The sequence below is a fragment of the Ursus maritimus genome, unplaced genomic scaffold (assembly GCF_017311325.1).
Source record: "Ursus maritimus isolate PB19 unplaced genomic scaffold, ASM1731132v1 scaffold_4, whole genome shotgun sequence".
In the NCBI taxonomy this organism is placed as follows: Eukaryota; Metazoa; Chordata; class Mammalia; order Carnivora; family Ursidae; genus Ursus; species Ursus maritimus.
In genome coordinates this window covers 17,196,956-17,269,044 of record NW_024426552.1, presented here as the reverse complement: position 1 = coordinate 17,269,044, position 72,089 = coordinate 17,196,956, and the positions used below count along the sequence as shown (strand labels likewise).

Below are 72,089 nucleotides of genomic sequence, written 5' to 3'. Positions count from 1 at the left end.
GCATCTATTACATTTTTTTTCTCCAAAATGACCAAATCAAGAATAACCCTGTGGGCTTTGATGCTACCCAAAAAGTCTCTTCACAGACCCTAAGGTGGGAAATTGCGCCTCCAATTTTTTGGGTTCCTTCCTTGTGGTAGGAAGCTGAGATCCGGGTCACACAGTTAAGATGTCTACTTAGTTAAGCAGTTACTGCTAAGCATTCTGAAATATAATGGTTTAAAAGAATTAACATATCCAGTCATGGCCCACCTAATTCATTCAACTTTAGTCCCTGGATGAATATCAAACCAATAGGAAAGGCTCAATACATAAATACCAAATGAATGAACTGATTCAGAATCACTCAGGGAAATAATTCTGGGGTGCATCTAAGTGGTTCCAGCACTAGGGAGCTTAAGCTGTTGGGTGACACAAAGTGAAGAATTATTAACTGAGTATCTAACATCCCTACAAAGCTGTGTGCATGGTGAGCACTCCATGAGCATTTCATGGACCAAACTCATTTCTATTCCCACTCCAACTTAGATGTTTTTGGTCTATTGACTTGACCCACCTTTGGTTTGCGCTGGAAGTTGAATCCAGTAACTCTTGCCAAAAAGCAGGGGTGATATGCAAAATATTTATCAGTTGGTACGGGGAGTGCCCCAACCAGTCAGCATGGGCGCTAGCCCACTAAACTCAGGTGGGGGGGTTGCCCACTAAACTCAGCTGTGCCCACAAATCCTGCAATCTCAAATCCTTCTGGAGGCTCAGCAGTCTCTAGGAGGCTGCCTTTCCTTGCCACGAGAAGACCTAGCCCCTAAACACATTCTCTCTTTTCTTTCTTTCTCTCTCTCTCTTTTATTTAACCAGCCATCTTAGAAAAATTCCGGGGGAATTTGTCAGAATCTATGTAATCATCATTAATTTAGCAATTCTCAAAGGTAACCCAGAGTTCATCCAGCTGCAGTTTATTCCATTGATCACAATAATCCACCCCACCCAGAACTTTCCTCATGAAAGGAATCTTCTTGGAGTGGCCATCTGGATCATATTATCCTAATCAGAGTGTGTGGAGCGTACAAGGTGCAGACACTATTTCCACTGGAGAGACGGGCTCACTAATTCTTGGATGTGCCTTTTCCTTTCCTTTTACCCCTCTCTTTCTTTTATCTCTTCTGAATGGCTATTTGATGGTTTTACTGAAATTAAAAAATAACACTGCGATAAATTTTGTTTTGTCTGCACAACACATATGGCTGAAAACTTCTGCCCCCATTTCTGCACTTTGGGCCTGGGCAGGAGTTGGGACTCAAGCTTACTACAAAAACCTTCCCTTTTGGAGATAATTCTATTATTTGGAAAAGCCTCAGCTCAGTGCACACCAGGCCCCCAAATTTAGCTTACAACTGCTCTCGAGGCTTGATTCTCGGTAATTGTTACACAGCTACCTACAGGTTTTGTGTGCTCACATGGAATAAACCACTTGGATTAACAATATGGTATAATAAATGTGAAAGTACAATGTTACTGGAAAACAGGAACTGAAAACCGGGGTATTAAAATACTTCCTTTTTTTTTAATTTAATATCACTAAGGCCCTGAATTTTGACTCTCTTATTTATACCTTAGATAAAAGATGAAAGCTAACATTAATCAATTGTCAATTGGTTACTACCTTAGGATATTTTTAATCTCCATTTCTATTGCCCTGCTACAAAAATGAAAAGAAATAAAAGACAAAAAGTGCAGATATGGTGTTCTGTCTTTCAGATGAACACTTGCCCTTCAAAGGATCCCAAGTAATTAATGAGTATTTGATCTTTGTTCTGTGCCGACAAATGTTGGGGGTACAGAGCAATGATCAAACAATGATGATCAAGCAAATTGTTGGGGGCTCTTTTTTATGTCATTCTGACTAACTGAAAAACAGTAAATTTAAACTTGTTATCAGCTAAGGAACATCTTATTTAGAATAGAATATGTACCAAACAAAACAATTTAGAAGCCAGTAGGCTATATGTGAACAGGCAACCAAATAGTGGCTTAAATAAATGGTTTATTTTCTCATATGCCAGAAAGTCTGGGAACAGACAGTCCAGTGCTTTTGCAGATGTCAACAATGCCACCGAGGAACCAGGCTCTCTAGGTTGTCTTAACTGCATTTGACCTCATGGTCACAAAATGATTCTCACAACACCAGCCATCACAACCTTCATTCCAGACAGAAAGAAGAGGGCAAGTGTAAATGGCCAAAGCTTTCTTCTCACAAGGTTTTGCCATTATCATTTGAGAAGAACTCTGTGAGTCTCATTGGCCCCAAACCATTTTACACTGTCACTCCTTAACAGCAAGCAAGAATGAGAATTTTATTTTAAATTTTGGTAGGCAGGAATGAACAGAAGTTGAATAAGCCAGCTCACAATATCTGCTGCATATTCTTTGGACCAACATAGGCAGCTCTTTATGGGTATAACCTGGGTTTCCTCAGACTGCACAGGTTTTCGGGCAAAAATCTGTGTCATCCTAAGTCTCCCTGAGTGTTCTCTGACTTCTTCCCCCACATGCTATTCCAGACCTACAGGAAACTGCATCGGTCCTCCTAAATATTTCTGGACGTCTCCAGGGGATGTTTTGTACGTACACACACACTCAGCTCTGAAATATACCATGCACATCCATTTTCCTCTTGTCTTACATCGGCTTCCCATAGTAATCCGTTGTTGAGGGGCCTGATATTTCTAAAAGGGCCACAAGCCAGTATCAACACCACCGTGTTCTACTGTTTCTTATCACTGCAGTCACTGGCAAGATTGTCCTGTGCAGCTTCTCTGCAGAAACTATCCCCCAGCATTCAAACCCATAATCCAGCTAACCGTGACTGTGTTCCTTGAGAGGCCGTGTGGGGAAGACATACATACCTCAGAAGCGATGAGTATCGCTCTCATCACCTGTGAGTTCCCTGAATCATGTCACCCTCCTTTGTGCTCTTAACTCCCTGCAGAGTGTTAGCTGGAAAAAATCTTTCTCTTTCTATTTTGGTTCACTCCATAGAACTCAAATAAAATTGCATGAGGTTGGCCATGGGACCATACAAGTAGCAGAGAGCCTTCCACATTCACATTTATCCTCCTTTCAATTCTTGGGATGATTTTCTTGGTCTAACTTCATGTGCCTTAACTTTTTTCTCTGTGTGTGAGCTTTCCCAAGCTTCATGCCAACCTCCCACAGATATTGAGTACCCTCTCATTTATCCAAACGAAAGGGTAAATTCAGTTTAGGTTGCCAAGCTGGGATTTATTAACTTTAATAAATACTTTTTATTTATGTAAAAAAGGTGTTACCATTTAGCCAATGCTAAGTGCGATATACCTTTCCGTATCTTAACTTCATGGTCCATAGCCATCCACACCCATGCCTACATCAGGTTGTCAGAATGATTTTCCTCTTCAAACTCCAGGTTCCACGTGCATTTATGTTTATGTTCCCCACCTCTTATGTCAAATCAGTGTACTTATACTCTTGAAATTAGGAGCCCGACAGGTCACAGAAGGTTCACTTACACAGGAAATCGCAGTTTACGGTTTTCGATCTGTTTATGGCTCTCTGCATGGAGAAGAAATTTGATGAGCTCCTTAGACAGATCATCTTCATTTCTCAAAACCTCCTTCAAGCCAGTCCAAGGAACTCTTCCTAGGGAATATTTGTGACAAACAGAAACTACATCTTTGTTTCTTCTGTCCCCCAATCTGGAATTTGAAGTTCCAGTTGAGATTCTGTGCGGGATGGGGATAAAGATGGTACTGTCGTAGAAGCAAAGCGTAGCCTTTGGAGGTGAGAAAGAAAGGCAGGGAGACAGCGCCTGGGTGGCTCCTTCGGTTAAGTGTCTGCCTTCTGCTCAGGTCATGGTCCGGGGTCCTGGGATTGAGTCCCACATGGGGCTCCCTGCTCAGCGGGGAGTCTGCTTCTCCCTCTCTTCTGCCCCTCGTGCTCTCTTTCTTCCTCTCTCTTCCTGACAAATAAATAAAATCTTAAAAAAAAAAAAAGAAAAAGAAAAAAAGAAAGGCAAGTGGAAACTAGAGCACCACCGTACCTAAGACCCCCCCACAGCATAACTACAAAACAGCTGGTGAAGATTAATGCTGAAAAACGATGACTTAGAGTTCATTAAACCCTGGCGTGAGAATCTAGAATGAAGTTAAAATATACATACGGAACAAACTGAATACAAGTAAAATAATGGCAGTTATGAACACGGTATGCAGAAGGCACCCCCATCCGTGTGTAAATCAGATTTTTAGGTTTCCTGGCACAAAGGAAGCTACTTGGGAAGAATGCATACCTAGAATGAGAACGAATGAGGTAATATTTTTAAACTTACCGTACCAATAAATACCCCTGACCAAGCTGAACATCTCGCCTCTGTGAACGATTGCCTCCAGATAGGTCAGAAAGTGTCTGTGATCTGGTAATATATACCAGTATTGAGTTTTGTGAGGGTGTGGGTTTTGTGGTAACACCTTTGGAATAGTCCTTTTAAAACAAGAACAGCTTTCAAATAGAACATTATAAATAAAAACCAATGGCTTCAGACCTTACAACGTGATTTCAGTATTAGACAATTGAGATCCACTCAGTAATTGAGATCCCAAGCCTTTGGTTGGAGATCTTGCTAAGTCAAGAACTATACCTTTGCTCCTTTTCCACCTGAGGTAAATTATTTCTTCCAAGAAATGACTTTTATTTTTTTGGCAAGTAACCTTCTGAGATGCTAAAAGGAACTGGAACTTTGAAATAGATAATTTACCTCAGATGGGCTGTGCTATTTATTTCCAGAAACCAGTTTAAAGTTTTTCTTTACTCTGACTATTGGGTCAAATCCTTATTAATAAAATGTGTGCTACTGGAAAGGAAAGACACCTTTGTTACTTAATACATGTGTGGTCATTTATATTTGGCATGCATAAATGTCATGGAGAACAGGAAAAGATATAATTCATGAACAAAATGCATTTTTATGCTACTGTCCCCTTGCCAAATTAAGTAAGATGGTTGGAAATTTAGGGTGGAGGCTCACTTTGGAAAAAAGGACTCAAATTGTCCTGGGAGTTTGCTTTCATCATCAAAGGGCTTTCATGCATTTGGAGGGATCATCAATTTCTGATTTGGTGGTAGAGAATATTCTTACTTTGCAAAACTACTGCCGAATTCTAAACAGCTTTGTTACAATTCCTGCTTTTGACTCGAAGCTTCTTTCATGTTTTTTTTCCCAATATTCAATTTTGAGACAGTCAAAATAGGATGGAAAAATACATCATCTGCATCAGAAATAAAACTTTCTTGAACTTACCGAGACGATGCTGTCCTGACAGGCTTTTCCTGTCCAAATCTATTTATGAAAGATTCATTAATCTCCATATTTTAGAACTGAGAGGAAAATTACAATAGTTTGGTTTTTTTGTTTTTTAAGTGACGAAAACAGCGCCTGAAATTCATTTGTCATTAGCTTTGTTACAAGGACAGTGTTGTTCCAGCCATAACCACGTAGGATCTGAGCCCAGGTACCTACAGGCCTATTGGAAAGTCCCACTTAGTTCAAAAGCCAAACACACACACACAAGCAAAAACCAACTCTGTGTTCATATTTTTTTGCCTGTATGTATTAGATGTTAAATTGCATTTTAATTCAGAAAACAAACTTAAACACTGTCACTTTCTAAACTGAAGTTAAAAATACACATAGAAGCAGCAGTGTTTCTTTGACCAATCATCCAAGGTACTGAAAGTCACTTGCTCGCACCATGGTGTAAAGGAGTGAGTGATAGACACCTGATTTTATTTCTGCCCACGCATCCTATGGCGACACTATTTGAGATAGGTCAACGAGAAATACTTATTAGATGGGGCAGTTGCTGTTCCATCTGTCGTGAGCAGGCTCTGAAGGCACACACACGAGTTGTGTCTTTCCACAATGTCAACTTTCTTCAATCATAAAGCAAAGTTAAATCACAATTGTAAAGCAGGTTGAAGATCCAAACTCCATGACGTTTACGATGTGATTAACCTTGGCTTCTTACACAGCACGCAGAGCAGGACAGAAGACAAACTACACAACAGACAAGGTAACAGAAGGGCGTAGGAAGTGAATGAACCAAATGCAAAGTCAGTCTGTGGGCACGCGGTTGAGATAAGGCCTCCGTCGGGTCGGGGTCAGCTCAAGGCACTTACTGCTGCTTGTGTTCAAGCAGAGAAGGATCGCAGTTCTGCTCCGAGATCGATTGGGCAGAGCCTTCGGCGGCAGTTGCCTTTTTTTAAGTGGTCAGACATAGAGGGGTCCCATCTGAAGAGTCTGATAGTTGGCTGCCAAAATCCTTCCCTTTTTAAAGGGACTTAATCGGTTTTGGGTCCCTGCAGATCTCCTCTGGTTCTGCTCATTCTCAGATCTGGGGTGTTGGCTGGCTTTTGTCCAGGCAATATCTCCTCACTGCAGCACCTTAACTGCTTGCGTCATTGATTGACTCAGGCCCCTGCTGGACACAGCCTCCTGCTTGACATGAGAGACTCCATTTTCTCTCTCCAGCATTGAAGTTGATAAGCTCTAATGATTGTGCTTTGCTTGGGAAGTCATAAGAAATTTTCTCGGACAAATATTCAGCATACAAATATTTTCTTCACTCCTCAAATGCATTCTTCAAATATTCACAGACGACGCTTCTATTTCTAAGTTCTTTAGAAGGCAAAATATGGTGAGAAGTAGCAAACTTATCAGTGTTGTTTTATGCTGTAGAAACTGCCTTTCACCTCCCCTTACCTTTATGTCCAAGGTCAAAGCCCCTTTGAAACGCCAAAGCTGACCCAAAACGCCAAACCAACCTACATAAACCATTTCAAGAGCCTGAAATTTGTGTTGAAAACATCTGGCTGACACGGTCTCTTCTCCCCAGCAGTGCTCTAAACTTGTCATTTGTTATTCATACACATGGTGAGCAAGATTTGGTGTCTGAATATTAACTTCCAGCTCCTATCATGTGCACATGTGATTTTGCCCAAGTATTCATCACCACGATCCTGTATGATATGAAAAATAAACTCAAAGTTGCTATAACTCAGTTTCTTTTTCTATCATATATGATGACAGTACCTGCTTTAATTATCTTAGAACTTATTGTGAGGATAAAAGGAAACTTATTGTTTTAAAAAGGAAACATGCGGAAAGAACTTAAAATACAAACACCAATGCATTAAGCAAATGTGTATGTGTGACATGCAACACTGTATCTGATGAGCTTGCCAGCTCATTGCGACCATGTTTTTACCACCAGAGCTCTCATTGTCATGGGTAATGTAATCCAAATATTTTAGTTCCCAGTGAAAGAGTCAGGAATAAATAAGACAAACACTGCATGTTAATTCCGGCTTTGAGCCTGAGCATAACAGAGAGTTGTATGAGGAAATCTGGTTTGGTGTCAAGCCCAATAAAATGAAGAGATGTTTGTTGATGGGCTGTGTTCCCTGCTGAGAGAGTAGTTTGAATTTGGACAAAATAATATTCAGCTTCAATTTCTCTTTGGATTCGTTATTGCTCCTGGATTCTAATTTGAACCTTGTAGAGGTCATCTGTGCCTCTGTCTCCTCTAATACTCCCTACTTCAATGAATCATCCTTCATGCTGCCAGGATGACCACCCAGAAATCCTGTTTATGTAGCACTTGGCTTCTGTGGAGGAGTTCAGCTTAAGTCCCGAACAGCCGAACTGGAAGTTCCACAACGGTCTCCTGTTGGTCTCTGGGTACGGATGGAAACATGGTCATCTATAAGGCCTCATAACCATCTGGAAGCTCATCTGTTGGGAATTCTCTTCTTCTCACTGCATCCATTGGACTGTACTGTAGTGGGCATGCGTTTTCTAGAGTATGGTCTTGGTGAAAAAGAATGTATACGTCGGGAAAGTCAATGAGCATATGAATCAAGAAGTTGAGATGAAAGGATCGAGAAATGAACAATTTGCCAAGTTACACCTTGTTGGCTGCTCCTTCCATTCCTTCTATCTGATTTTATGGTATTATTGCTTTTACCACTAAAATATTAGAAAACCAATGGGGCCTGATCGGTGAAGTCAATAATGATGACACTTTAAGATTTAGGGAAGATCATGTTAGATTTTGAAATGGGTAGAAGAGGGGCGCCTGGGTGGCACAGCGGTTAAGCGTCTGCCTTCGGCTCAGGGCGTGATCCTGGCGTTACGGGATCGAGCCCCACGTCAGGCTCTTCCACTATGAGCCTGCTTCTTCCTCTCCCACTCCCCCTGCTTGTGTTCCCTCTCTCGCTGCCTGTCTCTATCTCTGTCAAATAAATAAATAAAATCTTTTTAAAAAATGAAATGGGTAGAAGAGATTATTGAATATCCTTTCAGTGAAATGCAGGGGGCTTTGCAGACTGAGTTCTCCTACAGGGGGCTATGCCTTTACCTTCAGTTAGGTTCTTTCACATCTCCATAGAGACAGAAGGTAACTTGTAGCAATGAATAGAAATGAAAATAGTTCCTGTCTGTGAAAGTATACATTGTGTCCCTTGGAAATCATGACTGATGGTCATCATGCTGTGGCTATGGAGCAGTTTTGCCAATTTTGCATGCATCCGTAAATTCATTTCAACCTTTTTACCGTAAATGTGCAGTCCTTTGAGTTCTTTGAACCTGTCATAACATTTCATTGGTTCACTCACTAATTAATGAGTTAAAGAAAACCTTTAACACATTTTCATCTTATATTTGTATGGAAATCATGACTTTATCTTATTTTAAAATTCACCTATCAAAAGATAGATGTGTGCGTGTGTGTGTACACACACACATATATCTCAAGCTCTCTGTCCGTTTTCTATATCAGATATTAATTTACTATAACAATTATTTGATAGGTTCAAGATGAGGTTCAAAATAAGTATCAGGGAGCTAAAGATAAGGGAAGAATAACATAATACTATCAGTCATGATTATCAGAAGGCCACCTTCAGGGGCAGAGATAATGAAGCTTCTAGAATTGACCTGTAGAAGATTCAAGGCCCCAAGGGGAGTAGGTGGAGTAGAAGGAGGAACTGGTAAATTGGTAAGGTGCCAGAAGTAAACTCAACTTCATAATATCACTTTTAGGAGATCCCAAGTATTTAAGTCCGATATTCATCTTAAATTTAACTAAACTAAAATTTTAAAATTAGTATTTGGCTATATTTCTCCTTTATCATTTCCAGGGTGGTAGCTGGTATTTTCCCCAAATGACTGCAATAGTATCTATTCCACATGCTTTGCTTACACTGTGTTGCCAGCACTCATCCCTTTGAGTGGTGACAGGGTAGTTAGATCCCCTCCTCCCTCTTTGATTCTGATCTAGGTAAACCTAAGACTAGAGCCAGTTTGCATTAGAGCCAATATGACTTCCAAGGCTACCTTCTAAAAAGACGTTCTCTTGGGACTATTGCTCTTGGAATCCCACTACCACGTTGTGGGGAAGCCCAAGCAGTTTGGGATTAGGGCCACAAGAAAGGCACGTGTGAAGAGAAAATCAACCCACAGGCTCAGATGAACTCTCAGCTGTCAGCGAGCATCACCTTTCCAGTCGTGGAGGGACCCTTCTGGAAGTGGCTCCTCAGATTCTGTGCCGAGTTGTTCCAACTGATGCCTCAGAGAGCAGAGAAGAGTCTGTTCTACAAAGTCACGGTCAAACTATAGATTTATGAGCTATGTCAGTGACGGTTGCTTGAAGTCACTACGGTTTTTTAGGAGTTTTGTTTGTAGCAATAGACAACCAACCTGTCTTGCTATATCAGGTGTCTGGAAAATTAGCATTTCGAATATTTCTAATGAATTAAAATTCCTCTAGTAAAGAAATAGGAAATGACCATAATATATTAAATTAAATTTATCCGTACGAAATGAGAAATGGAGACAAATGGGAAACCCATATAGCCCATGTTCTTTCTGTGTTCAGGTGGAGCTCAATAATTTCTTTTTTTTTTTTACTTTAATTATATGACTGTTTCAAGAACAAGTTCAGGATTGTTTGCAATCGCCACTATTATTCATGAATAAATATTTAGATGGAAAGTTCTTGTGTGTGTTTTTGTGTGGGGGTGTATCCTCTGAGGGGCTTAAGCTACTCACTACTATGTGTATTTTGGCTTTTTCAATTCTTACTGGCTCGGGATACAGACACTATCATTGTCTTGAGACCCTCAAGTTCACATTCAGCAGATTTCTTTATCTCCGTCCAGTGTTAGTCCCAGTGTAATTGTTTTTCTCTTCCTAAACTCAGGATGTCTCTGCCAAACTCTGATAGCTACTAATTTTTCTGCCCCCTTTCCAGGCTCACTTGCCTGCCCAGAAAAGAGATACTTTTTTATTGTGGTAAAATGTGCAACACAAAATTTACCACGTTAGCCATTTCTAAGTATACAGTTCAGGGGCAAAAACATTGTTGTGCAACCATCACCACCATCCATCTCCAGAACTCTTTCATCATCTCAAACAGAAACTCTGTACTCACTAAACAGGAGCTCCCCATTCCCTCCTTCCCTCAGTCCTTAGTAACTACCATTCTACTTTCTCTTTCTATGAATTTGACCATCTGAGTACCTCATGTAAGTGGAATCATTCAACATTTGACCTTTAGTCTCTGGTTTATTTCTCTTAGCATAATGCTTGCTTGTCTGTTGTAGGGAGGGAGGGAGATAGGAGCAGAAGGAGGAGGGTAGGGGCTGAGGGAAAGGGAGAGAGAGAATCTTAAACAGTCTCCATGCCCAGTGCAGAGCCCAATGCGGGGCTCGATCTCACAACCCTAAGATCATGACCTGAGACAAATTCAAGAGTCTCATGCTTAACTTACTGAGCAACCTGGGCGCCCCTCTTAGCATGATGTTTCTAAAGTTCACCCATATTGTAGCATATATTAGAATTTCATTCCTCTTTTGTGGTTGAGTAATAGTCCATCATGCATATATACCCCATTTTGTTCATTCATTCATTCATTCATTCACTGATGGACATTTGGGTCGTTTCCACTTTTTGGCTCTTGTGAATAACACTACTATGAATATTGGTATACAAATATCTGTTTGACTCCCTGCTTTTAATTCTTTGAGGTATATTCTCAGAAGTAGGATTGTTGGGCCACATGACAATGCTATGTTTAGTTTTTTGAAGAACTGCCAGACTGGAGGAGTGGCACTTTGAAAGAGGGGCATCCTCTTCGTAAATATATTTTTGGTGATATAAAAATTTATGTAATTTTTCATTTTTCCTAATGGCTACATTTCATTCATGTTATGTTAATGCTTAAGATTTAATCATCTGACTCTAGGCCCATTCACCATTACCTGCGTTAGGGTAGACCATTTTCTCACTGGTTTCCACTTCTAATTAACTTTATTTCTGATCATGATTTGAAATGAATCTTCCATTCCAAGGAAAAGAAGACAAAACAGAAAGCAGCCCAACAAAACACATTTGAACGTCTGAAGAAGTTCTCTACATGCAGGGATTTGTTTGCTGCTTTCATCGTTGTGTATGTGTATGTAAAGAGAGAGACAAAAATTTATTTTAAGGAATTGATTCATGTGATTGTGGAAGCTGGCAGGTCCCAAACCTGCAGGAGAGGCTGGCAGGCTGCAGACCCAAGGAAGAGCTGTAGGCAGAGGCGTCTGTAGGCAGACTACTCTCCTCCAAGTCCTACAGACGCCTTTGGACTTGAACAACATCAGCTCTTTCTTGGGTCTGCAGCCTGCCGGCCTCCCCTGCAGGTTTGGGACCTGCCAGCTTCCACAATCGCATGAATCAATTCCTTAAAATAAATTATCCTCCTCCTTGGGGGAGCACAGTCTTTTTCTTAAGGCCTTCAACTGATTGGATGAGGCTCACCATATTACAGAAAGTAATCTGCTTTACTCAAAGTCTATTGATTCAAATGTTAATCTCAGCTAGAAAATAGCTTCACAGCCACATCTAAGCAAGTTTGATTCACCATCTGAGGACTGCGGCCTACCCAAGTTGACACACAAACTTAACCATCATGATAATACTGTACTTCCTTTAAAAACAGGATACATGTACAGAAAGTTAAGATTCTGCAACTTCATTGGTTCATTGTTTCTTAGCCTCTGACTTATCTTAGCCGTTCATCAGGTTTCATACTACTCATGAGTTATTTGTATTTGTTTCTAAATATTTTTTTTAAAGATTTTTATTTATTCGACAGAGACAGAGACAGCCAGTGAGAGAGGGAACACAAGCAGGGGGAGTGGGAGAGGAAGAAGCAGGCTCATAGCGGAAGAGCCTGATATGGGGCTCGATCCCATAACGCCAGGATCATGCCCTGAGCTGAAGGCAGACGCTTAACCGCTGTGCCACCCAGGCGCCCCTGTTTCTAAATATTTTTGAGGACAGATTTTATCTAGACAATTGACTTACATTTTCCTTAAAGCTTGGATCAAGATTTATATTTTTTAATATCGTAACAATACCACCTATTAACGCACTCAGAGGAAATTCACTGTTTAGCAAATATTGATATGGAGCCTCTGAAGCCTCAAGTTATCACTGACTTCCTTCCTGGAATCATCAGCAGTGCTCCCATAGCACCCATCAGGTTTTCACGGAATCCTGTGGCTTACAGTTATTACCTCCATTCTATCCCAAGTCCAAAATGGTTCAGTTCTTTTTTTGTAGATCCTTTTTCCTCCATGATTACCTTAAAAGAAACTCCTGTCTCAGGTTCATTTCTACCTCTAAGATTTCACTTCAGGTCCTGTCATACCTCTAGGAATGCCTTTCTTCGCCTATCCCAATCCCACCCATTGTTTAGGGAATACTTCACATTCGTTTTCCTCCACAAAGTCTTTCCCAAGCATCCAAGTCTATATTACTCTCTGCTCACCCTATGGCCCATTTTATCTGTAACTTAACCGTTGGTAGCAAAGCATACCACACATGGTTGTTGTTTAGTAGTTTCATCTGATGTTGACCTCCCAAAGAAGAGTTCAAGCATGGAGAAATTCAATCTTTGATCTGCCATACCCTTCTCTATACAAGAGATGATTAGTAAGTATTTTCCCAGAAAATGAATTGAACAAAACATACCACTATCCTGCTCTGTATGAGATCAATCCCGTGCATTTCTAAACTTTACCTTGGGTTTGTGGTAAGCGTAGTGTGTTGGGCAAGTGTTTTGACATTATGCTTATGTATGACTTTGGGAACAACATTTTTCATTCGGAATCACTGGCGTTTTAATGGTCATGTCAAAACCTTATCTTTTGAGCATTTTTTTTCCTACCGAATTCAGAGCTATTTCACTGGAAAAAGCAGTGTTTACCAAGCTGAATCGTCTCATTCCTCTTGGATAATCTCCAACCAGAGTTATCTATAAATGATACCTTAGGGATCCTCTTTTCAGACTCAATCTGGTTTTTGTTTTACAATTGCAAATAAATAAAACCATAAATTAAAGTACATGGAAAACATATGATCTAAACCGCTTTTTCAGCAAACTCATGCACAGCTGTTTAAATCTGTGCAGACATTTAGGTTCTGTTCGCAGTCCCATTATTAATATTTTGTATAACCTCCCTTTTGCCATTTCTCCTTCTCAAGTTGGTCTCATATTTCAGGAGGTACACTGCAGTGTTTATCATTTGGTTTGGGCTTAGGATAGCCATACAGCACTGTAACACTGCTTTCTTGTAACAGTATGTCAAACAGTGTAGAAATGTCAAGTATTTTTAGTCTCTGCATCATCGTTGCGACAGGATTCCAGACTCCCAGTGTGCCCCTCATCCCCAGGGCACAAAATCACAGTGAGTCATTTCACTAGGGAATAAAAGAGCTTTCCATCCAAATAAAGTTTTACTTTTCAGACTGTATGTTAAATTCCCAGAAGCATTTATAATCGTTAACAACTGGTTTGGTCTTTTTTTTTTTTTTAAGATTTTATTTATTTCTTTAGAGAGCTTGAGCAGGGGGAGCGGCAGAGGGAGATGAAGAGAGAGAGAATCTCCAGCAGACTCCGTGCTGAGCGCAGACCCTGAGATCATGACCTGAGCGGAAACCAAGAGCAGACACTTAAATGACGGAGTCACCCAGGTGCCCACAACTGGTTTCTCAAACTTGATATATAATCATTCTCACTCTTAACTATTTAAAGGTATAATAAAATGTTGTTACTAACTTTTCAGGAGGTAAGAAGACAGATTTTAAAAGCTATTGAAACCCCTATGTATTTCAGGGGAAAATCTGTTACACTGTGAGGTGAAAGCAAGTGGAACATTCCCACTTCGCCCCACTAGAGGTCTCAGTTTATATACCTTTTTTCCAGGAAAGTTAAGATACTGCTATTGTGGCTTCTCTGAGAACAAAATATTGCTAAAAAGAGCAATCACCGTGAGAGTAACAGTACTTATTAGAATCCACGATAAATAAAAACAAGTTCTAATACCTTTTCACAATGCTTAAACTTTCGTTCTATATTTCCTGTTATGGTAACATTCATCATTAAAAAAAATCTCTTTAAGAAGTCACAGTACTCCGTGTATCTGAATAGAGATGACAGTGTGTTTCTTTACGTGAAAAAAAGATCACAATAAATGAGAAATATAGTTTGTGTCATTTCTAGTGAACTTAGAAAAAAAACACCCACTGGCTCGCCCTTTCTTATATTTCTAGAAGCTCTGAATTTCCAGCAGTAAACTGATTGATCAAAAGCGCATGCCATTTATTTTATAATTTATTCTGAAATGTGAACCCAGGAAAAGGGGAACATGGAATTTTGATTTCAAGCCCTGAGACAGTAAAGCAGTAGTCCAGGACCTTGGTCATCTAGGATAGCCATTGCCATCATCATCTGGTCTCAATTATAATGAAAATAAAATTTCTCAAAAGGACACTCATAAAGTTGGGAATTGATTAAGTTTCATCATCAAAAAAATATTTTTACTCTTAACTCAATACTTGGAAAAATAGATTGATTCTGTGGAGTAAACTTTACCGCCCAGAGGGCTTATTCTATTGCAGCCCCCTCCAGGCATGGATAACTCTAGTTTGTCCATGCTTTTGTGGGAGATGATAAACTTGTCAGTTTCTAGAAGCTTCTGCAGGCTAATTTAACTCGATCAGCTCTTATTACTGAGAAACCTTCTAAAGTAACTGAGTTGGTGAATCCATATGTCGCGGTGGGATGGAGGGTGATTTGTGCCAGATACTAATCTCTATAACTATAGTAACATTACTCCACTGCGTCACAAGCTTTACCTGAAATGTCCTTTATTTTATTTAGAACAATCCTTTGGGTAGATCTTTATTTACAAAAGAGGAACCTGAAACTCAAAAGAGATGAAGTAATTTGTAAGCTGCCAAAGAAATGTACAAGCACAGATCTGTCTGCTTCAGGAGCTGTAAGAAGGCAGATCCCCTTGCAAAGCCACTTCATCCCTAGTAGCTGGTGAACGTTCGTCCGAAGCCATGGCTGCTTTTTGCAGGAAGCCCGTGTTTGTCAATGAGTACAACCTTTATTGAGTTTCTACTCTGTGTGAACTACAATTCTAGGAACTCAACAGGAGGGAGAGCTATATATATTAAAAAAAAAAAAGTGGTTCTATTATTAAGAAACATAAAATCCACTCAGAGAGAGATAGCAAAAGAGCATAAAATCTGGATGAACACTTTTATGGGAAATGCATGCTTGTTGGAGAGCTTAGCACATGAAAAATGATACAGTTAAAAGTGAAAACCTTCAAGTGATTCTGGGCTAAAAAAGGTCATTTAAACCAAATCTGGTATTTCTTTTTTAGCAATTAAAATGACAGAATAATGGGGGGAAATTGAAAAAAATACAACATTTGAAAAGAAAATGCCTGTGTGATGTCAGCCTCTATGGGCAACTTTGTGAGTTGAATTCTATTATCAGGATAGAATTAATTACAATGGACAAACCAAAACCCACCTTCAATGGCACTCTGGCCCTTTTAAAGTTGTCATTTGGGAAGTATATACACCTTTCCTGGTAATGCTGCCATGGCTTCAGTACTTTTGGAATGGATCCATTGAAATTGCCTTCGGAGCCTGCAGCTCATTCTTTGAATATCCCCTGTGGTGGCAAATCACTCTTTGAAGGAGGATTTTATTTTGGACGCAACTAAGGGTCTTTGCAGCCAAGTATGATGACTAAGGTGGGTATCTAAGCTGGATGATGCCATTTTTGGTCAAAAATGAAACACAGCTGCGAGGCCATGAAACAGGTTGCTTCTCTGACTGGCTGCTCTTGGCTTCATGACTTACAGTCCAAAGTGAGGAATCTGGGGGGAGGGGGGTCATTAATTTAGATATGTTAGTTTTGGCATATTTATCTTCAAAGGTCACATTACTTGCTTCTGTAGTTTCTGTTTATTTTTTAAAAATTATAATATTGAAATATTCAATACTTTCTCTAGGTAACTTCTCAGCAAATTAAATTGGCCTACCTAGGGGAGTGAGTTGGGATGAAGGCAGCAAGGCAGAAAGCATCTTTTGGGTCTCGTGCACATGGTTTTTATTCTTTTCCCTGTCTCTTCAGTCCAGCCAATGGCATCATTTTTGCATTTCGTTTGTCACCGTGAGGAGCTGGGAAAGAAAGGATCACGTGAATCAGTCACTTTGGCTGCTGTTATTCCTCTCCCAGTATCTGCAACATGTCTGCAATGGACTAAATGTTTGTGTCCCCACAAAATTCATAAGTTGAAATCCTAACCCCAAGGTGGTATTAAGAGGTGGAGGCCTTTGGGCGGTGATTAGGTCACCACGGTGGAATCCTCATGAATGGGATTAGTGCCTGTGTGAAAGGGATCCTAGACAGGACTCTTGCCTTCTTTCTGCCACCTGAGTATACCACGAGAAGTTGGCAGTCTGTCACCTGGAAGATAGCTCTCGCCAGAACCTGACCATGCTGACACCCTGACCTAAGATTTCCAGCCTCCAGAGCTGTGGAAAATAAATTCCTGTTGGTTATCAGCCACCTAGTCTATGTGCTTTATTATCAGCCTGAGCGAAGATATCATCTCCTGCTTATTTTTCAATTTTGTTCAATGTGAAGTATCTTGTTTATATCTCCACTCCTTCTCTGAAATTATTCTTGACCCCTTGGCCTGCAGTGATTTCTCCCTTCCCTATCTCAGCCCACATGACGCATACAACTCATTGGACTCACTTCCTTGTGTTGCTAATTAACTTTTCACTTGTATACATTTTATTTATCCAGCTCTATTGGAAGACTGAAGACAAGGTTGTCTTTCTCCCTTCCTCCCTCTCTTCCATCCTCTTATCTTTCTCTCTCACTTTCTTTTTCTTGTGGGCTCCTCAGTTCCTAGGAGAGTGCTTTGACAAAATAGGGGCATAGTGATGCTTACTGGTTCTCTTTTTTTTTTTTTTTTTTTAAGATTTTTTATTTATTCATTCGACAGAGATAGAGACAGCCAGCGAGAGAGGGAACACAGGCAGGGGGAGTGGGAGAGGAAGAAGCAGTCTCATAGTGGAGGAGCCTGATGTGGGGCCCGATGCCACAACGCCGGGATCACACCCTGAGCCGAAGGCAGACGCCTAACCGCTGTGCCACCCAGGCGCCCCTGCTTACTGGTTCTTAGCGATAGCCTGCTTGCTGGTTCTTAGAGATATTTGTTACGTCGGTGGATTGATGAGCTAATGGCCTGCCCCACAGTTTCATCCTCTTTATTATAATTTTCTTAAGGAAATATTAAGTTGATTATTTTCTTTTGTGTGTGTGTGTCTTGAGCTTATCCTTCTTGAAAGATGTGTAATTATATTTTAGGGAAAGGCAGACTTTCTTAACAAGTGACGTTTTTCTTTAACATAGGTCGTTAAATGAAATGACTCTTCTTGCTCCATTAAACCTTTAGGGTTGACAGTTTGATTTTTCAGCACTCTCTGCCAAAATATTACTTAAAAGTAAGCATTTATTTTTTACAGTGTTAGTTTCCTATCTCTTTTGGGTTCTAAATCAAAAAAGTATGATATCCAACTATCTGCACACAAACAACTTTATTGTGATTGATCCTCTGCAATTACAAAAACTTCACATTTTAGATTGTATCTTTTTGGTGGTTATTGATAATTTAAGTCAGATATGTTAGAAAGAACCAATGGTATGGTACTTTCCCCTTTAAAGACCCACAGTTGTGGCTGGCAAAATCCCACAAAAATAGAAAAATAAATGCTCAGTTCTCTGATTCTGCGCTCTCAATAATGCCTTTTGGGTTTTTTTTTTTTTTTTGGTTTGTTTGTTTTTGCTTTTGTTTTTGTAAAATCATACCTTTTGCTTTGTCACAGTCATGGTAAGAACTGAATATTCCTATGTTTCAACTGTGCCTGCAATTTTTAGTGTAATCCAAAGTGAGGATTTTAGACATGCTTACTGCTGTCTGGGATCACAGCTTTCCCAGGTGTTCAGGCTTGTTTACAGTTTGATCTTATAAATGTCTCACAGGCACACGGTTGTTAAAGAAAATAAAATGCAATGCTATTATGACTTTTGGTAGAAAAACCAATGACCTTTGTTTTAAGAAAAGAAAAGAGAGAGCCTAGACCAAAACCAAATTTCTTTAACAATCTTGCACAGTTGTTTCTTAAATGTGGAGCTCCAATCTCAAGTCATGCTCAAGGTCTATGCAAGAAAATTCTATTATCACTGCTACCTACTAATGGGATATTAACAAGGTATGGTACTGGAATGTCAGTATTAGGGTAAGAGTATATTAATTAGAAAAACACTGTTGTCCAACTTCTAAAAGAAATTGTCCTAGTATTTTGGGGGAACATTCCAGAATATCTTGTGCTTTGAGAACTAGATATCATCTCCCTGGATCTGTAAGAGGAGGGGACCCTGCCCATAGACTTGAAGATCTAGCACTTGAGAATCTGTGACCTTACTGTTTGAGATGAAGGCCTCCAGCTGACTTCCATTTATTCAGAATTTGTTTATCTGCCCATGGATGGTGTATGCTTCTGCTCTTCTTCCTTTTCCTCTCCAGTACCCTTTGGAGCGAGTTCCATTTTATTCATTGCCTCTGGCATGCTCTGAGAAGAGAGGGGATGAAAGCCAAGCCTGTTGCTTCTACTCTAGTTAACAACTTTGGTGAAAATTTTGAGGGTGAAAGGTTCTGGAACATTCAGAACTGAGTAAACCAACTTGAAATAAGTGAAAAGCCAGGACAATATAATAACGTTCCTCATTGCAGGCGGCTGCTGGGCTCTGGTGTTCTTTATTTGGTGCCCTTCCCTGCTTTTATGCACGATACAACACGGACTGGTAAAGTCTTAGCGCACTTTAAAGAAGAATAAAGGGAAGAAGCTCTGCACACAGCTAATCGAATACATCTGGTGAAGAGCTTCAGATAGAAATCAGAGATCTTTGATCCTTGCCCATTGCTTAAATCTTTCAGCTGAGTTCCCTCATCTGCAACGTCAGGGTTGCCAAATGTGTCCTTTGTCTGCGCCCAACATTGTGTTCCTGCTTCACCAGTGGTGGCCTCACCTCCCTCAGCTTCGGGGCACTGAGAATGCCTCTGAGTCTCTTCCTATCGATTCCCCTCCCCCCACTCAGCTTGCCTTTCACATCTATTTCTGAGTAAAAGTGACTCCATTTTCATTCTCTTTACTTGCTTTTACATTCTTCCTCTTGATGCAAAACCTGTAACACGTTAATAGTGATTTTTTTTTTTTTAAGGACTCAGATAATACGTAAATCAGGCCTCAGGAAAAAAGTGATGAATTTACAGCCGATTAGAACAGAGAACTCATTGAATCACTCTACATTTTGCAGTGCTACAAGTAAAAAAAGAATGTCTTTCTCCCTCCCTCCTTCCTTCCTTTCTTCGCTTTCTTTCTCTCAGCTACTATATGATTGCCTCTTGCCCTCCACACCAAGCTGTTTTAGAGAATGTTTCTGTGCTTTTAAGTGTGTGTACTTTAAATACATTTATTCATTCCCCGGAACACATGGGAGAGTAGAAAAGGACACTAATATATGTTATATCTTCAATTACTTCAAGACTGACTTGATTTGTAAATTGGACAAAAGACGTATAACTTCTCTTTAGTTTTTTTTTTCACTTTTCATCCCAGAAAAAAATTAATTACATGAAAGTAGAGAACAAAGGATAACGAGTCTCTATCCATCACTCAGCATTAACAATTATCACTTCGCTGATCTTGTTTCATCTATCCCCGCCTTTTCTGTTTTTGCTTGAAAATTTTAAAGAAAATTCCAGACATATCATTTTACTTCAGGATCTAGCTTTAATTTTTGAAACAACAGACAATTTGGAAATATCTCCTCGGTGATGAGATGATAGGACCTTTCCACTGATGTGTTGTTCAAGGCAATAAACACCAGTGAATTAAAAGGCCATTATTCCATCTTAACATGTTACTGTCAGTGCCTCTTGGATGTCCTTTCTGTCTACCGCTAAAACGAAAAAAAAAAAAAAAATCTCTGCCCCCTGACAGTTTTCATAAGGAAAATGAGGACAACTAAAAAGGACAATGTAAGCAATGTGAAGGTTATTTTCACAAATCTTTGCAAATAAAGAGGAATATCGTCGTCACATCTTGGCTTTCTTCTTTATGTGTATGTCTATATGGAAAATTGTAGTTTATTCTTTTGCTCTTAGCTTTTGATGAATTCTTCTGTTTCATAGATAATCTAGGATAATTGATAATTGATAATGTCACTTGATCCCAGTTTTTTCCTTAACACTAACATTTGGCTACTTTTGTGCTGTGCACAACTTTGGAACTAAAGCACTTCTTCCTAACACAATGAAACACACACACACATAGATACACGAGCCAGATGGATTTTATGCCTGATAGGAATTTATGAGTTTGATTCTCCTGGGTCTCCTACGGTTGCTAGGTACACATTTTTTTTTCTCCTTAAATTAAAGAGTCAGTAACTCTAAATTCTTGGGGATTTACTGTTCATTCATCCTCTTTACTGACAAATAGGAACAGAGAGGTAGAAGAATATAAAATGGTGGAAAACCCAAACACACTTGAACTTGAAATCAATTTTTAAATAATTTTTAGTGATATGTAGTATACATCTCTTTGGGAAGTAACATATACACTGAAATTATAATAAGAAATCACCTAGTAATAAACTGACCAATTTATCTATCCTGATTTTTGCCTTTGTACTGAGAATGGCCATCATCATTCTTTAATGTCATGGTATCACAAAAATGCTTCTGCTTTTAAAGGGTTCTTACTGGGGAGGCGGCAAACAAAGCAAAAACACATAACATTTGTCTCTAAATTACTGGCTAGAATGAATTCACACAATGAAAACCATTCATTCCACTTAGGGTTTTCCTACCCTTTAAAAATGACTTTTTTTCTGATTATAAAAAAGATGCATTTGTGTTTGGGTAGAAAATTTGGAAAATACATGCAAGTACAGAGAAGAAAATAAAAATAACCAGTTATGTTATTTTCATGTATATGCATTTTTATGTTTGAGTGTGTGTGTGTGTGTGTGTGTGTGTGTGTGTGTGTGTTTGTATATACAACTTGGTAACCATAATATGGTTTTTTAAATTTTTTAATTTTTTTTAAGGAAGTCATGAGTTGTTTTTTTTTTAAGATTTTATTTATTTATTTGAGAGAGAGAGAGAAAGCACAAGCAGGGGGAGAGGCAGACAGAGGGAGAGGGAGAAGCAGGCTCCCTGCAGACAGTGAGCCTGATGTGGGGCTCCATCCCAGGACCCTGGGATCATGACCTGAGCTAAAGGCAGATGCTTAACCGACTGAGCCACCCAGGCGCCCCTAATATGTTTTTTTTTTTTTTAAGATTTATTTATTTATTTTAGAGAGAGAGAAAGGGGACATGGGTGGGGGGAGGGACAAAGGGAGAAGGAGAGAGAAATTCCTCAAGCAGACTCCACATTGAGCATGGAGCCCCGTGCAGGGCTTGATTCCCAGGACCCTGAGATCATGACCTGAGCTGAAATCAAGAATCGGCCACTTAACCGACTGAGCCACCAGGCACCCCTAATATGATTTAATGCTTAAGAGTGGGGAGGGTACAGGCTCTTAAGGTTGGCTGCCTGGATTGGAAGCCTTGTTCAGCTGCCTGTTAACTGTTCTACGTCAATCGAGTAGTTCAATTTCTCTTTCCTTGTTTCCTTTTCTATAAGATAGAAATGGTAATAATATCTACATCAGAGTTTTTTTTAGGGAGGGTTGGTTATTAATGGAACTAACTTATGTAAAACACACAGTTAACTTCCAGGGATGTTGGCCCTAATTATTACTGTGATTATCATTTTGTTATGTCATAAATAATCCTCAGCGTACCCCTTTGATGCCTGTATTCAGATTTATGTGACATTCATATACAAATCTTTGTGAACTTTTTTGATAATTTAGCACAGTTTCCTAAGAATAAAAATTTCTATGTCCAGGAGTTTGACTATGCTTAAGGGAATAAAAATATCACACAGGCAAAACTCTAGGAACTAGGGAAATAAGAGTGAGCGAAACAGGCCCAGAGCTAGAAGAGTAGAGGATTTTTGTGAGAAGTGACAAGAAGGGAAAGTGCGGAGTGCTTTTAGAGTGTCACATAGCCTAAGGGTTCTAGGAGTGTTTCCCTGGAAAAGTCACATTTAGTTTGAGATCTAAAGCATAATTAGCTGCTAAGTGAGTGGCCATTTGGAATCATGGGGAGAAACCAATGGCCTGTGGGAAAGCATCTATGCACCCTTGGTTGTCTTCGGTGTTAATGAAAATACACTTGCATTTTTTTCAAGGATTCTTCTGAAACACAGCTTAAAGTTTTCAAGCCAATCACATCAACCCGTGTGTGTGTGTGTGTGTGTGTGTGTGTGTATGTGCCTTGACTGTAATGTCTTTCATCATTTCTTCAGATATCAGATAAATATTTCTCTATACTTGCTAGTACTTCTTAAGGTTGCATTTAAATATTTTAACTATTTACATATCTAGAATTTAAGTTGATGAATGGTCTGAAAGAAAGGTCTATTTTTTTTTTTTTTCCAAATGAATTTCTATTTTTTTCCCCTTCACCTGTTTCACCCATCCCGCCACCCAACATCCCTCTGGTAACCACCAGTTTGTTCTCTCTTTTAAGAGTGTGGGTTGTTGTTGTTGGTGGTGGTGGTGGGGTGGTTTTTCTTTTTTTTTTTTTTTGGTCTCTTTTTTTTCTTTGTTCATTTGTTTTCTATTTTTTTTTAAGGCTATGTTTGGAATGATTCTTGTTTGCTCACAGATTTATGTTGCTGACTTCATCATATAGTAATGTTTTGTGGTTATGGTTACTAAGGTTTATTTCTGAGCTATCTTTCTCACCCAGGGCTATGCTTGTCAATAATTCCACAGGTATCACTTTTTTCTAACTGTAATTTTATGCTGCAATAATTTCTTTTAAAGATTTTATTTATTTATTTATTTATTTGAGAGAAAGAGAGTGAGAGACAAAGAGAGATCACAGGCAGGGGGAAGGGGTAGAGGGAGAAGAAGACTCCCCGCTGAGCAGGGAGCCCAATGTGGGGCTCCATCCCTGGACCCTGGGATCATGACCTGAGCCAAAGGCAGAAGCTTAACCCACCCAGGTGCTCTGCAATAATATTTTTTTAAGTAAATATTTTTTTGAAGTATAGTTGGCATACAATGTTACATTAGTTTCAGGTGTACAACATAGTGATTCTACAACTCTCTAAGTTATGCTATGCTCCCAAGTGTAGCTACCATCTGTCGCTATGCAACCCTATTACAATATATGGTGCATTTTCAAGTCACGTCTAACAAGTGTCTTATATTGCACTTTGTTTTTCAGTTGTGTTTCTCTTTATCTTCACCAAATGTATTTCTTTAGATGAACTTTACATATGTTAGTCAATTTCCAAAAAAAATTAATGAATGGCTAATGATTGGAATAGTATTAAATTTACTCATTATTTTGGGAGAAAATAAAAGGTTTACTATTTAGAATAAAAGAAATGTATGTCTCTTGCTGTATTCAAGTCTTCTTCCATGCCTTTCTAAAGTTCTACAGTTTTTTTCTTACGTAGAAAAAATGTCTGCTTTTACCTAGAGAGAGATTTTAAAGACAAACAGACTAGTTCTTACCTGTTGATTATCCTTTGTACTTTTAACAATTTTTAATTGACATACAGATCTTCTATTATTTGGGACACATATTTTATTATAGATTCTACCTTTAATCCATAAGAAATATTATTCTTTATTTTGCTTTTTCTCCATTTGAAATATAATTTTGGCTGATATCCTATTCTATTCTTATTTTCTTCCTACTCTTTGCCTGATAAATCTTTGGACTTCTTTGAAGAAACCCCATTTTGACTTAGATAGCTCTCATTTAGTTATCATGTCATTGGATTTTATTTTTAAATGTATTCTGAAGATATTTGTCTTTTAATAGGACATGTTAAACAGCATATTTTCATTATAATGTTGTTGGTATTCGGACACCTTATGTTTTGCTTTCCATTGTTTTCTTTATGGATTGTGTTTTGCATACATCCTCTTTCCGCAGAGACATTTTTGGAAATTTGTTTTCAGGAAAGATCGTTCATCTGTATTTGTCTAGTTATAAAATTCAAAAAGAGGGGCGCCTGGGTGGCTCAGTCATTAAGCATCTGACTTTGGCTCAGGGCGCGATCCCGGGGTCCTGGAATCGAGCCCTGCATCGGGCTCCCTGCTCCCCTGGGAGCCTGCTTCTTCCTCTCCCACTCCCCCCGCTTGTGTTCCCTCTCTCGCTGGCTGTCTCTGTCTATCTGTCAAATAAATAAATAAAATCTTAAAAAAAATTCAAAAATAAAATGATGCCCTTTGGTAACTCTCAATATATGAAAATTCTATCCAGCTGTTATGATTTGGTCAATATGACATATGGTTTTAGATATGAATTATTATTATTAAAATATTCTACATTATAAACCTTCTGTTTTAACTTATTTTTATATTTTCAGTTAATTTTGAAACTGTATTTTCAACAATTATTTATATTTAGCTATATGTTTAAAACTAGTTTCAATACTTACTAAAAATCTTGTATTTTTAATTTGTTTGTCTTTAAAGTATAGTATACCTCCATATTGCACAGAACACTCACTCCTCCCCAAAAAAACAGAAAAAGAAACAAAAAACTTGGACTCAAACATAATGTTTTTTGTTTGTTTGCTTTCACATCTATATCCAATTTCGAATCTCAAAGTCCTGAAGTGCAGAATTTCACCTCTTTTTATTACCTCTCTGCCCTCCAGCAACCCCTCTCCTTCCCCTTTGCTCATTGTTCCAGCCTCTTGCTGTTCACTCCAAGAAGTTGAGCTCACTCTCACCTGTGGTGGCCACCTCTCTATTGTGTAATCTCATCCCTCAGAAAATTGTTCCCTTGCACCCCTCGGGTTTCTCCCCACATATCTCCTTATGGAGAAAGCTCTCGTGGATTAGTTGACATAAAATTACGTTCTACCTCCTTCCCACCCTGGCAAGTAAATGTTTTATACCTTCTCTTAAGATCCATAGAACACAAAATGATAGTAATCCTAAAGAAAAAGAAGTGACCATAGCTAACAAAATATGCTAAATTAGAAACAAATCGTTAGATAGTAATTATAGAAACTTACCCTTAAATAAAGGCAATGTGATTAATAGGAGGCAGCTGAAAGGGAAGGGTCAGGCTTCTGAGTCATGGAGCCGAGAGCAAACTAAACAAAGACCACGTTTGGTCTTCCCAGTCTTCCCAGACTGAGACCAAACGGAGACAAGTAGGGTGAGTGGGCATTGTGTGTAGTTCTCTATTCCTCTGTGACTTGCCATGGTTATGACATAGCATATTTTCGGTTGTGTTGCTCTTACAAGAAGGTACAGAACATTTATCAGCTGGGAAACTTGTTGATGAACTAAGCATCTTCTGTGTTTTCCTGTTTCCATTTCTGCCAATGCCATATGAGCTCATTCATGTCACGGAAGTATGTATACGGCAGAACAGGCCACACGTCTATAATGAGGTAGCTTTGGTCAATTTCCTTGACAGGTCTAGCACCACCAGCTTTCCATTAGTAACTTTTGTTTTTCTCTCTTTTGGAAAACCAACGAGATTAGCAAATGGTGCTGTTGTCTATTGCCTCTCAGTCACATTATGATCTGTAGTGCCCTCTTTCACAAGATAAATAAGAGCAAAAACTGGAAATGACTTTTGCCAATTTTTAAGTGAAAGCTCTGGCCCAAAAGTTGTGCTTGCATGGTGGTTACTGAAATGCTAGAGAAAGAGTGCCCACTGCATGCTTTGACAGTTAGGTGTCAGGTGTAGTACTCAACACCATGCCCACTCATCACTGGTACCCACAACAGGAGTGAGCACAGAGTTCACCCCTTTTGAGCAGGTGCCCGGTCAAGCTCACAGAACGAGGTGTGTGTTTTGACCTAAACTCTCTTTGCTGCACAAATGAAGTATCTTAAACTGCTCAGTTTATTGATAAAAAGAAAATCTTACCAACAGAGGGCTGAAAATATAATGTGGCAACTTAGAAAGTTGTTTAACATTACCTTGGACCAAGAATAAAGAGGGTGGTGGAAAGTCTTCTGGCTGCTTTTATCTTTGTGTCCTGAGTTTCAGCCTCCTGCTTACCACATCCAATCAACAGAAGCCTTTTAAGAGAGAGAGAGAGAAAGAAAGAAAGAGAGAGAGAGAGGGAGGGAGGGAGGGAGGGAGGGAGGGAGGAAGGAAGGAAGGAAGGAAGGAAGGAAGGAAGGAAGGAAGGGCGGGCTCTTCATTGGTCAATTAGGCAAGATCTACAAATGACTTCTTTATATTATAGATTATCATTTTAGGTATATTTATCTTATTTTTTCAAATAGCTTGTATAGTTATTGAGGGTAAGGGCATTTCTTGTGTGTGTACATCCTCAATGTCACTTACTATGGGGATTTGTACACCGTAATCTAGGCCAGTAAATTATGATGGTAGTTGGTACAAAGAGCACGTTTGCCCACTGAATTGCATGGCCAAATTCTATGCTTAATTGTGTTCTCTGGGACCAAGACTAGTTCCCAGGATAAAGAAGACTTACTTGACTTTCACCTTTCAGTTCAGTGGCCAGTAGGTAGGAACAAACTAAACCATAGGCTACCATGGTTCTGCCCTCCCCTGCCCCTGACCCTTTCTGACCTATGCACCTGGCTCCTAAGAATCTTACATTCAGCTGCTCAGGGGAAGAACGCTTTGAGTAGTTCTGAGGGCAAAGTAGAAATGATCATCTCAATCTGAGATTAGCATGTTATATAGAACTACTGGAGAAAACTAAGGAGGGTGAAAAAAAAGGATGAAAATGTAACATTGGAGCTGTCTGTGGTTAACCACATAATCCGAGTCTTCTAGTAAATAAGCTATTTCCTGAGAGAAATGTAGTTACTTTGGACGCAGTCTCAAGGTCTCAACTTTTAAAATCATTGACGTACCCTTCAGTATTTAAATTACGGTGATTTACGGGCGTTCCAGGGTTTCTCCAAAACACCTCGTGTTCCTGAAAAGCAGGTGGAACATTTGGACGGCTGGGCTCACCATGCAGTTCTCGCCCCAAACGTAATTTATGAGGCATCATTTTCTACTCAGTAGCTTCAGTGCTTTCACAAATTTTACTCTCATGATATAATCAAAGAGACACAAATTCAAAATGCACCCAGAACCTCACCTTTTCTCATTAATGTTTTATGTCTGAGGTTGGCAAACTGCCCACAGAATGAATCTGGCCCAGTTTTTGTAAATAAAGTTTTATTAGAACACCACCACGCCCATTCGTTGATGTATTGTCTATGGCTGTTTTCATGCTACAACAGCACAGGTACAGAGTTGTGACAGAGATGATCCATCCCACAAAACTGAAAATATTTACGATCTGGCTCTTCACAGAAAACATCTGCCAACCATTGGTGTACGTTTAACAAAAATCTATCACCGAAGATATAATAGATTTTTTCGGTAGCAATCGCATACATTAAGGATACATAAAACACATTTCATGAGAATGAAACCTTATCTCTATAGAATTTAAGAAAATTATTCAGTCTTCAAATTCAGTCTTTGCGTCTCAGATTTCCTTCCAAAGAATGAATTCCCATTTAAAAAAAAGAAGTAGACACACACATTCAAAAGGTGTTTTTATTATTTCTAGTAACATATATTGTATAAATACTCTATTTTTATATGCCCTTTTACAAAAGCGATATAACTTAAAGTTTTATCATTAGAAAGAAATGTATAAAAATAAATATGTTATTATAGGCATTTATTACAAACTATAGTCCTTCTTAGAAGGAACACACAAACCAATACTTATAAAGTATGTAGAATTTATAGTAACATATTTTACTATATACATATGGGAAAAAAAAGTCATATTCTCTTTCATAGTAGAAGAGCTGAACAGACATTCACCAGGATATGACTGTTGGGCCAGCTGCTGGGGATGGACCTGCGACCCCTCAGTAGCCTCCCCGCTGTGAGACGAGTGATCTCCGTGCCCCCAAACACCAGGGATCCCACTCTACACACCCCATTCTTATACCGGCATTACATCCTTTTTGTGTGATCACCCGGTCTTTCTTGACACAGGAGCGGTTTGGTTTTTTTTACATCCACATTCCTAAAGTAGGCTTACACACAGAGGGAAGAAAGTAGGCGGTCTGAGCCCATCCTGCCTCGTCTGCAGGAGCATCTGATTCATTGCTGCTTTTTTTTAACCCTTGTAGACATCCCGCATTTTTACCAACACGTGGAAGTGTTTCTTTGTCAAAAGGAAATCACGAATAAAGACACAACAAGGGCCACAAGAAAGTAAAGACGGAGTTCATTTGAGTCATTTGAGGTTGTTAAGCATTTCTCTCGTGGTGGACAGTCTTGAATTCTTACCTCGGGGCAGAAAAGACGGCAGGCACGTTCTCTGAGATGATAGCAGCCATAATCCGTGCTGGTTACAGATGCTATTTGCACCCCTTTCCTCCCTCCGTTGTTAGTGAGGTAAAGTAAGCCCTGTCGGAAACTAAAAAAAAATCTCTTCTCTCTCCTGCTTTTCATTCCCCAACCCGCCTGATACAAAGAATTTAATCAGTACCACAAAACAGGGATCGTATACTCCTTAAACTAAGTCTGACAATTGTTTCTATTGTTTTTTAAACTTGTCATAGATGTAACAAAAGGAATAATAATAATGCCCTGGGGCTTTATCATGCTATATCATTGCTCAGAGATTAATAACCCTCGTTAACTCCCCTATCAGATTTGTAACTGGCAGGATATTCTGACACTCTAACTTCTTTTCTACCTACCTCTACGCTCCCAACTCCTTGACACTCCTTGTTGATCACGGGCAAGGTACACCGGATCCCTCCAGCCTTCTTGATTTCAGTGCATCAGCCCTTCCACACCTTGTCCTTCCCTCAACACTCACGCTGCTTAACTACATTCTGCCATCGTACAAAAATCTATGTAATGCTTAGGTTTCTTTAAAGGATCACAGCTCTCGTGAGACAACACCCCCCCATCGTGGGACAGACACTGCAAGGTTCTCTTTTTGTAACCCTTCCCGCAAGTCTTGGAACATGGTGACCAATCCCCTAGCTGCCAGTGGGGGCAAGGCAGGTCCGCGCAGGGTCTGGTGCTGGCCGGCTTCACTTCCTTCGCACACTCGGAGGCGGGCTGCCCGTTAATGTCCCGGCACTCCACCAGTCTCCTCTGCCAGCCCAGTCCGCAGGACTTGGAGCATTCGCCCCACTCTTCGATGACCCATTCGGAGAAAGTAGGGATGGCATTGAAAGACTCCTTCTTCTTCTTCACAAAATAGGTGTATTTAATTTTAGGGCGAAGGGCGTTGCCCACGGTGAGGACCTGGATGGTTATGGGCTCTTTGAGAGGGCTGAAGCTGCGGATTCTTTCCAACGAGGCGGACGAGCCACTGTACCTCAGGACGGTCCCTTTGTACGTAATGTCTTGCTCCAAAGTGGACAGAGTGAAGTCGCCGTTCAGGATATAGGTGCCATCGGCAGCTTTGATGGCAAGATAGCTTCCGTTATTTCTGGATCCCCTGTGATTCCGTTGTTTCACTTCAATGTTTGTGGCTCCAGCCGGAATTGTGACGATATCGTGATATCCAGGTCTGCAGGCAGGAAAAACAGATACAAGACTCTCTCAGTCCCTTGGGTAATTCTATTACTTAGCTCGTCATGTAGCATGTAATTTTTATCAGACCCGTAAAATTACATCTAAAGAATAAGATCTCTGGGGGTGTGACGTTTTAAAACTCACTTGGCACTAGTCACTGATCCTGATGTTTTCTTGCATGTAGATCCATTTCCTCCACAGATACCACATTTATCAAACTTCTTTTTGGAGTCTATGATACGATCGCAACCAGCTTTTACACACTGTCCCTGCACGCAGACAGACGTGGAATCTGGGCTACACGGGGTACCGTCAACCACCTGAAGAAGGAGGAGCGATATACCTGGTGTCACACGTTAACACCGGAAAGAGATGATGCGCTGCTAATTACGAAGGTTTCCCTCATTAACATACTGTCTCTGCCTTCCTAACCATCATAGTTAAAATAGAACTTGACACATGTCACCTACTACCCTTCTTGGTGGCTTTTATTACATTATTATAAACCAGAGAATGGTTTTTGGAAATTAGATAGGAATTTTTTGTTAAAGAATGACATGATTGTGTGAATCCTTACACAATTACAAAGAAATCTTTGCTATGGGGGACTCCTTGCCTTAAGAAACAAGCACTAAATAGATCTAAAGAAAGTTAACTTAAGATATGAGGTAAACAGGGGTGCCTGGGTGACTCAGTTGGTTAAGATGTAGATGTCTGAAAAAATTCTAAATTTTGTTGATTATTTGTTTATTGACCCATCTCACTTCTAGGTAAGGTCAATGAAAGCAGAGCTTGTCAATTTGTTTACTGCAGTTTGCTCTGTGCCCAGAATAATACCCAGCAATTGTAGGTGCCGAGTAAGTCAGTTGTATGTTGAATCTGCAACTGGGAAGTATTTTCATAGCCCGCAGTGATCACTGCACATGATAATCTCAACCAAAATTCTTTTTTTTTTTAACCTCAGAACCAGATTTATCCCCTCAGCAAAACAGCAAAATGATGCTTCTACTAGTTCAATATATGTCCTCAAACACAAGAGTTATCAATGCTCAGAGTTCATTTTAATAAGCCCATTTGCACATGCCAGTGGTAATCCCCAGTTAGTACTTCGGTCCATGCCTAAGCTATTTTCCAAAACTACTGGTTGGTTGCCATGCGAATTTATCTAACCATGAAGGGCTTTTCTTTGTACATCACAGTAATAACAAGCAATGACAAGAATCCTGAGTGCTGGATTCAAGCTTTATTCCTAACTGACAACACCGCCGTACTCAAAGCAGACAGCTGCCAAGCCATCTAAGGAGACCTGATTTGAAATGGAACCCGTTAACATATAAACTAATGAACCGGTATCCTAAGTTGTGTGAAAAGTCCACAGTTCAAGCCCTTGTTTCTTAGGCAAGAGTACGAATGAGAATAACTACCTTGGGCTGCAACACGAAGAAGAAGCCAATGCCTTTGGCTTGACAGATGAGTTTGCATCTGTCCTTGGGCGAGACGCCAGCGTACTTGGGTGTCCACTCCACCGCGGGCCCGCTCCCAAAGGAAACTTTAGAAAACTCATTGTGTGCCTCACATTGTTCCTCTCTAAAGGTTTTTCCTGGAAAGAAAAGGATATAATGACATCACCAGTTTTCAACCCTTACCTGCTAGTTTGTGGCCACATGACCCGGTCCCCGTGTCTACTCACCATTGTTGTCCGGACAGTCTTCAATGTTACATGACCTGTAGCGAACGCGCTTGCCTTCACAGTACTTCCCTCCGTTTTTGGGGACCGGGTTGTCACACTCCCTCATTGTGTACTGAACTCCTCCACCACAGGTTCTCGAACAGTCTCCCCAGGGTCCCCAGGGCCCCCAGCTTCCATGAACAGGAGTCTAAACGAGGACACAAGTGATCAGCATTAGAACTCTCTACGGAGGTCTTCTTAGGGAATAGAAGAGAAAAACAAGAGATAAAGAAACAGCTGTAAAAAAGAATCATCAAAGCCACCGACAGGGGTGTTTATGGTGGTATCGGATGCTGTAACATCACTCTGTTCCTTCCAATTCTGAATTTTAAAGGAGTACGCACATGTTGCCACAGAAAAACTCACATGGAAGTGCATCTCGTCCGTCTTGTTCACACACTTGCCGTTGATACACCATCTCCCTTCCCCACAGCTGGTGCCATCTGCCCAGGGGAAGTGTTTGGTTTGGCACACCAGCAGCCCGCCGGAGGTGCCCGTGCACCACAGCGTCATGCACGTGCTGGCTGCGTCCAGGCAGTGCTTGGACTCCTCCCCAAACGTGAACTGGCACTGCCGGTTGGCATCATACAAGGTCCCGGGGAGATCCGAGGGGAGCTGGATGGGGTTCTGGGGCTTGTCCATCAAACATTCCCCTGCAACAGAAATGCCAGCTCGTATTATAAAACAGGAAATGAAAACACGTCAAAGGCAGCTCAGTTTCAGAAAATATGGATCATAAGACATAATATATAGCAGAGTGATTTGAACACTAGAACTTCTGGGGAAAATGCCAGGGAGGTTTACACAATTTGTAAGATATTGTCCTCTAAGGGGTATTTCCATGTTAACAGTGACCGGAAGTTATTGTTCTGCTGAAAAACTCAAATTAATGTATGTTAGGAGCTACTCGGCCAGAAGAATTATCTGTTATGGGGAATTAAATTCTAAAAATGTATGCTCTTGACAATGAAAGTAATTTGGAAGGAGGAGGAAGAAAGAGAACAAAAAAAAAAAAAAGAGAGAGAGAGAGAAAGAGCTGGTTTAACTAGAACCTTCCACGTGGAAGCTGGATTACATCTAGAAAGAGTAGCTCAAGCATCTTACCGTGACCATTATCCAGAAATGATGTAATCATGTAGGCACTGCAGGGAGACCAGGGCTGGCTGTGGTTCAAGTTGGAAAGCATTGACGCCATCATGTGGGAATTCTGGTCAATGCCATTAATGCTGGCACACTGCTTGGCATCATCATGGGGCATGTTAAACACGTGGCCTAAGGAGCAACCCGAAATCGACATCAAAATATAGGTCATTTGCAGCATTTGTTTCCCCTCATGGGGGATTCGTTTGTCTCAAAGTGGTATTTCTAGAAGAAGAAATGTACGTTGGGAACAATCTAGTTCAGATACAATGTGTCTGTTTTTCACAAGGTGCAAACAAATATGTTAATTTCCAAAGGTCCAGAGATCCTCCTATGTTATTCTGAATCCTAATAAGGCTGGCTATGTTTAGAATAGTAGGAAAAAAATACTTCCTGCAGTTTCTAGAAAGCTCTGGAACTGGAAACAGCAATATAACCTGCTGACGCCCCCCTTCAACGAGCACACGGTTTATCAGTTTCATAACTCAGTGAAGCGGACTCGCTCCTACTCTGAATGGACTCACCTAGTTCATGAGCTGTGGTGAAGGCGGCTTGCAAGCCATCATCTTCTATGACTGAGCAGCTTCGGCTGGGATCACATATAGTTCCAACATCAGCCATCCCAAGAGTGTCACATGTCTGGGCCCCACACAGGTCCTAAAAGGCACAGAGGTGGGTCCTGACTCATAGGCTCAGAGAGCGCAAAGCTTGGCACCTAACTTTTTGGCAACATCTATCTCCACGTTTGTTTGGAAGCACTTCCATTCACTGCTGCTGAGCTGTCCTTTGGGGCTACTTTGGGTGACTTTAATTACGATTTTTCTCTAATGCTATTCACATAGGACGGGGAGACTTGAGATACTAAAATTAAGGAAGACCTAAGTAAAAGGGACCAGGCTAGTCAATTAAAAAAAAAAAAAACAAAGTAAGTGCAAAACACTGGGGAAAAGCCTCAGGCGCATTTGCTTGTGACAAAGCTGACTCCCCAGAGGACAGTCCTCATCCACAGGGTCTTGCTCTCACCTGTCTGGTGAAGAGAATCGCCGTGTCATAGTGTTCTCCGTCCCGGTCGCTGGGCGGGTTGTGTTGCTTCTGCCAGTTACAGAAGTTCCTCAGAGTGAGGGCGGCGTTGGAGGTCACTTCTGGCCCCTTCTGTTCCTCGTAGATGACCAGGATCTTCACCACCACCAGGCTCACGGAATTCCGAATGCTGGGGTGTTTGTACAGCCTGGCTGCCACCGAGAACAAGGTGAGAAGGTAGTGTTTTAGGCCACTGCCGTGAAACTCGGCCATTGACTGGTCGGCCACAAGCATAGTTTCCACATAGCGGTGGCTGGACACAAACCGCTTCTTTCTTACGCTTCCAGTTCCTGTAAAGAGACAGAAAAGATCGTTTGCTCAGGGGCGGTCTTGCCAAGAATACTGACCTTCCCAGAGTATATAAGGAAAGCCTAACCAGTCAGAGCAAATAACACAAAAATATACTAGAGCAACAATAACAAAAATATTTGCATCTCTTTTCACTGCAAGTGTTATTTTTAAAGTTTATTTCCTTTATTATTTTCTCTCTCTCCTTTACTTCAAATAAAAAAGCCATGTGAGTCACTGAGGGTTCAGGCTTTTTTTTTTTTTTTTTTTTTTTTGTGAGCAGGATTTCTTTTGTCCTCTTTGTAATCCTATAAGCTGAACAAGGCGGTATGCACATCATGCTGCCCAGCTGTAGTAAAAACTTGGAGCAAGGGCGGCAGGCAGAGCCCCTGAGTCACTCTTTCACAGGCCAGGGCCCAAATCCTGAATGAGATCATCCGACTCCACGTGGAAGGCCCAGGGCAGGGCTGGGGCCTCTGCCAAGGGGCCGGGCCTGAAGGAATCTCAGCCCGCTCCGCTCTCTCATTCCAGGGGTCCCTGGGGGTGCTCTGCTCTTGCCAAATCCGGGCACAAGGACCACACACTCTGCCCAGCAGCCTATCGCCCTACTCCCCCTGCCCCAGGGAACTAAGTTCCTGCCTTGCGCAGTGGGGCCACGTTTGATTATTCAGAAAAGAGCCCTTTGACTCTTGACTGAAAACCAGCCCCCAGGGGACTCCTAAACTGGACGCTGACCGCGTAACGGCTCCAAGGAGCAGATGTCCAGGGGAAGAGAGGAAAACTCGAAAACAGGACACGTGAGAAAGTTAAGGACGAAACAAAGGCACCAAAGCGATAGAATGAAGAGAACAGGACAGTGAGCACCGCACACAACTGAAAACAGTCAGGGTGAGGCGTTGCAGGAAAGCTCAGCAGGGACTAACACGCAACAGGGCTTGAGAGCAGAGTTTTGGCCGCGAGAGGGAGCGCAAACTGGGAGGCCGGGTGGGAGGCGCGGAGAGGCGGGGCCAGCCGGGCAAAGACCTCCCAGGCAGGTTCTGCAGAGGGGCCCGGTCGCCGCCAGCCGGTCGGGGTCAGACTCTTACGGGGGAAGGGGGAGCAGGCGGAGGCCAGCGGAGCAGAGATTCTAGCGCAGCTGTCCAGGCTCGCGGGTTGCGCTCTGCGAGGTCACCGCCGCGCCTCCGCCCTCCATCTCCGCCCTCCTCTGGGCGCGGGGTGCGGGCACAGGCAGCAGTTAGGAGACTAAGAGCAAAGTTGCAACCCGACCAAAGAACACATGCACCATCGTTAAAGAGAAACTCACAGGACGGAAAGAAGTCACACGCGCTCCCACTAAACTAAAGTGGAAGGAGTAGGGTTATCAACTCTTGCCTTCCCTGTCGTTGCGCCTCAGTCAGCAGAAAATTGATTTGTCTGTCCTCTCTTGATCATTCATTACTCGGGCAAACGATTCTGTTCTAGCAGGATGGGAATAGTTCACCAACCCAAACCTCAAGCCACATTCCTCCACACCAGGCCTCCATCCCGTCCCCAGACATCTGGTCCTGCCTGCGAACAGGACTTCACCCTCAACGTGCGCAGGACAGAGACAGTGAGGAAAGGGGGATGAATGGCGAGACAAGTGAGAGCAACTCTTCAGGGATCGATACCTGTCGGCTGTCCCGCCCGCTGCGGCGCCGGGTCCCGCGGCAGCCACTGCTCCCCGGCGTCCTCGCTCGCCGGCCCCGCGCCCCTTGCGAGCCGGGTCTCGTCGTCCGTGACCCCGCACTTGGCGCCGCCGCCGCCCCGCCGCCTCCGCCGCAGGAGATGGAACTTGGGCCGCTCCGGCGGCTCCTCTCCGGCGGCGGCGGCAGCGGGGGCGAGACGGACGGTGGCGGCGACAGGCGCGGGCTGGATGAAGTACTCCTCGCCCTGCAGGTAGAAGGCGCCGCGCACGCCCTCGCAGAGGCTGAGAGCCGCGGCCGAGCCGGAGTCGCCGTTCACTGTGCCGGAGTAGAAGCAGTGCGCCAGGTCGCCGGCGGCGTCGGGACGGAGCGCGTCGGGCCCAGGCCTGCGCCCCACGGTCTGCAGCGTGAAACCCGGCGCCAAGAAGCCGCGGTCGGGCTGCAGCTCCAGGTGCAGCTGCCGGCCGAAGGCGTCCAGGCGGAGGTGGGTGATCGTGAGTCCCGGCTCGCGCTCCAATACGGGCTGTACCAACTCCTCGTCTTCCTCTGCGGGGCGCCCACGCGCGCCGGGCAGGAGCAGCAGCCCTGCAGCCGCCGCGAGCAGTAGCAGCGCGGGCGCAGGCTGTGAGCCCCGAGGCCGCCGCGCCGGCTCCGCGTTCCCCATGTCGCTGCTTCCTGTGCTCCTTCGAAAGCCCGCGGGTACTGGTCGATGCACCCGAGTCCCGGGAGGCACCACGCACCGCAGTGCACGGAGCGAGGGGGCTATTGTTCGGGTTGGGAGCACGGAGCCTCGTTGGCCTCGCTCTGGGTTGTTACAATTACTATTATTCTTAGAAAGTGAGCGCAGGGCCGGCCGCGGACAGGACTCCCGGAGTCACTGGAAAAGAGGCGCTGCAGTTCTACGGGCGCGCGGGAAGTTTTTCTTCTAGAGCAGAGTTGGAGGCACCGCGCAGCAGGGGCTGGCAGGGAGGCTGTTGCAGGGACAAGAAGTGCCCTGGGACGCCTCCGGGGCAGGGGGCAACGGGCAACGCGAGGATCGGTGCCTGGAGCCCCTCTTCGGTCTCCGCCTTGGCCGCAGGGCTGCTGGCTTTGCGCAAGACTCGGTCCTCTCGGCCCTACTCTGCGCCCTGGTTTTGCAGTGGCGCCTGGCGTGGAGCCGCTCTCCAGCGAGTGCAAGAACCAGGCCGCCCGGGCCGCCCTTTTATAGTCTCGACTGCGTCTCCACCTCCCCCCCCCCTTTCTCTCTTGGCCGCCTTTCCATCCCAAAGACACCGCCCCCTAAACTCAGTCGGTGCTAAACCGCGCTCAGCGCCGCGGGCCGGGGCGGGGGAGGGGACGGCCTCCGCGCTGGCAGGGCGCCGTGGGCTCGTCAATCTGGGGGCGGAAGACGCAGGAGGGGCGCTGTGACCAGCACTTTGTGCGTCTGGGGCTGATGCTGGGAGAAGGTACTCCCTTCCACTGCGCCTTCCCCCTCGCGGGCTTCACGGACCACCCTCCCTTCTCGCCGCCCTTGTGCGGGAGCGCAGTTCGCGCTCTGGGCTGCAGTTCCCAGAAGGGACGGTGGGGGTGGAGAGCTGAGTCCCTTCTCCCAAGATTTCCCTGTCCGGGGGCTGTCACTGTGCCTCCTCCCTTTGTCACCCCCTCCCGCAGCCCCTGACTCCTCAGTTTGTGAGATAAGCCGGGACTGCCCTTTCTAGAAAAATACCCCACCCCACCTCTCCATCTCCCTTGCCTGCCACGGCCGGTTTGTGCAGCTTGCTCTTTCTTCGCCCCAGCATTTCTCGGGGAAAGCTTTTTTGGTCAGTGCCTCCCTAGAAAGCATGCCTGGGTCTGAGGGACACTTCCCAGGCTCTAGATTTCAAAATACGTTCGCACTGACCTTTACCTCCACCCCTCTCATCCCCTGACATAGAGACTTCTCTTTGGGGACTAGGCTCATACTTCCGGAATAGGTGATCTGGAACGCGTTTCAATTCCCTAGAGCCTAGGGAGGGACTTGCACTTTCTCTTCTTCATTCCAGAAATAATCAACTCCCGCCCAGTCTGCCGCCTTCTACCTAATAGCTGCCGCAGAACGTAGGCCAGGCTGGCAGAAACGCGAAGGAACCCCACTTTTCCACCCAGGGACCAGCGGGATCGCTGAGGCTAGAAAGTGTGCAGTGGGGAAATTGGGAAGTGGCTCCCTTCCCTGACCCCTCCCTCTCCTTCCCACCAGGAAGGGAAAAGTCTGCATCCGTGTTATGAAAGCGAGCAAAGATGAGCCTTTCCACCTCCTAGGTCCCTAAGAAAAGGCCGAACCGCTCTTCCATCGAAAAAGAGGGAGGGAGGGGCTCAATGACACAGAGGAAGGAAATGTTTCATAATGCTTCCACAGGCGGAAAACCAGGGGACAATGATGAGAACGGCCGCCTCAATCTCGGCGCAGACCTGTGTCCCTCTCGCGGGGGCTCCCTCTTCCTTGCCCGGTGTTCTGGGCCCCCGCCCCTCTATTTTCACCAAGTTTTGTGTCAGCCCTTTCCTCACTCCTCCCCAGACCTTCCCAACTTCAGTCCGCCCCAGCTAGAAGCGCCCCTCCAGTCCTCCCACCCGCCCCTCTTCCAACTTTTGCTTTCAGAATACTTTCCAACTTCCTCTCCTCTCAGAGTTCTAGATTGCCTGCTGGAAAAAACAAACACAAACACAAAAGCCTTGCTTGTCACCCTTCAGGGAAGATCCAATGGGAAAGAATGACACAGAGAAGCACACAGGCTTCACTCTTGCTGGGGGCAGTAACAACTCTTGGCCCCACACGCTTGAGGAATGGATGCATTCTTGAATGCCATTGTTGCTGGCTAAGGTCACTGTCATAGTTAAATGCTGAATGATCCATTGGAGAATGACATACGTTTTAATAGCAGCTTAAAGTATGTCAATGACTAGTTTCCCCTTTGTCTTTGCTGTTCCACTTTCCCACCATCCAACTAACATTCTGACACTGTTTCTTCCTGCCTCCTTTCACCCAGCCTCCCTTCCCAGCACACTTACTCTTCTCCTTCTTCAAATTTAATATTGACCTACACTCGTGAGTGGCCTTGTTCATTTCTACGTTGCATAGCCTAAGTTTCTGTTCATCCTGGAACTAAGCAATTCACTTCACTCTGCTTCAAGGTGTCATTTCCCATTCAAACATTCTTGCTCCTCTGGATTTGGTTTCTAGACTTCTTCCTCCTCCTCCTCCTCTTCTTCTTCCTCCTCCTCTTCTTCTTTCTCCTCCTCCTCTTCCTCCTTCTTTTTCCTCTTCATTTTTACATTTCTCTCCTCTGTTACAGTAGTTTTCAAATGTACCACCTTTTAATGATTTCAATTCATTTGTTCTTTCATTCTACCTAGAAGAAAGGTAAGATACTTGAGAGAACATTTGAGGAAAAGTCACTTTACACTTACAAGATATTGACTATGGGATCGTGAAAACATGATGGCAAAGCCATCAGTAAGTTTTCAAAACCCTTCCTTAGAGGAGGGTTCTGGAAACAATAGATGGTGACCAGAAGGTGGTGATCAGACTGGTTTTGAGATGGAGATTTCAGATACATGAGGTGGTCCAGGGGCTGAAAGACTTACCATATCAATAAGGTTCAGTGTGATTCCCTTGAATGGGGACAGAATGGGAAATTCAGAAAACCAGCAGAAAAATGTGTAGTTTTTTAAATCATGTAATGCATTCCCAACTTTGAACTCCCCTATGTAAAATTTAGCTTTTAAACTATATTAGAGCAAGTTGGGCCTTTAGTCTCTTTCTGCCTCCAGTGGGGTTCTTATTGGAAGTTTGTTTAATTCAAGGCATACATTTCTAATCTTGAATGGCTTACTTCAAATCCATTATAATTTTTGCAGATTTCATGTTGTATATACAAATAGAGCTGAAAAAACAGAGAGCTAACGGCAAAAGAATGGCCAGGAACATGGCTTTTTTATTCACTGGGTTTCTCTCCAGATTTCTGTTCTTTTGCATAATGACTCCAATCTGTTGTGCACCTGTAGTTCTGGGAAATGATTCTTTTTTAATCGCTTCAACAGAGGCATGGATGTAGAAGTTGCCAATTACTCAGCTTGAAAAACTCCATCCATGCTCAGAAGAACATTTAATCTACTTACTTTTTTGTTTTTAAAGACCAGCGCTCCATTCAGGCATTTGTGGTGTGACACAAATATGTACGTATAAATATACTTATAAACAAAATTGTGAATCGAAAAGCATACTTTACTAGAGGAACAAGACCAAAGGAATGAAATTTGTACATGGTGCTAGTAAAAGTGACATGTGATATTGGATCCTTGTAAGTCAGTTTTGCACACCCACTCATAAAATGTTTGCTTCTTGATTTAAACGTGTACCCGACGCTCACATGCTGAATTCACCCCTACCATATTTCTGGTTTTCTTTTTATAGAATACATATGTGCTTATGGAAGCATAAATCTTGATATGTTCTAATTTATAGGCCTCAACCAGTTTTTATTATTTGTAGAGATGACCTAATAAAAGTTAAAATATTTGGCATAAAAATATTTTTACAATTAACAGTTTGACCTTTTAAAAGCATCTATGTCCTCTATTAACAGAGAAAAGAAAAAGTTTCACGCAGTTTAAAGTACAAGAAACAAACAAGTAGTCATTCTTACTTATACTTTACATGTTGTATGTGTTTTATTTATGCAGATACTACAGACACAATACTCTATTCATAATTCTCAAGAAGTCTATACCAGATTAAGTATTCAAGTAACCATGAAATGAAGGAATCTGATAAAATACATGAGCTATTAGCATTGTTTTAATGTAAACATTGTCTACAGAAACAATGTACATATTTCATAAACATGTAATGCTATTCATATTTTCAGACCAGAGGATTTACCAATTAGAAGAGGAAAGCTGTTTAGCATTAGTGCTTTTGGGGGGAACATATGGTCTAAAATAATACTGGACAAACGGATATTTTATTTGCTCATAAATGAGAAAATAGAAAACATCTATGTTAAGCCAGTTACATAGTAGAAATACAAATATTGAAAACAGAAAAATTGCTGTAAATTGCATTTGGATTTAAAATAGCTATGAGCTCAAAATCATGCATTTGCAAGAACTGAAAAGAGTATGATCTGTCTAATCCACTCCCCTTGTTCGACAGATGTGGAACTGAGCCTCATGGAGGTTAACTGATTTGCCTTAAGATGTAGCCAAACTGGGGACTTAGAAAGAACACCGGCTCATAATTTTTCATCAATTGCCTTTGGGATTTTTACCAATTAATTGCTTTGGTAGGTAAGTATGTTGTCAGATCTGTCATTGCTGATGTTTCCAATGATTGAGTTTTATTTAAATTCTAAATAGGAATTTTCTGGCAATAAAAATTTCCACCTTAAAAACTGCACAGCCTTTGGTACTTCTTTTTTGGTCCACGAGGTGGCGAAGTTCTACAACAAATGATGTTCAGCTGTTTTTCCCAATAGTTAAGGCTGGAACTTGCAGTTTTTACACCTTTCCAATCTTATTCGATACATTTTCACCAAATTTTCTCTTACCTTTTCATATCATGGAAAATATCTTTTAAATATTGTAAGTTTTAAATGTAATTATATCCTTAAAATAATAATAAAATGCCTTAACTAATTCCTTCTTAATCATGTAGTTCTATTACCTTAAACCAAAAATCGATTAAGCTTTAAAAAAAGGAAATCACCTCTGATAAGGTAATACTGTGGATCACTTTCATTCATCACATTTAAAAGGTTTTTTTTGCAATTCAAATGAAAAGATCATAGACATTGCAATTTACCGAGACAAAAATTCATTCATTAAACAAATGTTACTATTAACTACCTAAGTATGGTTAGTATATATTGATACTTGACTATCAAGGCTAAAGTTACATACTTGCCAAACTTACTTTCTTGGTTTAGAGATTTTCCTTGGCAACAAAGAGGAACTTCCAAGTGCAAAATTCTAAGAAAATGAGAAAATGTTCTACCACCAGGTGGTGACAAACGATAAAATTTAAAACTATTCTTAAGCCCCAGTACTTCATGCAAATGTTCGACTACCCCAAATACAAGTGACTTCCAAATGTCACATGAATTTAAAATTGTATTATGAGGATGTTTTATTACTTAAAATTAATTAATATTGGCATAGTATCACTAGTTTAATAAATTCTGGAATTATAAGTGGACAGTTTTAGTCAGTAGGAGGCACATGAGACCACAGAATAAGAAATTTAAACTATTCCCACCCAGCTTATAATTTATTGATTAGCTGATTGAGGTAGAAGCTTTTTTTTTTTTTTTTTTTTTGGTCCTTCCCCTTCCCCTCCTCCCTTCTCCCCCCACCCCTGCATTTAAGCATTTAAGCAGAAATGGTAAATCGATTAGCCAGATTTTTTGGAAGTGATTTTTGAGATTCCAAAGAGCAAACTTCATGATTTCTAAGCTTCCTTTCTATAAGGATTTATGACTTTACAATGCTCCTTTGTATTTTATTGATAACTAATGACTGAATTACGAAGTTCTGTGGTTTGTTGGCAATTCACTATGGCAATTAGAATGATGAGCTCAGAATTATTAAAATTTGAATATTTTCAAAGTCCTGGGATTCCTGCCTACCTCACATTCTCCTGGCTCTTATTCTGGGCCCTCAATTCTGGCCATTGCCACACTAAACACTCTTGGGCAGGTGTAACCTGGCAGCATTTCTCAGCTGCACCCTATGTCATGAATGTTTCTCACCTGGAGCCCATCGAAGCTGCAGAGTAATGGTCCTGCAATGCAACTGGGGAGCTCAGCGGAGTTAATAGCCAGGTGGTAGCTCTTGATGAGAATTGGAGCCAGTGGGAAATGGGTCCTTGTCATGAGCACACTATGAAGGCACACACGGAGTTGTGTCTTTCCACAGTGTCAGCTGTATGCAGTCATAAGGCAAGGTCAACATAATTATAAAGCAGTTTCAGGGTTCCAAATTCAAGGACATTTCACCACATGTTTAAATTCTGACACATCACACAAAGCAAATTACAAGCCAGGTCACACAACAGACAAGATAGAACGGGGTAGGAAGTTAGTGAACCAAACACAAAGTCAGTCTGTGGACACACAGTTGAGGTGAACCTCTGTCCAGTCCCGGTCAGCTCTCGGCACTTACGGCTTATGATCCAGCCAAGGAGGATCTCTGTTCTGTTTGGAGATCAGTCTGGCAGAACCTTTGGCCGCAGATGCTTTTTTGCAGACACAGAGGAATCGGTGTCTGGAGAGCCTGACGTTTGCTGCAAAAATCCTCCCTTTTTAAAGGGATTTAATCAGTCTTGGGCCTTCGCAGACCTCCCTCCTCTGGTTCTGCTGGTTATCAGTTCTGTGTTATCCCCCAGTGCTGGTCTCAGCAATAAGGGATCTGAGGTGCAACACCCCTCACTGCTTGAATCACTGCTTGACATGAGCGACTCCATCTCATTCCCTGCAGTCTCTTCTTTTCCTTGGAGACAGAATAGAGGTCCATTATACCTGTCTCTTCAGAGGGTCCTGATAGAACCAAGTTCCAAGTGTCCCTAATGCACCCTTGGATTGGCTTCATCCCTTCATCCTCTTATTCTTGCTTGTCTCCCTCTCCTGCTTTCTAAGCTAGTTTACCGGCTCCTTGCCCTTCGACCTCCTCAAAGACTACATGCCCACAAGCCCTGTCCTGAGGCTGCTTTCTGGGCTCAACTGAATGTCAAACAAGGAGTATCAGAAGATGCTGTAGACGGCACTGCTCCCCGATCAGACATCGATATACACTGCTTGCTGCTGGTAAGTGGGTGGCCTCGCCTGTGGCATGCAGTGGCATTGTCACGGCAAAGACTCTCGCTGCGGGGTGAGGTGGCAGGTGTTTGCAGCAGCAGGGCTCTTAAAGAGAATGAGGAAAAGAGTAATTAAGAAGAGTGTGTGGTCGGATAGGTTTTTTTTTTCTTTTTATTTTTTAAAGATTTTATTTATTTATTTGACAGAGAGAGAGACAGCCAGCGAGAGAAGGAACAAAGGCAGGGGGAGTGGGAGAGGAAGAAGCAGGCTCCCAGCGGAGGAGCCTGATGTGGGGCTCGATCCCAGAACTCTGGAATCACGCCCGGAGTGGAAGGCAGATGCTTAATGACTGAGCCACCCAGGCGCCCCTGTCAGGTGCTTTTGACAGTTGCTTCAGAGTAGGGGTTGGCAAACTACAGCCTGTGGGCTGGCCACCTATTTTTGTAAATGAACTTTTGCTGGAAGGAAGCCACAACCGTTTGTTTACATATTGTCTCTGACTGCTTTGCATGACAACGTGGAATGGAACAAGTGCAAAGGGGCCACGTGGCCTGCAAGCCCCAAATAGTCATTATCTGGCCCCGTTAGGAAAAAGTGTGGTAACCCCTGCTTTAGAAGTCTTGAGAATACTTTTAAGAAGGGAGATTGTTTTTCTGATTCTTAATTTCAAGGCGTGTTGTGAAAGTCATCCTTATCTCCTGCAGCCAGAGAGCAGATGGTGCTGAAAATCTGAAAATGCATCCCGTATAGTGGACTTGTGCCAAAGTCAGGGTCCTAATAGAAAAATGTGGTACCCTCAGACCTAAGATGGAGGCAGTTGGGTGGGTTGGCCTGAGAATCTTGAACCTCCACATTTTCCGGGGCCCTCTAGATTGTCAGAGGCAGATGTCACCTCTTTGGGATTGCAGAGTGGCCTCCTGTTGCCAAGAGCCCCTAAAGTTCTCAGCAGGGGCCGGTGGATTGCTTCTCTGAAAGACGCCTGCCCTCCTTCACTTCTGCCCCATCTCCTGCATTTCTAGCCCCTTCTGTCCTAGGGAAATTTTTCAAGATACATGGACCATACAAATTATGGTCCCCAAATCTTTTCTAAAATCTAAGAGTGGAAACAATGTTAGTCAAAAGCACTACATTAGTAATGGTAATACTATCAAATTATATCTGATTAAGGCAATTTGAAGACAATGTGGTTATACGTATGACATTATAGAAGAGTTTATTATACTTTTGTAAACATTTTTGCTATCATGCACAAAACCTCTGCGGTGAAGATGCAGAATTGTAATATTTAAAGGTGAATGATATGGCCTGTTGGAGTATATGAAATCAACTAGCAAGAAATTCTGGGGGTCTAGAAGTGATAGCTGAAAACAGCTTAGTCCCACCTGCTCTCTGAGAGTTGGTGGGGGTTGTCCACTATGGATTAATATCGGTGGGGATGATTCTCGCCTGGTGCCTGTCTCAGATTTTTAGGCTAGGCTAGTAGCAATGATTCTAGGAACTTTCTGTTTGTCCATCTGATCTCAGGAAATTGGGCTAGGAGAACACTGAGGGTGTGTGTGTGTGTGTGTGTGTGTGTGTGTGTGTATGTAGAGGGGTAACCGCTACTCTTTTTTTTTTCTTTTTAGAGAGGGGAGGGGCAGAGGGAGAGGGAGAGAGAATCCTAAGCAGGCTCCACATTCAGGGCAGAGCCCTATGCAGGGGCTTGATCTCACCACCGAGATCATGACCAGAGCTGAAATCAAGAGTCGGCCTCTTAACCCACTGAACCACCCAGGCACCCCTGGCTAACTCCTGCTCCATTCCCAATTCCCTGTTTTCTGAGCAGTGGCTGCCTGCTGTTCTTTGCAAAGATGTGCCTTCTTTTTCATGCTGCTCCTCAATTAAGAACTGTGGTACACTCAAGAAAACTAGGCAGGGGAAGGGAGCCAATCGTAAATGAAATTGTATCTGAATTCATGTTTTCTTGGATTTTCCCATGATAATAATGTGTGGTATTTCTTTCATATTCACGCTATGCCATGTATACTTTACATATTTAAGCTAATTAATCCTCACATGTAGTTTCACTATTATCATTATCTTTGTTTCACAGATGAGGTAATTGAGGCACAGAGAAGTTAAGAAATTTGGCCAAGCTCACACAGCTAATAATTGATAGAGTCAGGTAATCTGTTCTTTCAACCTTTAAGACAATCAAGCACAAAATGTATACAACTCTAGTTAAAACTCTTTAAAGGTGGTGGGAGTACACAAGAAAAAGGACGGGTGAGGGGTGAGGACAACTCATTTCAGATGTGGGGCCACCACCTGCTCCATAACCTTAATTACAGACTCTCTGGAACTTAGTTTCTAGATCTGTGACATGGGCAGGTTGGACAGAGCCAGCGCCAATATTCTATAACTTTTAATATAATTTTAGCACTTTGAATGACAATAGGTATCCAAATTGCTGAATATTTGTTTTAATGGTATAGCTCTGCTGTGTAAGCAATTTATTACATGCTGTGTCCTAGATGGGGTAATTATTCCTCAGTAAAATCTTGGCATAATTAGAATGGTGCTCATGCCAGAAAATCAGACACACTTTTTTCTTTTTCTATGAAACCACTGTGGCTAATGGTATTATTGTCACCAGTGTCAGGACACAATGAATTAAAACATCGAATAAGCCAATTTTTGTCTTACATAATTAAACCTATAGAAGAACTGGAGAATATGATGGCATAAAGAGATTTAGGTTCCAAAGGATTCAAGGCTACATTTTGTAGATTCTCTGACTTAATTGAAAAGTCACATATGTGTATATGCGGATCACGTAAGTACAAATATAAATATTATGTATGTATGTGTATATATTTATATATCAGAAAGCAGAAATAGATTCCAAATTTCTATAATGTATCCTTGAGGCAGGAAATATAAAATGAGGTCTTCAGTTTTATGACTTTGTAACTTTAAAGTAAGCACACTGGACTCTGCGTAGGTAAATGTAATGTTTCCTGGAATCCATCAACGCCGTCCACATCTCTAATATATATTGAATACTTAAGTACAGAGACTGATCCATGTTATTACAGCTCTGCCAAAAAGCCATTCCTAAATTTATACGAGAAAGTTTCAACTCAGAAAGGATAAATAGATGGTAAACTTTGCAATTAGGACAAATCAACTTTCCTACCTAGAAGAAGAATGTGCCACTTGCTCAGACGTGCTCGGCAACTGACGTTTATCCAAACTCAGGGCAACTGCACAGGCTATATATACTTCTCATTCGAAATTAGAGATCAAACGAAAGGAAGCAGGTGAAACCCGAAAGCGTGCTGCAAGAGAGCGGCAGAAACACACCTGCCAGGCACAAGCGCCGGGGTCGGAACACCTGTGCAGCAACTGCAGGACAGGAAGGCAGCGGGGCGATGCTGGGAGACACTACAGCGAGGGAGGAGACGCAAGTCAGGCATTTGTTCCTCTTCGGGCAAAACGAGAAACTAAAACACAAGGAGATTATCTACATGACATGGAATGAGCCAAAAGTATAAGGCAAAACCTTACGAACTTAAAGAACTGAATGAATTAACCTTCTAACCCAGATGCCATTTCTGAGTAGCTGGTTCTTTGGATATGGCTTTTGACAGAACCCGGAGACTGTCACCCATTCCTTGTCTTGAGCCCAGGTGCCATGAGGTAAAGCATTTCTTTCTTGTGGTTTAAGAATAGACTTGATGATTTTAGGGACAGTATAAAACTCATATCATGAAACCAAAAGGACAGGAAAGAAAAACTGGGTTTTTTTCCCCATCAGCAGTATGTCAAATTAGAGATATCTTTGTTTACGTACTTCGCACATCAATTTTTTCTTTTCCTTTTTACATTTTACATTTGATTTTATTACAAGTACATCCATCTTGCTATTTCCGGGAATATTACTCATTTTAGTCGGCTGTTGAAAGCTTCAAGTCATTCACTGTAGGCATAAAATCCATGCTGAAAAATGGGAGAAGAAACTTTGTTACCAATTCAAATGGCTTCTTAACAACTGTATCAAGTTTTTCCTCTGAGGCTTAATCAATCTTCTTCCCTCCCTCCCACCCTCCTTCCCATCTTTCTCTCCTGTGTTCCTCCTTTTTAATTTTTAATGTTGATTACATATCTGCTTGTGTCAGTTGCTGTACTGGGCATTAATGATATTCACCCTGCACCCTGAAGTTTCACAGTCTTATCAGGATTGTTTAAATAATTGCTTTTGAGAATCTTATACAATGTATATGTATGTATGTATGTATGTATGTATGTATTTTGTGCATTTTATTAATCTATTGAGGCAATCATCTAAGTTTTCTCCATTATTTTGTAAATGTGGAAAGTTAAAATTTAATGTTGAATCACTCGATTCCCAGTAGAAAGCAAGCTCTTTTTCTTAAAATTAGTTTCAGAAGTAAAATTTAGTGATTCATAAGTTGCATATAATACCCAGTGCTCATTACATCAAGTACCCTCCTTTTCTTTCTTTCTTTCTTTCTTTCTTTCTTTCTTTCTTTCTTTCTTTCTTTCTTTCTTCCTTCCTTCCTTCCTTCCTTCCTTCCTTCCTTCTTTCTTTCTTTCTTTCTTTTTTTGTTTGTTTGTTTTAGAGCTACCCTATGACCCAGCAATTGCACTACTGGGTATTTATCCCAAAGATACAAATGCAGTGATCCGAAGGGTCACCTGCACCCCAATGTTCATAGCAGCAATGCCCACAGTATCCAAACTGTGGAAAGAGTTGAGATGTACATTGACTGATGAATGGATAAAGAAGATGTGGTGTATATATACGATGGAATATTACTCAGCCATCAGAAAGGATGACTACTTACCATTTACATCGACATGGATGGAACTGGAGGGTATTATGCTGAGTGAAATAAGTCAATCAGAGAAAGACAATTATTATATGGCTTCACTCATGTGTGGAATATAGGAAATTGCATAAAGGATTATAGGGGAAGGGAGGGAAAACTGAATGGGAAATCATCAGAGAGGGAGAAAAACCATGAGAGACTCTTAACTAAAGGAAACAAACTGAGGGTTGCTGGAAGGGAGATGGGTGGGCGGATGGGGTAATTGGGTGTTGCACATTAAGGAGGGCATGTGATATGATGAGCACTGTGTATATGCAACTGATAAATTGTTGAACACTATATCTGAGACTAATGATGTACTATGTGTTGTGTAATTGAATTTAAATTAAAAATATACAAATGTATTTAAATAGTTGCTCTCCAGGGGTTATGGCTAAATGCAGGGTAGAGATAAAGAGGAGGGGATGGCATAAAGATGGAGGATTAACCTTTCAAGAGCAGGTGGGGGGCCGCAGTGAGTTTTTCACAAAAGAGGAGTTTTCAATCCAATTTTCTTCTTTTCATTTTTTTGAACCTTCATAAAAATATGTCATATATGAATAGTACCACCGCTTCTGTACCTTTTCTAAGAAGGTAAGAATATGGGAAAATTCTCTTCTTATGAAAAGGGTCATAGACTTTAGAAATAATTTTTCAATTTAATATTTTGTCATTTGGCCTAACACATTTTGTTTTGTATGGTTTAGTTTCTACATTCTACTAAATTATCCTTATTAATCATTCTGTATAGAAACAACATAGAGTTGGTATGATAACTCGCAGATATTCACAGATGAAAGGGATTAGTTACTGAGAAATTCAGTTTAGATCCATTTAGTAGTAGGGAAATGAGAAAGAAAATTATGCTAAGATCTAATTTTGAAAGTCTAATGAATGGCTTGTATTGTTTAACTCGTTTTGCATTTCTGTAAAACTTTTCTTTAGTATCATTTAGGAATGTTAGCAATACTTCTTTGTTTTTTGGAAAAAAAAGGAAAGATTATGGATGCCTATTAAACTAAAATATTAAAATGTTATTATTTGGTGTAAAGAATGACTGGGGCATTGTAAAATAAAACAAAACACACCCTTAAACTTGAAGACTTCAATTTAATATAAAAATTTTTAATATTTTTAATATTCTAATATTTTTTCCTTTACACATGATTTATTTGTTCTTTTAAAAATATTGAGTAAAGTAATAGGAATAGGTTTTTGGACTCCTTACATGGAGTTTCCTTACTTTCCTAATGATTCTTGTTAACGATGGTACAATATAGTGGATCTATGAAGATAATCTTTTATTCCTAAGAAAAATAGATTCCTTTGTATTCTGTTTTCAGATTAGAGGGAAATACTTATACTAAGGAACAAAAATAGTTTGTGAAAAATGATTTAATTTTTATCCTACAACTAATTTCTGGTATGATATTATATACATATATATTAGAGAAATCAATATATGCCTTAATCATATTTTTACAAATTGTGATAATACCACAATTTTGAGCACATTTTCTGAATTGGCACTTTGAAAATTATAGTATATATATTTTTTAATTCAAATTCAATTGGCCAACATATAGTACATCATTAGTTTTTGATGTAGTGTTCAGGGATTCAATAGTTGTGTGTAACACCCAGTGCTCATCCCATCATGTATTTTTAAACATGCATCTTTTGAAAAATTGAAAATGCCATTTAAATGAAACACTTATCCAACATGGCTTCTTTTTTCTCCTTCACCGTCCGGTAGATCCTGAAGTAGACATTCATGTACAGGACCAGAATGGTCCCCAAGTAATCGAAAAAAATTAAGAAAATAATCATAGTCACATAAGGTGTTCTGACTGATGAAGGAGTCAAAGACATAAATAATTTAAAATATTGGATAATCCAAGAGAAACATGTATAAAATATTTCTAAATACTTGAATGAAATTGATTTAGATATGTGATGATGGTGATGGTGGTGGAGGTGGTAGAAGTGAAGACAGCTCATGTGTATTGACAACTTTTGGATTGCCTGGCACTACACAATAGACTTTCTGTGTATTAGCTTATTTGACATCAAAATAGCCCTATGACGTATATTCCATTATTATCAGAAGGTTAGAGAGATTAATTGATGTGCTCAATGTCCAATAGATAAGAGAGCATTTATGTAGTCATTGGTGTTGTCCAATGTTTCGTTTCTTCCCTTTCTTTCTTTTTTTCTTTCTTTATTAGATTTTATTTATTTACCCGAGAGAAAGAGAGCACAAGCCTGGGGGAGGGGCAGAGGGAAAAACAGACTCCCCACTGAACAGGGAGCCCAATGCAGGGCTTGATCCCAGGACATGGAAACAACCTAAGAGTCCATCAATGGATGAATGCATAAAGAAAATGAACACACACACACACACACACACACACACACACACACAGTAGAATACTATTAAGCCATAAAAAGGAAAAAAATTCTGCCACTTGCAGCATAGATGGACCTTGAAGGCATTATGCTAAGTAAAGAAATCAGACAGTGAGAGAAAAAGACTGTGTCATCTTGCTCGTGCATGGAATCTAAACAAAACAAAACTCATCCAAAAAAAAAAAAAAAAAAGATAAAACCAAATCAGAAAGGGAGATAAACCATGAGAGACTCTTAACTATGGGAAACAAACTGAGGGTTGTGGAAAGGGAGGTGGGTGGAGGGATGGAGTAACTGGGCGATGGGCTTAGGGCACGTGATGTGATGAGCACTGGGTGTTGTACAACTGATGAATTATTGAAACTAATGATGTAATATATGTTGGCCAATTGAATTTTAAATAAAAAAAATAAAAATAAGGCCTAATTCATTTTTACTCACCTAAAACCTCTAATTGGAAAAAGAACCCCGTATAGTTAATATTTAAGCCAGAAAAGCAAGGGTAATTCATTATCATGAATTATTAATAGTTTATTATTAATAGGTCTAAGGGAAAAATTGTATGTTCTGAACTCCTTAGATGCAGAAAAAAGCATTTAATAAATATGATATCCATGATTCATAAAGGCTCTTAATAAAATAAGAAAGTTAGATACTTTAAAAATATTCTCTGGCATTCTTACCCATATGTTAACATCATTTTAAATGAGCAAATAATAGAAGTAGCAATATAAGAATTCCACTATTACCAATATTAACTAACATTTTTCTGGAAGAACTAACCAATGATATTAGGCATGAGGAATAAATCACAAGAAAAATTGGAAATGCGAAGTAACATACTTCACATTCAACAGTTTGATATTTTACTTAAAGCTAAGAAAATCAAGTAAAAACTATTATATAACAAGATAATTTAACGTGGTCATAATATCTGCACATATAGAAAGCAAGTAGTTTAAAGATACAGCGTAAGAAAATCCTCCTTTACAACCATAAAAAACTATTAAAATCCTGGACAGAAACATGGCAAAAACAAAACAAAACAAAACCCAGAATCACAACAAATTTAGAACCACTTTTGAAAGATGCAAAATGATTTGGTCAAATGATATCATATCCGTGTCCATGGAAGACACTGCATCATAAAAACCCGTCGGTGCCTTACACCCCACCCTGAGCACAAGGTCGAAGTCTGTGGTGCACTGAGGGTAACAGAAGCTAATCCAGTTCAACTACTGAGTGCTTGACCCTCGCCCTCCCCCACATAATGACTGAACTAGAGAAAAAGTGTACCCATTTCTGGGAATAAATTCTAATTACCTTGGTTTTTACTTTTCTACACACAATGACCATCATTCAACAAAAAATGAAAATATACCCTGAAAAGCAAGGGGAAAAACATCAAGAGGTAAAGGAGTCCACAGAACCAGACCCAGAAGGACACAGTTATTTAAAGTATCTAGGACTTTAAAATAACTATGAATAAACGTAGGCAGCGTGCATGAACATACGTGTCACATCAAAAGAGACATGGAAACTTTCTAAAGAAGTAAAATGAAAATGCAAGAAATAAAAACACACCATCAGATAAAAAGGATCCCTTTAATGGACTTATCAGTAAACTGAACACAGCTGAGGAAAGAGTCCCTAATATTGAAAATAGGCCAATAAAAATTATTCAAACATAAATAGGAAGAAAATATTTTAAAACAACAAACAAAAATCACTAGCATATCCAAGATCTGTGGGACAATATTCAAGTTGTTAACATACAAGTAAGTGGACTTGCAGTTAGGGAAAAGAGAGAATAAAGCAGAAGACATCTTTGAAGGAAAAACAGCCAAGAATTTCCCCAAATTAATGAAAGAAAAAAATCATGGATGTAAGAAACACAGAAAACCCCAAGAGTGATAAATAATAAGAATATGAATAAGTTCCTAGATACATTGTAGTTAAATTGCCAAAAAACAGAGAAAAATCTCCCAGGCACACAGTGAAAAAGAAACATTACATATAGAGCAATGAATATCAAAGTTACAGCAGAATTCTTTCAGCAGTGATGCAACCCAGAAGACAGCAGAGAGCCATGTTTACTGCATTGAGAAAGGAAATAAATCTTTCCACCCAGATATCCGTATTTTTTTAAGAAACAGGAAAAAAACCTGGAGACTAGTGATGTAGGAAAGATGTTGGGGTTCAAAGCCGAGGGCTAAGAAAGAATTCTTGACCCATCTTTGGTGCAAAAAGGTGGTTTTATTAAAACATGGGGACAGGACGCGTGGGCAGAAAGAGGGGTCATGAGGAGTGGCCCCTTAAATACTTTCAAGTTGGGAGGGGATTAGGGATAGTGCAAGTCTCTAAGGAACTTTGGAAGCAAGGTTTCCAGGATGTTGAGTGGGCTAGCAACTTTTAGGAAAAGGTCATTTATTACTGTCTAATAAAACCTTGGTCATGAGACCCTTCAGACGTGTATCGGTGGATCATATGTTTTGGGGATGACTGCCAACCTCTGTCTTGGGGGGTGGAGATAAAGGAAGTTTCCAAAAGAATTTCTGTATGTTTAAAGTAGACTTACAGGATCCTTAAGATTGCATTTTGTCCTTCGCAGCGCATTAACATTGAGGCAGCTGAGCTCCTAGAGGAAGGTCACTCTGCCTGTTCCAAGGACTTGTCAACAGGCTGTAAGTAGTAAGGAAATTTAATTTTTCTTTTGCCTTTGTTTCCCACACCACTAGAAAGGTAAATAGATTAGAATTTTCATGTATGTGCATGAAATATATCTTAAAGATACACAGTAATTAATGCTGATTGTCTGCAGACGAGACTTCAGTATTTGGAAGTGTATAGGAGACACATTTCACTCTATAGCCTTTTGTTCCCTTTTATTTTTATTTTTTATTATTTTATTTTATTTATTTATTTTTAAGATTTTATTTATTTGAGAGGGAGAGAGCACGTGCGAGAGAGTGCACAAATTGGGGGGCAGGTGGCAGAAGGAGAAGGAGAAGCAGGCTCCCCGCTGAGCAGGGAGACAGGTCCTGATGCTGATGTGGGGCTCGATCCCCGGATCCTGGGACCATGACCTGAGCTGAAGGCAGATAGATGCTTAACTGGTTGAGCCACCCAGGCGCCCCTCCCTTTTATTTTTTAACTATGTGGACAAAAAATAATAACATTTTGACACTTGGAAGAGGCTAAATGATGTTTCTTTTGTAATATGACAAAATCTTTTTGAATTTCTTATATAAGAATTAGTAGATAAGAAGAGGCGAGTAATCTTTGACGAACAGCAAGGAAGGAGAATGTGCAGACATTCAATGTCATAAAGCTACACTTGTTCAAACAACTAGCTCATGAATAGATATACCACAAAATAGAAATCGACGAACAACTTATGATTATTTGTAAAATCAGTTTATGACAAAAGCAATATTTTGATCTAGTAGAGACTATATTACTGTTGCACTTTAGTAAGTTTGCTAAATTCTTAAGAAACAAGTTGGTTTTCTAATACCACATACCAAACAAATCCTAGCTGAATTTTAACAACGTAAGTTAAAAATTGAAGTACTAAGAGAACGAGAACATAGACATATATGTCTGTTTCATCATTGGGAAAGGAAAGTGTTTTAAAGCATAACAACATATAAATTATTAGAAAGAAATCACCAATAGATTTAACTTAAAAGTTGTCATGTGTTGGGGCACCTTGGGTGGCTCAGTTGGTTAAGCATCCGCCTTTGGCTGAAGTCATGATTCCAGGGTCCTGGGATAGAACCCCATATGTTGGGCTCCCTGCTCAGCCGGGAGTCTATTTCTCCCTCTTCCTCTGCCCCTCCCCCTGCTTGTGCTCTCTCACTCACTCTCTCTCAAATAAATACAATCTTTAAAAAAAAGTTGTGTCAAAAAATGTAAGAAAAAGTTAGATTTATCATAATTGAGATAATATAAAAAAACATGTGACAGAAGTTCTCTCTTTGACCAAACTCTACTCAAGTTCCTCCAAATTCCTTTAATCCTTGATTTGGGGGCTTCCATGCTTGTCTCTGCAATGTCCAGTTTTAGCAAGAATCCTGCTGAGTCAGTTTAGCTAGAATCCCCCATCCTCTGTATCTGATCAGATTCCTCATTCCTCACCATCCCCCAGGTGATGTCTGACCACCCTGGCCTGCCTTCAGCCAAGAATCCTGTTGGGCCAGTTAGGCCAAATCTCCTTTACCCCTGCTGCTCCCTCTGGGTAATTTTCCATCCACTGACCTCTGCAGTGCTCCTTGGCTCTAACTCCTACTTTTCCTTGCTATGTTTGGAGTAGAGTCTCATCTCTCTCACCAGTGCAAAACCGGATTCCAGTGGTTCCTACACCTATCACTATGGTCCCCTAAATAAAGCCTGCCTCACTGTTCTTTATCAGTTGAATAATATTTTTTCATTCACACATGTATGAGAAAGTATTCATGTTTTTAGAACACAAAGCTCATTTACAAATAATTATTAAAATTTGGGCATTGCAATGAAAAAATTAAAATAATATAAACAGTTCACCAAAGAAGAAACATAGTTGACCTCAGAATAAATATCAAGAAACCCTTTATTAATAACCAAATAAATTGAAATTAAATCTCAAATTACATTCCCATGTTGATGAGAGGATGAAGAAATTGGCACTCTTTTGCATTCTTCGGAGTAGCGAAAATGAGCATAACATTTTGGAGGTCAATTTGGAAATGTGCCACAAATGTTTTCCACATGTTTTTCACCTTTAACTGGGAAAGATTCCATTTTTTTATTTATATAATTTAAAGAGATACCTAAAGGTATGCTAAAGCATTTATGTATGATGATGTTTCCCTGTGTGATTTTTTTCTATTAATAGTGAAAAATCAAAATATATTCTAAAATAAGCAATTTTATTTTATTTTTTAGAGATTATTAAATTATTTTTGAGTAATAATATTAGATTCAGTTATTAAAAAATTATTTTTAAGTATACCCTAGGTGGGGCTCAAACTCACAACCCTGAGATCAAGAGTCACACTCTCCACTGACTAAGTCAGCCCAGTGTCCCTAATATAAGCAATTTTAAATAAATTAGAATAGTGATATATGATTTACTGTTACGTAGCATAAAGATATCGTGAAAAGAAACCTTAAAGACCTGGCAAATTTTTATGGTACCTTTTTTTTTTAAAGATTTTATTTATTTATTTATTTGTTTATTTATTTTAGTGAGTGTGAGTAGGGAGGGAAGGGCAGTGAGAGAGAGAGAAAGAGAATCGCAAGCAGACTCCACACTGAGCTCGGAGCCCAATGCGGGGCTCAACCTTATGACCCTGAGATCACGACCTGAGCTGAAATCAAGAGGTAAATGCTTAACCAACTGAACGCCCCAAGTGCCCCTTTCATGGTATCTTTTTTAAGCTAATAAAAAGTTTACAAAGCATTGTGAACTGTGTGTTATGTACTGTATGCTTTAAAAAACTATGTAAACGTGCATAAAAGGAAATGTACATATAAAGATACGTCTATCTAGCCATTCACCTAGCTATAGATATGTATAGGTAGATGGGATATATATAACTTCTGATGGGGTGTGTGTATGTGGACGTGTGTATCAAATCAATTTTCTTTGTGATAAAATGGCATGTTTCCATTATAATGATAAATAAATGCTACAGAAACACACAGAAGATTCTGTAGAAAATGCTAAACCCAAAATAAAGAAATACAATAAAAAATGAAGAGAAAACCACGTAGGCATGTTCCACATATTCCATCCTCCATGAATTTCCTACCTAACATATCTGATTTACACATTTATTTTGCTTCTTTGCTGCTTGAAACAATGCTTCTTACTCATGTGGCAGATAAAATTCACATTCCTTCCCATGACCCGTGGCAATGTGTACAATCTCACCTCTCCCAGGCCTTCTTGCCGTTTGAGTCCTCAGGGTAAACACTATTTGTTGTTTCCTGCATGCACAATGCTGCTTTCTATCTCTGTACCTTTCTCTGTTCTGTTTGCCCCTCCTGAATTCCAAAACACCGGTCAGCCTCTTCTGTGCGGGAGAAATTTTGTTTACTTTCAGTATGCTTCTATGACGACTCCATGGTGAAAAAATGCTGGATGATGCCAGTTCCTCCCCCACCTACAAAGAGACGGGCTGAGGTAGTAACAAGCACCTTTCTTCTATTTTTGTTGCTGTATCCATAGTTCTTTTATTACTTTTTATGTCTATCCAATTTTGGTAATTGGTTACTTATATAATTCTCCCACTGGAGGGTAAAGTCCTTGAGGGCAGGGATTGGCTTATCTCCATCTGCAGCTTTTTTTTTTTTTTTTTTTTTTGATTATAGACACTCAGCAAACAAATGTTCCTTTCAGATCAACTGAACTGAAAATTATTAAGACTAATATACAAACGATGCTTGCCCATGATGGGATGCAAATGGCATACTTTAAATGAATTCTTTTATGATGAAGGAATTATTTGGAGACAGATTTTTTTAAATGTTTTCCTTTATCTTTCATAATTTAAAACAATAGTTGTTAAGTTACTATTTAATTGTTATAGACAAGAACTTTTTATTTTTTTATTTTTTGAATTGTTGGTCTGCTCTTTTTTTAAAGTTTTTATTTAAATTCCAGTTAGTTAACATACAGGGTAATATTAGTTTTGGGTGTTCAATATAGTGATTCAACACTTCCATACAACACCTGGTGCTCATCACAGGTACGCTCCTTAATCCCCATCACCTATTTCCCCCAACCCCCACCCCCTCTGGTGACCTTCAGTTTAGGCAAGAACTTTTTTTTTTTTTTTTTTAAAGATTTTATTTATTTATTCAACAGAGATAGAGACAGCCAGCGAGAGAGGGAACACAAGCAGGGGGAGTGGGAGAGGAAGAAGCAGGCTCATAGCGGAGGAGCCTGATGTGGGGCTCGATCCCATAATGCCGGGATCACGCCCTGGGCCGAAGGCAGATGCCTAACCGCTGTGCCATCCAGGCGCCTCTAGGCAAGAACTTTTTAATACAAGAGTTGATAACTGAGAGTTGGTGTTTCAATTTATAATATAGGATTTAAATGTGAGCAAGATTTTATTTCTGTTTCAGGCAGTGCTATGAACTAGATTGCCTTAAGACCCCTTCTGCTGAAAACAGCTTAAATGAGAGGGAGGAAATATTAAAAATAAAATCTTTATGAATGCATCTGTGAATAGTTAAGAAAGTAAGGATTTCTTAGAAGTCAAGGAATCAACAGAGGAAAACAAAACTCTGAATCAGTTCCCCTTGAAGGAATTTTCCCTATGGATGAAGCTTGTTTTCTGGAACTGTTTGGAAGAGGGCACGTTTTGCATGGTGCACTGGGTGTTATACGCAACTAATGAATCATTGAACTTTACATCAAAAAATAAAATTAAATTAAAAAAAAGAAGTGGGGAACACAGCTAAACCCTAGGTATATACGAGATGGGATGCTTTCAGGGACTTGTGTCTCCATATACCATGCATCCACCTGTTGAAAGAGGACAAGAAAATTAATCTGTCTTGAACTTTGATACTGTATGGAGGGGAATAAAAAGCTTTCTTTTATACCTAGTAAGCACAGCCAACTGACTTTAATTTTACTGGCTGAATTCATACTTCCTGGGTGGTCTTAGTACTCAACATACACGTGTTCAGTGTAAAACGATCCCTGATTAGCTGTGCCCTTGGGAAGTGGCAGGACAATAGCCCCCTCTCATTAAAAAACAAAAAACAAAAACACCTCAACTCAGGGCTCAAATAATATCTACAGTAACATGAGCTCACAGTAAAAACAGAAACAATGCAAAGCAAAACAAAATAAAACAAACTAAGCCAGCCATGTTGACTGTGAACCAGCAGGGGAAAACAGCAACAACAACAAAAACCAGACAAACGAATCACAAACTCAAACCTGCAAAAACATTAGATAATGGAATAATCAAAATATAAGTAAGGGTCCATAAAAATGACTGCACATAAAATTTGAATAAAATGAGTTTATCAGTGTATTAGAAGAAGATGAGGAGCAAATCTGTGAACTGGAGAGAGATAATGGAGACATATCCATGAATGTAAGGGAGCCCATAGGGTGGAAAACAGAAAAATACAGCTTAAAAAAGAAATAGAAGATACAGTTTTAAAACCCCAGCCAACAGGGGCGCCTAGGTGGCACAGCGGTTAAGCGTCTGCCTTCGGCTCAGGGCATGATCCCGGCGTTATGGGATCGAGCCCCACATCAGGCTCCTCCGCTATGAGCCTGCTTCTTCCTCTCCCACTCCCCCTGCTTGTGTTCCCTCTCTCGCTGGCTGTCTCTATCTCTGTCGAATAAGTAAATAAAATCTTTAAAAAAAAAAAAAAAACCCAGCCAACAGGATACACAGTAACATCTAGAGTTAACGACAATTATTCTGAGATGATTTATTAACAGCAACAGTAAAAGAAAGTGCAATGATGTATTTAATATACTGAGAAAGTGCAATAATGTATTTAATATACTGAGAAAAAATAGCTATGAGTGCAGAGTAGTGTACTAGAAAAATGACAAGAATGAGAGCAAAATAGTGACATTTTAAGATAAAGAAAACCTAAAAGAATTTGCCTGCAACACACTCTCAATAAGGAAAACCTAAAATATGTACTTGAAAAAAGGTACATTCATCCCAGATGGAAGTTTTTTCTGGGGTGGGGGGGTCGGGTCAGTTAACAGCTTGTATGTTACCATTAGTGATTCCAGAGTGAATAGCAAGAGACAACATTCCAGCTCATTATATAAGAATAGCATAAGTTTAAGACAAAAAGAGTGAATGAGGATAATTTCAGGCCTGTGACAATGATGCAAAAATGTTTAGCCAAACATTAGCGAATCTGACTGAGAAATGTATAAAAAATAAGAAAAATACTGTTTGGCCAGGTGTCCAAGTGCAATAGAAGTTTAATACAAGAAAACCAGTGAATGCAATTTACTACAATTAACAATTGGAAGGGATAAATGTGACAATTGTATTTAAAGATACAGGAAAATAAGAAGTGCAACTTAGCATCCATACACTGTAAATAAATTCATAGAAAACCAAGGATAGAAGGAACTTTTATGACCTGACTAAAGGTTTCTATAAAAATTCTACAGTAAAAATTATACTTAATGGAGAAATGTTGGAAATATTACACATATGAACTAATCAGGGATATCTGCTATGGCCATTTTTAATAAACATTCTTTTTGGAGAGTCAGAAAAGATATAATTATATGTAAATTATGAGATTGTCATTATGAAAGATCTAATAAAAATAATTTGTAGGTAATTGGAATTAATAAGAAAGTATATCAAATTTTTGCACATGAGATTAATATGCAAACTAATTTGCATTAAGATACTAATAAACAGAAAATGAAATCAAATAAAATAAGCCATTTTTAATTATATTGGAAACAAAATGTACGTAGGAGTAAATTTCATAAGAGATACACAAGTCTTGGGGCACCTGGGTGGCTCAGTCAGTTAAAGCAACCATCTCTTGGTTTCTGCTATGGTCATGATCTCCGGATCATATGATCAAGCCCTGCATTGGGCTCTGTGCTCCATGCTCAGCGCAGACTCAGCTTCTCTCTCTTTCTCTCTGCTCCTCCCCTGCTTGTGCTCTCTCTCCCCCACCCTCCATCAAATAAATAAATAAATAAATAAAGATACAATTCCTGAAAATATAAAATCTTAGTGAAAGACATTAAAGAAGACAAATGGACAGATATAATACATTAATGGATTGAAAAACTATCTAAAGAAAATAGCATTTGAATTGATCAATAAATGAAATACAATTCAAATAAAAACCTCAAAAGTTTATTAGTGGATTTGACAAACTGATTCTACAATTTATGAGAAAAGAGAGAGGGACACAACACACTCCTGCAAGGGGATATCTTATCTGATAAGAAAAAATAATATGGAGGGCTTCAGATAGGATACAGCAGGTAAAAACAGACCATTGTTTCCATAGTACTAACTAAAAAACTGGATAAAAATTAAAATAAAATACTTTTTGAAACACATTAGAGAGCTATAGATATTTAGCTCATACATAAAAAATGAATAGCAACACAGGACAGTAGAAAACAAAGTAACTATATGAGTAGGTACATTAAATGCGAGGATACTGAGTATTCCAGTTAAAAGACAAATTGTTAGTTTAAAATAATAAAAGAAGAACCACCGCATAATTTTTATGTTTTAATTAAGAAGCATTAATATATATAGATTAAAAATGAGGATTGGAAAAAGATATGCAAGGAAAACTAAAAAAAATATATGTGTTATAAAGTATCTTGTCCCAATCTATGGGCAAACCTTTTGAAATTCTAAATGTCGTCTTTAGAAAAACAGAAGTCTTAAATCGCTTTAAAGATTTTATCTACTTATTTGAAAGAGAGAAAGAGTGCAGGAGTTGGGGGAGGAGGGGCAGAGGGAAAGGAAGAAGCAGACTCCCCGCTGAGCAGGGAGCCTGATGTGGGCCTGGATCTCAGGATCCCAAGATCATAACCTGAGCCAAAGGCAGATGCTTAACTGACTGAGCCACCCAGGAGCCCCTAATTTTAGTGAGGTACGATTTATCAATTTTTGCTTTTATGCTTAGTGTTTTCTGAATCTTGTTTAAGAAATTTTGCCTAATCCTACGTTATAAAGATTTTCTCCAATGTGTTACCTGGGTATTTTTTTATAACTTTGCCTTTTACATTTAGAGTCATAATCCATTTCAAATTAATGTTTGAATATGTGAAATGAAGTAGGAGCCAACTTTTACATTTTTCCCCATAATAATCTTTTGGATCAGGAATTCTGGGAGGGCTTGGTAAGGTGGTTTGTTTTTGATCTGTTATCAGCGAGGGCATCTGGAGCTGAAGGATTTACTTCCGAGGGCATCTGGAGCTGAAGGATTTACTTCCGAGGGCATCTGGAGCTGAAAGATTTACTTCCAAAAGGGCTTCTTTGCTCAAATGTGTGGTGATCAAGCTCGTTGACTATTCTGTCTTGCTCTCTATCTCACGTGGTGGCTCATACTCAATGGAGGCTTCTTCCTTTTGGATTCTCATTGTCTGGTGACCTCAGTGTTGTTGGACTTCTTAAATAGCAGCTCATGGTGTCAAGAGAGCAAGGTAGAAACTGCTAGCCCACTTATGGTCTAAAATTGATATAGTGTCAATTCCTTCATACTCTTTTGGGGAAAGAAGTCATAGGAAAGCTCAGATTCAAGGGAAGGGAGACTGACTATGTCTCAGTGGAAGGGATATCTACAAATTGGTGGTCATCCTTACTCCACCACAGCATCACACTGAGAACATCATTCTTTCCCCCACTGAATTACATTAGCACCATGTTGATAATGTAAATCAATATCGCTGGACTCTTTATTCTAGTCTTATAAAGTTAAACGTGTACTTACCACACGACTCAACAATCTTTTTCCTCAGTATTTTCACGAGATAAATAAAAATCTGTATTAACATGAAAACCTTTCTTTGAATGTGTACAGCAAACTTATTCCTAATCGCCCAACCTAGTAACAACTCAGTTATCCTTTAACCAGTGAATGAATAGAGACACAGTTGTACAATCATAAAAGAAAATATTTATTTAGCAATATAAGGGAAAAAGCTACCGATACACGGTATAAATAAATCTTAAATGTTTTTTGCTAAGTAGAAAAAGCCAACTGTAAAAGACTACATATTGCTTGATTCCACTTATATGTTATTATGGAAAAAAGTAAATTCTAGGGCTGGAAAACAGATCTATAGTTGCTAGGGTAAGAAGTGAGGGGAGATGTTGACCCAAAGGGTCAGCATGAAAGGATTTGGGGGGCATTGAAACTGTTTGGTATCACAACAATAATGGCAGATGCTTGACTTTTTGCAGTTTTTAAAAACCAGTAGAACTGTACACCACAAAGAGTAAGTGGATAATCGAAAGCCAAATCCAAAAAAAAAAAAAAAAGTGTTACACAAATAATGCATTGTAGTGAGTAAATTTGTTTCTCATGGAGGTATGGGTTAGTAATTATGAAACTACTTTATGTAGTGTGATTTACATTATGATTGAATAAATAAATATACTGTAGAAAATGGGAGCCAATTTTTTTTTCTTACCCTCTGAGGAAAACCTTACAAATAGGCAAAGGGGGAAAGACAAGAGGGAACCCTGTGGTGCTGGATGGGAATTGGAAATGTCTGTATGAACTTGTGAGATATGTATATACATATATACATATATATATTTGAACATTTAATAATATTTTCAATATATGTCCTTGCATCTCATTTTCTATAAAATATTTACTTATGTTTTCAATACACAAATAAATAGATACAGAAATAAATATAATGTGTATGTATGCATGGGTTAGTATACATAAACATATCTTTGCATTCTATGTGCTGAGCAGGTCTAAAAGTAATGACAACCCAGTAGAAATAAGCACACTTGGAGCCCAGATCTTGATTCCTAAATATCATTTTGCGATAGAAGGAACCAGGGCTCCTTGTGAAGTGGTTGGCTGGGAAAAGGAAATATAAGATTTGCTCAGAATACCTTATGGTGCCAGAGAATAAGATCGTTCTCAAAAAAACCCAAAAACCAAAACAAAAAAAACCCAACCTTAAGATGGATTAATTTATATAAACATAATTTTGATCAAGCAAATTTTGCTCAAACAAAACCCAAGAACCAAAACAAAAAAACCCCAACCCTAAGATGGATTAATTTATATAAATATAATTTTGATCAAATGTAATTTTGATCAAAAAATAATATAATTTTGATATATAGTATCAAACAATGATACTATATCCAGTATTATTCTATTTGTATGAAGTTTAGAAACACCCAGACGTGGCATGTTGTTAAAAGATGGAAGTCTAAGTGGTGACAATCTCAAGAAAATCAAGGACATGATAAGCAATTTTGCTAAAATTGCTATTTCATTTTACTTGCTAAGAACGAAAACACTGTTGAACTTTCAACAGTTTAATAACTTCCATAATCAGGGGGAAATTTTGTTTCTTTATCTCACATACATCTTGCCATTGTTGCGATTAATTCCATCTGTTATGGGTTGGTAGATGTAGTCATTGCATCCTCAGGGTAGTAGCCAAACTTCAAACCGAAGATCGATTCTAGCTTCCTTTCTCTAGAGTAAACAAGCCCATGTCTTAAAGATCATGTTTTCTAATCATTTAACCATATTTGCATGATTCCTCTGGTCTTTTCTGAGTTTTCCTTACTTTTTTTTGGCTTGAAAACCTTGTTCAGTATAATTGACGACTCCTGAGTGCAATGGATTGATCACCTCTTGATTTCTCCATGCTATACCCCCTATGATATCAGTTACAAATCCATAGGTAGTGGTTCCAGATTCAATTTCCAAAAAGTCTTTAATAAGGTAGTTCTCTATTCACAATTCCCCAGATACGCCCAAGCCTGGTATGGCTGAAGTCTCTCTCTCTCTCTGTCTCTTCACTTTCTCAGATATGTCATCTACCATCTCTACGTAAATTGTCCTTGTCTCTAACCCAGACAGTTTGTGGTCACAGAAACCCATCTTTATTTTTTTAAATTTTATTTTATTTAAATTCAATTAATTAACATACAGTGTATTATTAGTTTCAGAGGTAGAGGTCAGTGATTGATCAGTTGCATATAACACCCAGTGCTCATTCCATTACGTGTTCTCCTTAATGCCCATCCACCTAGTTACCCCATCCTCCCACCTTTTTCTATATACTGGGCAAATAATAATATAATAAACACGTGAAAATATAAATTCCACTTTTTCAGAGTGTATGTGAATTTATTGTTTCAATCTTTTCATATAATTTTATGCTTCTACAAGAGACTCATGTCAATTAATAATAAACCAAGAGCAAATGAAAATAATAATTACACTAGAGGTACTAAAGGGACTGAAATCAGAGACGTATTTTAAATTTTTTTCTAAGTTTTATAAAGCCTACTGGCAAATAAGTGTATTCAATTTCTACTTACACTACATTATTTTAAAAATTCAAATAAGATTTATTGTATTACTGATATTTGTTCTTTATATCCAGAATAAATATAAACATGTTTTTATTTGAAATAACATAGTGAAATGCAATGTGGTTACCTGGATTGGATCCTGAAAAAGAAAAAGGATTATTGGAAAAACTGGTAAAATCTGAATGAAGTTTGTAACTTAATTAATCAATGTCTCAATTCATTAATTTTAACAAGTAAACCATGGTTATGTAAGAGGCAACATTTGGAAAATCTGAATGCAGAGTATATTGGAACTTCCTGTATTTTTTTCTTTGCAACTTTTCTGTAAATCTGGAATTATTAAAAATAAGTTTATTTGAAAATAATGTATGTAATTTTTAAATAAAAATTCTATTCCACTTAATTAATTTATATAGATTTTCTGACTTTTTATATTTAAAAGGAGAAATTGCATAAGAACCTAGAAATTTAGGGGCACCTGGGTGGCTCAGTTAGTTAAGTGTCCGACTCTTGATTTCAGCTTAGGTCATGAGCTCAGGGTTGTGAGATCAAGCCCCGAGTCAAGCTCCATGCTGGATGTGGAACCTGCTTAAGATCCTCTCTTTCCTTCTCCCTTTTAACCTCCCACCCTCTCCCTCTCTCTCTCTAAAAAAAAAAAAAAAAAAGAACCTAGAAATTTAGTTTCTAGGTGTATCAGTTAATATTATGGATTTTACAGATTAATGGTAGTTTTTAGTTTTTTTCTATCATGTAAATTTATTCTATATAGTATACAATAATGAATATCATTTTTAGTTTTGAATTAATGTTTTAAAACTGTGTTTCCTGAAAATTGGGTTACACTTAATGTAATTTTGTAATTAGAAGTCACATAACATAAATGTTTCTGATTTGAGCAATATAAAACCTATAATTGCGTATAGAAGATATAAATCCACCTTAGAAGACATTTCTTTTAGATGAGTCCAGGTATACATTTCAGATAAAGTTCTCCAAGTATCATCCAGATCTTCTGTTGGGAGCCAAATGGGCAGAACAGACAATTGTGGACATTCTTTAGGGTTTTAACATATAAATATATAAAATACTAAAGCAGCGTTAAATTACTAGATTTCTGGGGCGCCTGGGTGGCACAGCGGTTGGGCGTCTGCCTTCGGCTCAGGGCGTGATCCCGGCGTTGTGGGATCGAGCCCCACATCAGGCTCTTCTGCTATGAGCCTGCTTCTTCCTCTCCCACTCCCCCTGCTTGTGTTCCCTCTCTCGCTGGCTGTCTCTATCTCTGTCGAATAAATAAATAAATAAAATCTTTAAAAAAAATTACTAGATTTCCTAGAGTTTAATGAGCAAATCAAATTTGAATGAACTTGGTAAAAATCAAGTAATTTCTGAGGCTGCATTTCCAATTTGTGAAAGAGGAACAATCAATATATTGAAATTCTTAAATAGCGTGAAGACAAGTCTGTGGGGGATATTTAAACACTATGTGAGGATCCTATTTAAGGAAACAATAAATTAACTGATTTGTAGAATTTGTAAATAGAAAAGAGAAATAATAGTTTATCACAGATGCTGTATTTCTTTTCTACTACTAGAAGTAATAGTTTCTTGATGTACTAACAAAATAAGGAGAAGGCAATGAGATTTGCATGGTTTGTGTTTATTTATTTATTTTAAATATTTTATTTATTCATTTGACAGAGAAAGAGAGTACAAGCAGGAGGAGTGGCAGGCAGAGGGAGAAGTAGGCTCCCTGCTGAGCAGGGAGCCCAACCTGGAGCTGGATGGAGCTGGATTCCAGGACCCTGGGATCACGACCTGAGCTGAAGGCAGATGCTTAACCGAATGAGCGACCCAGATACCCTTAGTGTGTTTATTTTTTAAATACTTCCCTGAATTTAAAGCAAATAAGAATCTGAAAAGTTGTAGTTTTTCCTATGTTTGTGGATATTTATGTTGATTCCTAAACAAAGTTATTCTTCGTTCTAGTGAAATGTGTAGCACATCGTTGATTAGCTTTAATTTTTGTCAACACACAAACCCAAAGCAGGCAACTTACACTTCCCTAGGACGAAGACTTTGAAACAAATTTGTGTTTCATCACACCATGTGACATATGGAAACTAATCCCAAAGGTTAGAAAAACCAATGAACATGATGCAATTCTGTACTCTTTCTTGTATGGAATGTATTCGTTTATACAATTCATTGATTTGTACTCTTCCTTTATTGTATTCTTCATTTCTCAGAAGGAGACAGTGTTTCTCAGAATGGATAGGTCCAGGAGGGAAGCACTGGTCCCTTTCTCAAATGCTACCTCTACCCTTGCAGTTCGCTGTCATGAACTTCTAAAGTCCTGACCACTGTGATGTTGTTTCCAATAAGACACCCTGACTTCTCATTGGTGATTAGACTCTTGCTAACCCAGCTTTTCGTTCAGACCCAGGGGGCTTCATAAGCCTTCTCTTAAAAATCTTTAGCTCCGTTTAAACTGATTGCGAGTCTTCTTGCCTATTATCCCAGTGTGTTTGATGCATATCTCTGCTGCACTTGCCTTATTTTCTTTCATTTTCTTTGGCTTTACCTCTCCGCTGGCAATGATTATCAACGGCCTCAGCTAAGACCCATGAAGTCTTGGAAGGCTCATGAGCAGCGGGCTCTTCCATACTGCTCCTGTATGATTCTAAGGTCTAGTAACTACAGCCTCCTTGCTGGAATTGAATTCCTGAATTAACTCCTTCATTTTGGCAGTTGAGCTCCATCCAACAAGATTTAAGACAATTTGTAAAAGTAAACGTAGCATAAGGTAGGACAATTTGGAATGAAATCAAAACAGAACAGAGGTCAACAGCAAAGAGCAGAGAAGTAAATGGGATCAAGTCCTTGAGATGATCTAATTACCATAATTGGGCACGAAGTTTGATTTGTCTGAAAGCAAAGAGATTTAGGCTAATTTTGTTTTTATAGTCATAATAATTTAAATGATACAGACTCACTTGCAACAGTTTTTTTTCAGGAGTCAAATGTAAAAGAAGTACTTGTATAAGGAACATTAAATTTCAGTGGCAAACTTCTATGGTTTTACAGCACACTCTAAAATCAGGTTTAAAGAGATGATGTTTTTACTGACCTGAAGGCTGAAAATCATACTATAAATCTGTGAAATATTTTCTATGTCAACTAAGCTAATAATTTTTAGGTTTCTTATTTTTCAATGATCTAATTCATTATAGGAATAGGACTCTGGGGGTCTAGATGAATGGGTGGGAAATACGCCAAATAGACTCTTTAATGAAAGACTTCTGGGAGTCAGTGCAGGTGCTGCGGGGTCAATCAGTGATGTTTCCCATTTCCAACTTAGAGCAAAGCATCTTTGTCATTGGCCAAATTCAGGACTGTGATTTTAGAAAAATACCAGATGTCAGCGAGCAATTCTGTTATTTTTGTTGTGAAAGTTTGAGAGCCGACTTCTCATCTTCCCTGCAGTTCGACCCACTCCCCCAGGACAGGAGTACCAAAGCATGTTTGTTAAAGCCAATATTTTCTTTGAAGTGGGTAAATGTATTTCACAGAACTGCAGTGATGGACTTGGGTTTGATTTTAGCTCCACCACCTGCAAATCGTGAGGCATCAGAAAAACCATGGAGTTTTCTCTGGCTGTGTCTGTCAATCGATGACACAGTCCTTCTCGGTGTCCACGGTTGTCCACTGAATTTTAAGTTTCCTATAAGGGGAAGAGTAGACATAGCTTAGATCAGAGTTTATATGGATGTGAGTGCTGGGGTTTGTTTTCAGGGATGGACAGGGTTGAACCCTATGAGCCAGAAAGCTCTAAGGAAACTTTTTGGTTCCTGTTTTATTACAGAATATAAGGGCGCAGATATTCATTAAACTGTATATCTGCTTATATTGAGAAACTGTGCAGTTAATGGGAAAAATAAAAAGCATAAATTTAATATGGTAACTTTAATTAACACACACAAATTTCTAGTTTTTCAATTTTGCTGTTATGTAATTCAAGACCCCCCCAAAAGGTGGCACTAAAAAGCAGATAGTCATTATGTGACCTTCCAGTAAATGTAATTTAATGAGGGGGAAAAAAAAGAGCGATGGTTGACAAACTTCAGTTTCCTTTTATGTTTCAATGCATAAAAGACATTGTCTTCTCAGCAGCTTGTAGACTGTACGTACTGAAGAAATGACTTCTATTTTCAGTCTAACACAAAACATTTGAAGTTGATTTGAATTGTAGCTCTTAGCTTTTAAGACCAGTGGGGGGTTTTTTTGTCATAAAAAAATATTGGCATTTGTAGGATAATTTGATGTGATTTTCTCTGAAGTTTTGCCTCTATCATAAACTTCGAATGAATATGTGCTCTTATCTGAATCCAAGTGAATACATTATTACATGTCTACGGGTTATTACATGTCTACGGGTTATAGAAAACGCCAGTAAAAAGTGTTACGTTAAAGCTGATTTTTATTATTTGCTTCTTTTTTTTGCCTCTGTGTAAATAATCAAGTCACAATACAAGTAAATTAAGAATATAATGCTTGTATATTGCAAATCACATTTGCAAATATTTATTTCATATTACAACGACAAATTTCTATGAACAATTCATGATAGCTGCACATTCTAATAACTGACAAAAATGCATTAGTATCACTGAATACTAAAGTAGTAGTTGGAGTATGTTAACAGTGGAAAAAAGCCTATTGTAAATATTGATAACAAATGTATTTAAATTAATAATATAAAACAGTACGCTACCTTTAGAAGTTATTTGGGGGATGTAATAAATTATACCTTACTTCCCATTCAAATTCTTTATCGATTAAGAAATACAATAAATGAGCCAACATATGGAGAACAAAAATATCACCCTTATTACAGTTCATACTGAAATTGGAGTATGTGTTTTGCATCTGGGAGGACGTTGGCTTCCATGTATGGAGCTATATAGAGTTATATATAGCCTTCCTCACCTTTTCACGGCAGTGCGTGACCGGGCACTACCTCCAAAATTGCAGCTGGCTCACAGAGAAGTAAAGTAGAACATACAGGTAGCTGTTTCTCAAGAGAAAAAGAGAAGATGCTGGTTTCGCTAGCCCGGGTTCTCTTTCCAAACTCCCCAGTTAGATAAACTGTGTGGAAATGACTGGGAGGGTAAGGGGAGCTGGGAGTGTGCCAACCATGGAACACTCTCCACACAGAAGGAAAGGCCAAGAGTGAAGAAATCTTTCCTGCCCCTCCTCAAATGGTCTTTCTAATGAAGAGGTTCTTGTCTACTATGAAACAGCCTTGAGTGTTTCTTGATAATAGGGTACCGGAGCACCAGGGAGAATTTATCTTAAGCAATTCCTATGATCATAGAATTCTGTCTAATTATGGAGAACACATAGACACTTAAAGCAGTGAAACAGTGAAACAAAACAATTGCTAACTCCCATCTTTCATGTTTTTCTGGAAGCTCAAGGTAATTTGGCTGAATCACATCAGATATGTTCAAGACCATCTTTATTGGTTCACTGAGCTCGACACCAGTAAGTGGCAGTCTTTTGTAGGGAGCTGCTTTGACTAGGGAGTTGCTAATGTGCCTGGGCTGTTGGGCTTAAGATTTTAAGATTATGCTCCTATCCACGTGCCTTTTTGTTTGGTCTCTGATAGCAGGAGACATGAGGGGTTTGTCGGGAGAGACAGTCACAGTCTTCAATTATTTTCCTGCAGATAGTAAAGTTCCAATGTGAAATGCTGCAATGCTTGGATTGAGACCTTCCCTTTTTACACAGGTTAAGCTGAGATTGTTAATACAAATTTATGGTGATGGAAATAACAAAGTTCACTAAGTATTGTCTTGTTGCTCTACATTTCATGGCCCACTTGCATTTCGGTATGACCATGTGATCTGAAATGAATTATGTCCCTTCTGATCAGAGGCAAAGTTAATCCTCTGTATCATTCTCTAGTTTCTTTCTTCTCCTGCCATGGCACCTGAGGGTAATGCAGTACCAAATACTAGAGTCTGTGTTTGCTGAGGAACCTGAGTGATTGCTCAGTAGAGCTCTCATGACCCACATGGGACATACAGTATAAAGGAGAAATAAACTTTTGTTAAGTCACTGAAATTCAGGCATTTTTTTTTAGTACAGCATAAATGAGCCTATCTTGACTAATACAGTCATCCAGAGCTTTTGTGTATAAAAGGAATCCAAATTAGTTCGCATGTGTCACTGGAGGTACTGTTATATCATCAGAAAGGATTTAATGGTGCAGTTGTGCAAATTCTCATAAATGTGAGATTAGAGCAAGCTTTTAGAAGACAGGTAGAAGTGAGGATAAGTTGAGAGAGACATGGAGGCATATTGAGCTGGGGATTCTGACCAAAGGTGGGAAAGGAAATGTTTGTGATACAGTAAAACTGGCTTAGACAGAAGAAAGAGTTTTTTTTTTTTAAGATTTTATTTATTTATTTATTTATTTATTTATTTATTTATTTATTTAAGAGAGAGCACAAGCAGGGGGGAGTGGGAGAGGGGAAAGCAGGCTCCCTGCTGAGCAGGGAGCCTGATGTGGGGCTTGATCCCAGGACCCTGGGATCATGACCTGAGCCAAAGGCAGACGCTTAACCAACTGAGCCACCCAGGTGCCCTGAAGAAAGAGTATACTTCTAACATGATACAAGATGAATTTCTATAGGTATGATGAATCTAGGATGAGAAGACAGTCTGGGAATCCATAGAATGTTTTGCAGGAAGATGAGGAGTGGAAGTGGCAAGACGGAAGCAGTAGACAATGGTTCAGGGACATGACATTGGCAGTGAGGC

The 72,089-nt window shown here is 39.9% G+C and overlaps 1 protein-coding gene across 1 annotated transcript; it reads right to left on the bottom strand.

Annotated features, from left to right (window-relative positions):
• Nucleotides 1–28,327: 28,327 nt before the first annotated feature.
• Nucleotides 28,328–36,957, bottom strand: ADAMTS1 (ADAM metallopeptidase with thrombospondin type 1 motif 1). The gene is made up of 9 exons (XM_008701934.2): nt 36,102–36,957; nt 34,108–34,454; nt 33,609–33,741; nt 33,049–33,216; nt 32,311–32,597; nt 31,906–32,092; nt 31,640–31,815; nt 30,360–30,535; nt 28,328–30,210 (listed from the first exon to the last, which is right to left on the bottom strand). The coding sequence occupies exons 1-9, from the start codon at nt 36,778–36,780 to the stop codon at nt 29,511–29,513; spliced, it is 2,853 nt and encodes a 950-aa protein (XP_008700156.2). The 5' UTR covers nt 36,781–36,957; the 3' UTR covers nt 28,328–29,510.
• Between the last annotated feature and the right edge of the window lie 35,132 nt (nt 36,958–72,089).

Coding starts and splice junctions, on each gene's coding strand:
- ADAMTS1 (XM_008701934.2), bottom strand. CDS start 36,780: ATGGGGAACGCGGAGCCGGCGCGGCGGCCTCGGGGCTCACAGCCTGCG. Junction 32,598..33,048: donor ATTTCTGGATAATGGTCACG/GTAAGATGCTTG, acceptor TTTCTGTTGCAG/GGGAATGTTTGATGGACAAG. Junction 32,093..32,310: donor CGGACGAGATGCACTTCCAT/GTGAGTTTTTCT, acceptor GTCCTCGTTTAG/ACTCCTGTTCATGGAAGCTG.